The 60,948-nt window shown below is 43.3% G+C and overlaps 2 protein-coding genes across 3 annotated transcripts; both read left to right on the forward strand.

The window, feature by feature from the left end:
* Nucleotides 1-1,704: 1,704 nt before the first annotated feature.
* Nucleotides 1,705-19,809, forward strand: ube4a (ubiquitination factor E4A (UFD2 homolog, yeast)). Its single transcript, XM_063493117.1, has 20 exons — nt 1,705-1,802; nt 4,465-4,650; nt 5,756-5,932; nt 7,662-7,774; nt 8,042-8,194; nt 8,367-8,526; nt 8,626-8,828; nt 8,925-9,116; nt 9,221-9,554; nt 9,657-9,783; nt 9,910-10,217; nt 10,701-10,833; nt 10,921-11,111; nt 11,430-11,530; nt 12,398-12,511; nt 12,783-12,957; nt 13,087-13,267; nt 13,382-13,529; nt 13,686-13,843; nt 16,258-19,809. The coding sequence occupies exons 2-20, from the start codon at nt 4,521-4,523 to the stop codon at nt 16,391-16,393; spliced, it is 3,234 nt and encodes a 1,077-aa protein (XP_063349187.1). The 5' UTR covers nt 1,705-1,802; nt 4,465-4,520; the 3' UTR covers nt 16,394-19,809.
* A 2,093-nt stretch (nt 19,810-21,902) lies between these two features.
* kmt2a (lysine (K)-specific methyltransferase 2A) lies at nt 21,903-59,459 on the forward strand. Of its 2 annotated transcripts, none has more exons than XM_063492336.1 (34): nt 21,903-22,148; nt 30,654-30,726; nt 30,855-34,192; nt 34,722-34,899; nt 35,644-35,872; nt 36,250-36,977; nt 37,073-37,146; nt 37,246-37,482; nt 37,605-37,751; nt 39,125-39,223; nt 39,543-39,663; nt 39,791-39,904; nt 40,083-40,264; nt 40,799-40,975; nt 41,419-41,529; nt 41,783-41,856; nt 45,066-45,277; nt 45,395-45,489; nt 45,577-45,714; nt 45,802-45,960; nt 46,095-46,206; nt 46,301-46,379; nt 46,534-46,694; nt 46,786-46,932; nt 47,034-49,674; nt 49,763-52,423; nt 52,846-52,914; nt 52,996-53,222; nt 53,372-53,446; nt 53,548-53,722; nt 53,906-54,013; nt 54,112-54,192; nt 54,321-54,450; nt 54,533-59,459. In XM_063492336.1, exons 1-34 carry the CDS (start codon nt 21,903-21,905, stop codon nt 54,806-54,808), a joined length of 13,674 nt encoding a protein of 4,557 aa, XP_063348406.1. In that variant the 3' UTR covers nt 54,809-59,459. The 2 variants fall into 2 exon arrangements, with proteins under 2 accessions (XP_063348406.1, XP_063348405.1); XM_063492335.1 differs by having other exon boundaries at nt 39,128-39,223; nt 45,063-45,277.
* Nucleotides 59,460-60,948: the final 1,489 nt, after the last annotated feature.

Below are 60,948 nucleotides of genomic sequence, written 5' to 3' on the forward strand. Positions count from 1 at the left end.
GACACACTGGACAAACTGCAGCTGAGGTGCTAAAAATACGCTAATGTGGTTACAATTAATTCAGTCATGTTAACTGCAAATCAACCTTAAATCAGTAAACTGAGGTTTTATCAGATTTTTTAATATTTATAATTCGTGTTCAGAGTTGCGCATGTTCACTGCCTTTAACACTGCTACTCAGAAGTGTTGATTTATTAAAGCCATGTAGTTTTGTAAATGTGAAAACTTACAAAGTGTTCCAGGTGTCGAGAGATGGGTAAACTATCATCAATGTTTGAGGTTCTTGAACTAAGAATAAAGCAAAACCAAACACGTGCAATAAAAACTGCGTACTTCATTCAAAATTAATGGTAATAATGGTCTTATTAGAGTGGGTAGAAGACTTACACTAATACTGGATAATACTGTGTAGGACAGTGTGATTCTCTGTCTGCTTTGCAAACGACTTTTATTTAGGTTCATGTTGGGTTTGTTTGGATAGCAGCTCTGTGGGAATTCATGGAAATTAACTTGTGCGTAAATATGTAAAATGAGCTCTGAGATCAGACGTCATAAACAAATCCAAGTAATTTAGTAGGAAAAAAGTGGGAGAGTCAGTTAAACCACAAAGACCACAACTTCTACAAATGAGAAAGACTCAAAGACTCAGTTTGTAGTTTTGTTCAGGTTGCATCTCATTCTGTTCTGTCTACATCTTTTTACAGTCATTCTGCATCTTGTGACTGTTTGTGTGTTTATATTGCATGTCTGTTGCTGTGTTGAACCTCACTTGCAATAATGTTATATATTTTGTTGTGCATTTTGCCTGTTTAATTGGTTCCTCTTGTCCCCTGTTTCCTCTCTTTTTTGTAGAAGCGTCTTTCTGCTGCAGGAGAAAAGGGGTTTTGCCAACCAAAAATCACAACTTCATCTTATAATCTCAACATTTTGAAATACTTGACTTCCAGTGTTGAGCACAATGATTGGTTCACACAACGGACACACCTTTCAGCTTTTCATGTATTTTGAATATTTTTTTCATTTCCCCCAAAAAATAATTAATTTAACTTAGAGAACAGAAACAAAGTATCAATCTTATCACACTAAATCGAACCAATACCAATACCGTCTCTGAAAAGATATCAGAAAGGTTTACTATGGTTTCATAAACTGTTAAAACGTGTAGAAGAAAGAATGTAAAGTTGAGAAATAAATAGATTGAAAAAAGCAGCAGAGTGCTGAAAAAACATCAAAACATCAAAAAAATGTAACGTACATTTTGTCTGAGAAAATAAGTTGGAATTGAGAAAATAACTTGAAATTCCGAATTCCGATTTTAAGGCCATTTTTCTTAAGATAATGACTCAATTTATTTTAAACTTATAGATGGTAAAAAATAAAATAAAATATTATTTTTCTTTGTGGTCTTTCTCTTTTCCTCCTGCATGGGAGTTCCATATCCAAAATCCTTCCAGTACCACTCGCAGTCTCTTCTTCACCTCTCTTGTGCACCCACTGCTGATTTGGATGGTTGAGCCCAGATATTGAAACTAATACACATTCACAATCTGTAAGCCTTGCGTCTTCGCATTTCCAACACCCCTCTCATTAACACACACATTTATGAGATCAAATAAGTGAATTAAGAAATTCCCCAACGCAATAATCTCTCCTGACCAAACGGTGGCGCCGACGGACTGATACAGCTCGCAGCAGCCGTTTTAGCAAAAAGAAGAAAACAGTTACTATTTACTGAGGAACTGGCATTGGTTTCGTAGAAGCAATTTTAAAAATCAAAATACACATTACTTCTCGTCAAACAGGTACGACAGCCGTCTTTATCGTTTGTATATATTATTTAGGTTGATAATACCTGAAATCCTCATTTGAGTTTATGAAATTAAAGTTGAAATCGAGCCTTGGTGACCCCATGACAGCTCAGCTTAGCAGCAGCAGCACCAGCAGGGCGGTCAGGGCTGCTAGCTCCACCTGCTAGCTAGTTAGCACAAAACCGTCAAGCAGCTCATCTTCTGCGCACTAATACGGCTAACAGGCGATGTGACTCTCTCAGAACAGCGTAAAGGTGACTAGCTGGGAAGTTGTCTTCGTAAAGTGGTCAGAGCTAAAGCTGTAAGGTGCTGAACTGATAAGCCTGACTACGCACAGTAACTGTTATCTGCGGAAGAGGTGAGCACTGCCTAGACAGGCGGTCAGTCCATATGTTACTGTTAATGTTACTGAGTTACTGTTTGTCGTGCTAAAAACTTTCGAACATCATCAGAAAGTAGGGTTCAGCAGACCACGACCTTTTTGTCCCAGGTTGTCATCTCACGATGTCTAATACACGTGGAAGTACACTCTATTTTATAGTAATAACAACAAGTGCCCATTTGCACATTCTTTAAACCTCGTTGATCCGTATTGTGTTACTTTTATAGAGAAAAAAATAGTGACTACAGGTTATTTAAAGACATTTAAAATGCAATTTGAGGGTGCAAAACTTTAATAATCAAAAAATACAGTTACAGTCAAAGTGAAATCCTTCTATATGGTATCTGTCTGATAGCACTGCAGTATTGAAACAGCATGCAGGAGTGAATGTGTTGAAGGCATTTACATATAAATACTTGTTTTAGGGTTCTTGTGTGTGTCGATGAGAACTTGCAAAGTGCAGTGTTATTATAGACTAAAACTCATCTGAATTAGTACAGATGTATTCAGTTTAAATTGGGGGTGGGTGATATGCCCTTAAAAATTATATCATGATGTTTCAAGAACATTTGCTGCTGCTTCTTCTTCAGGTTGCTCCCTGTAGGGGGAAACGACAGGGGATCATCTATCTCCATCTCACCCTATTCCTTGCATCCTCCTCTTCCTCTGTTACAGTAGCCATCTGCAGGTCCTTCATTGCATCCATGAAACTCTTCTGTGGTCTTCCTGTTTTCCTCCTTGCTTGGCAGCTCTATGTGCAAAACCTTTTATCCAATATATCCACTATCCATCCTCTGCACATGTCCAAACCACCTCAGTCTTGTCACTTGGACAGTGTCTCCAAGCCACTCAGTTTGAGATGCTGAGTATTTCAAGACAGTTTGCAGTAATGATATTTATGATGAAAAAAAACAATATACTAAATGTTTTATTGATGCTTGCAGTCAGGTGTATTTATAACTATAAGTAAATGAAGGGCATTCTTTGCCCTTCTTTTGCATCGAGTTCCTGTCACTGATGATGTACTACCTGATTCAAAGTGTGAATCCACTGAAACAAATTGTCATAATTATTTTTGGGTTTCACATCACCAGCTGCTTGAATCTCTTCCTTTATAGTCTGGTAGTACTTCACTGTGTTTTTCCCTCAAGTGGTGAAACAAGTTTGTTGTTTCCACCTTAAGCAGGAACAGTCTTCTTGAATATTTGGCTTTGTTGGAGCTCCAGTTTGACTAAATTGTCACTGGAGTCTTACATACAGCTCTTGCTCTCATATACAGTATGCTTCGACTTGTCTCATTGTTGTGTGTGTCAAGGAGCTTAAAGTCATGGCGTTGCTGTAGGAATTATATCATTATATGACACAAAAACATGTCCTTGGTGGGCACTAGTAGTTTTTCTATGTAGGAAATTATTGCTGTTTAAATGTAATACACTGAAATATTTACTACCTATAATATTTAATTACTCTATTACCTTGTAAAGATGAAAAGAAAGTTATGATGACCATTAAGCTGTGAAACTAAGATTCAAGATTCAAAGTGTCCATGTGTCACAAGAGAAAAAGGCATTCCTCTGTGCAATGAAATTCTTTCTTTGATGTCCACCCACAGATGCTGATTAATATATACAATAGAAATAGAACATATAAATACAAATAAATAAATGAAGACAGAAAAGGAGACAAAACATGGAGATTTGAAAAAGAGATGTGTGCAAAAGAGCTATAGCTTAATATGCTGGCTTAATATGTAAGATGATGTAAGATATGTAAGATAAATACACTAACACCAAAAATGTTGCGGGAAGCCCTAAATAGCAAGATGTTATTTTAAGCCAGTGTTTGCAGTTTAACAACTTAAGATTAAAAGGAATGTTAATTGTGTCATTTTCAGAATATATTTGTAGGGAGAGATGAGGGAGGTGCAGTGTGTGACAAAGGTGCAAAAAGTGCATTTAACTTCGCCTCCAGACAGTCATGTGACAAATTAAAGCAGAGCTACTGGTTCCCTTAAGGCTCTGCCTTCTTTAATAGTACTTGAGGTTGTGCAACTGTACCCTGAAGGCAACAACATGCTGACAGTAAAACATGTTGAACTTGAGTGTGCTGGACAGATGAGTTTGGTAAAGTGGCCAACATCATGAAGATCTGCATATTAAATCAAAATAACAGTGACCAAACTAAACAAAAATACACTTGTTTGTGTGTGATGATGATACTGTTCATTTAAGTGTGTTGAAATTGCCATCTGCCCTTTTTTTTTTTTTTTTAAAGATATCTAGTCCCTAGAGCTGGGATCTTGGATGGAGTAAGTGTTGAGCCCCAATGAGATGACTGACCAGGGCAACAACAACCAGAACATCTCCCGCAACCCCTTTGCTGCCCTCTTCAGCTCACTGGCTGATGCCAAACAGTTTGCATCAGGCCAGAAACCTCAACAGCTTTCTACTCAACCACCACGTGAGTAGAATGATCACATTTCATACAGTATAAGAAGCAGTCAGAATATATCTGAAGTAGACTGATTTGTGTTGTGTGTTACTTTGGACAGAATCCCAACTTCTCCTAACGTTGTCTGGAATTAAAGTGTGTAGGCTTTGAGGTAGATAATCATAGGTCACGTCCTTTTATAGAAGCCAGCTTGTCTGAATGTGCTGATATGTAAAAGTTGATTATACTCTGTTGTGTGGACAGCTGCAGACACTGCTGATGACTAGCTATTCCTGGTATACGTTAATAAGGTCGGCTAAGAAGTCCGCCCCAGGGGCACAGGTGTAGTTAATGCACATTGTAATAGAAAGTCTTGACAGATGACTCCACGCTATCACAAAAAAATTCAAGAATGGATCTTTCTGCTTACTGCCCAATGACAACATTTCTATCAGTAGACCCAAATGGACCTTAGCAACTGCATGCCTGCATCTGTGCATTTTCTGTAAATCACGCAGCTCTGCCCCAAAGGAGGATATCTCCATGCAACAGTCACAGCATTTGCTTCCAGAGTAACTTGTTTATCTCAGATGTTGATTTTTGTGATGAAATTCCAGGTAAATTTTTCTTCTAATGATTTCTATTGAAAGCCGCTGTACACAGCAGGGTTCCAGTGTTACCTATTTATCACTTCATGAACAATGAGATGCTTTTTCTCAGACTGTGTTTCCAAATTCATGTTATTTATACCAAAGGCTTCGCATGAAAACGGTGCACCACCACTTCTGTATCAGAGAGTATTTTTGAGAGTTTTCTTGGTCTTTCAGATCATCCTCTGTCCCATTAATTGCCATTTCTTAATGACATTTCATACAGTGAAAAATATCAAGATGGAAGCAGTTTTATGCCCTTCTGTAACTTGCCCCCTGATTTTTAGCCATCAGTCAACATCATTTTTTAGATCCTAGAAACTGTTCTCGATTTTTTTTTCGTTCGAAAAAGGCAGTTTTATCGCCAGTTTGTAGCATGGATGAGATTTATCTATTTTTAAACTAGACAAAATATTAATTTATTGGACTGTTTGTGTCATGCTAACCTGCTGCTTCATGTTCGGCTTTTGTATGTGCTTTCACAGTGGAGGACTCGGGTGAGAGCCAGTCGGAGTCAGAAAACTCTGTTTCAGACAGCGTTGATGACAATGACGACTCCGTGGCAGAGATTAGCCGTTCCTTCCGGTCCCGGCAGGAGCTGTGCGAGCAGCTCAATGTCAATCACATGATCCAGCGAATATTTCTCATCACTCTGGACAACAGTAAGTTGACTGTGATTTGCACGGCCCCTGGGTATTAACTCAGTATGGATAATATGGATCAAAACATCTATTCATGTTACTTCTTAGCATTGTTTGTGGTTTCTAAACTCAAAAAAGGGCCAAAAAGGTACAAAATTAAATGCATTATACCAATTTTGAAGTGACCATCCTTTCCCTCATCAGTTAATTTCAGACTGACCCACCATTGTTGAAATTAGGGCACTGTGAGAGTCATATTATAGAGGTTTCACTGCTGCAGTACTTCTAGCTCCTAATCCTGGCTGGCTGTATGATTTTTGTCACATGCTGATATGTAAACTTTAAACTTTTTAAAATAATTTGGGCTGTATCTGTGGGACTTAAGCCCTACTAGGGTTGGGCGATTGATCCAGAGTCCAGTTATGCTAAACCCCCAATGGCATTGCCGATGACCAATAGCATCGCTGCTGGGTGGCAGTCAGAGGAGCTTAACATGCAGCCATTATTTTAGGACTATCCACCCACCATGTTGCACAGTGTGTGGCCGTGACACAGAGAAAAAACAAAAGATGGATGTGTGGAAGAGAAGCACACACACATACCAGGATTATATATCTCACTTCCAATATAAAGGCATGTTTAAACATTGACATGCAACACTGATTGATTTAGCTTTACTGTAAGTAATAACTTGAGTGGGCAGATATGAGGCAAACGGCTAAAATGGTATTAGGTTATAACATTTGCTGGCTGTCCTCAGCCCTCCCCTGTGCTCTTTCCAGGTTATACCCACACATGGCCAAGTTTTTAACCCACAGAAACACCAACAGGGGGGAAAAAACTTGAGTAGATGGGATAAAGGAGTGTCTCTGCAAATTCAGTCATGTTAAGCTCTGATTTAAAAATCAGCCCCAGAGTTAGAAATACTCCATTTTCTCTCATTTGATGATGATGATGGATCAGCTCCAAACACATATATAATTCAAAGCAGGTCAAAAATGGTGGACAAACTTAAGTGCTCGCTTCGTCGAATCAGTGTTGTAAGTCTGTTATATCTGGAGGGGAGACACAAAACTATAGCAATGCAGATTCACTATAATGTAAACCTCGTAATAATGACATCAATTAAATGCATCAGTGTGAAAATGACATAGAATTTGCTTTGATTGGTCAGCTATCACCAATACCTTTGAATTCTAAATACCTAAGGTAGGACTATTTAAAACCTTGTGCGTGAGAGGTTTGTGCAGACTAAAGTCTTGCATGCCATATTGTCAGCTGATTTTCCTTCTTTTGATCTAAAAGGCAGTTACGTGCTCGGTGATGAGTGTGTTTCTCCTAAATAGTACCAAGCTCTGTTATTAGAGGTATTATTGGATGCAGCACACTGTCTTCATTTGCTGTGTCCTGTGAGTAACAAATGACTCAGCACCTTTTAAGACAATATAAAGACCATCCCTACTGTGAGGTCTTATTGTGTGAGTCTCTCCACCACTGCTCAGAGATGAGTGATGATGTTGAGGAAATGTAGCCCTCCCTCTGTTTTCACACAGAGCTCCTTTATGAATTTCTCTTTGGGTCTCTAGTAAATGCATGCTGTGCATTTGATTCTCTCATGTCTCAGTTATTTGTTGGACTGTTGATCCATTTCTCAGCACCAGTTAATTCAGTGCAGGTAGTCTAAGAGATAATAAGTTGTCATACGTAAAATCATCTTAATTTACTTTATTTTATGAACGTTTCCCCCTAGGTGACCCTAGTCTGAGAGGAGGTAATGGGATCCCTCCTCGGTGTGTTTACCTGGAGGAGATGGCTGCAGATCTAGATGGGCAGGACTGGCTGGACATGGACAACATAGAACAGGTCAAATGTCAATAACGTGTTTTTAATCTTATCACTTTTTTTCTTCCCTGTCTCATTTCTCACCTTACCGTCAACCTCTGCATGTCTGACAAAGTGGCTGAAGAAACCTCGTATTCCATCAGATGCAAAAACATTACATTTTGATGCTTTGCGTAAAAATTTTCATAAAGAAAATGCCTGACATGAAGACTTCATTGTTTTAAGGGCTTTTGAAATGTGTTGGTCAGACTGATTTGTTTCAGTGATGCTTCTTCTTTTGTCCTCCAGGCTCTTTTTAACCGTCTGCTGCTGCTAGAGCCGGGAAACCAGCTCATCTATATGACGTCATGCAGTGCTGTTAACCTGTCTGCTGACCGGGATGCTGGAGAGAAATGTGCCATCCCTTACCTTTTTGCTTGTTATCAGAGGGCTAAGGAAGAGGTAACTGGGTTTTGGGGTTTTTTTTCTCCCCCCTCTGCATGATTGTAATTGTTGTTCTTTAGTGGTACTATTTTTAGAGATGGCCATCTGTTAATAGAGTATTCTAATTGGAACATAAAAATAACCGACGCTTTTCCATAATTCATTCACTTTCTTTTTATCTCACCTCCAGATCACAAAGGTACCAGAGAAGTTACTTTCGTTTGCTGTTCGCTGTAAGAATCTGACCGTTTCTAACACACGAACAGTCCTGCTCACCCCAGAGATCTACATCAGTCAGAATGTCTATGAACAACTTCTGGACCTGCTGCTTGAAAGCTTCAATGGAGCACGTAGGTCATGGACTGGGCCAAACTGTTTTGTCTTGTTTGAGTTATGAGTAAAGTGTTATGTGTAAAGTTTTCTGTCTAACTGTTTCTGCTGTGCTTCAGATCCAGAGGAAGTGGTTGAATTTGTGGAGGAGGTCATTGCTGGCCTGCTGTCTGATCAGGAGGTGCGGACTTTTGAGGAGGTTATAGTACCGGTGTTCGACATCTTCCAGGGACGTGTCAAGGACTTGGACCTGTGTCAGCCTCTTCTCTACTCCTACCTGGATGTTCTCCTCTATTTCAGCCACCATAAAGATATTGCCAAGGTACAGAGACACAGTTTTAGTGAATGTTGTGGTAATGTTGCGCACCCTCTGACAACAGCAGACGATTTTAAATCCTCTTTTTTTCTATGTTCACAGGTACTGGTTGAACACATCCAGCCCAAAGACCCAGCTAATGGTTTGCAGTACCAGAAGAGCCTGCTGGGGACAGTATTCAATATATCCTGCTTGCTGAAAACCCCAGGTGTGGTAGAAGGGCACGGCTACTTCCTGAACCCTTCCCGCTCCAGCGCCCAGGAAACAAAGGTCCAAGAGGCCAACATCCACCAGGTAAACACTTTCTTTTTCATTTGCTGCTCCCGATTTGTTTTCCTGATTGTCAAACTGAAAATATACCGGAGTTAATGATCTTTTCTTCTCTCACTGGTCTGCAGTTTATGGGCCAGTTTCATGAGAAGCTGCACCAGATCTTGAAAAACTTACTCCAGCGGTCTGGTGAGACCCGCCACTTGCTGCTCACCTGGTTAGGCAGCTGCCTGCAAGCTAATGCTGGCCGAGCCAAGATCTGGGCCAATCAGATGCCAGAGATCTTCTTTCAGATGTACGCCTCAGATGCGTTTTTCTTGAACTTGGGTGCAGCTCTGCTGAAGCTGTGCCAGCCCTTCTGCAGGCCACGTTCACCTAAACTGCTCACCTTCAACCCAACCTACTGCGCACTCAAAGAACTGAGTGAGGAAGAGAGGAGGAATCGCAATGTGCATGCAAGAGGTCAGTGTACTGGATGTCAGTGACCCTTATTTATAATGGTTTCAAGATTGTTAATTTAACACCTCTGGTAATAAATAAACTGTCCACTTTTTCTTATGTCAGGTCTTGACAAGGAGACCTGCCTGATCCCTGTGCCTCCCCAGCAGCCGATGGAGTCGGCGCAGTCCTACAGCCTTCTGACTGAAAACCTCATCCTCACACAACTCACCCAGCATCTAGGCTTTCACAGGTAAACACAGTCAGACAAAGATCTTTTCCATATAGAAGCTAAAGAGAATACTGAGACTTCCAACGTGTGTTATCTTGTTCCCATTGTGTCTGTGCACTTGTCTGCATGCATAATGTGTGCACGCAGACTCCATGAGCAGATGGTGAAGATGAGCCAGTCTCTCCACCGGCTCCAGGTGACGTGGCAGGAGGCCCAGCGAACAGGCAGCCCAATGTCGGAGCAGCTCCTGGAGCAGTTTGAGCGTCTGATGATTGTCTATCTCTCAACCAAAGCTGCCACTACACAGCCTGCCATGCTGCAATGTTGCCTTAACCTACAAGCTTCCACTGCTGCTCTGCTCGTTCAGCTCAGTATGGGGAACCAGGGGCCTGAACATGTAGCACTCAGTTTTCCCCTGCCCTCCCTGCAGAACACGATGCTCTGCTATGTACCTGGTACGTCAGATATTTCACTATACAGTAAATACAATGGGGTGAAACACTCAGGTTTACTTTTTGTCATACTGGGCCAACATGTTCAGCCTTTTAATTTCTCTTAATTTTCTCAGGATTGAGTTGGATCAGGTGTTTTTCTTTCGCCTCCTTAAATTTGAAGGTGTGAACGTTGTGTTAAAAAGCCTTACCCCACTTCATAAAACGTCATGCAAACATAATTTTGATGGAATGTTACCACACCCCACCGGCATGTAACAAATAACATCACTGATCATTTAATTGCGTTTTTGTTGTCAAAGTTCAAGGTGTGAGTTTGTAAATCACTGCAAGCTTTTGTACATGCGATTCATTCACAGCAGACACTACAGACTGGTTTGAAATGACTGCATCTGTGCATGCAATATCGCAATTTTTAGTCACTCATTGTCTCAATAATATTGAGCATTTCACATGATAGTCATTAATCTGCATTTTGTCTGTCAGAGTTTTTTGCAGAAAATTTGGGAGATTTTTTCATCTTCCTTCGTCGGTTTGCAGAAGACATCTTGGAGACTTCTGCAGAAAGTCTAGAGCAGATTCTAAACTTCATTACTGTCTTCATGGGTAACGTAGAGAGGTCAGTGACCTTATCTACCATGTCTGTGATTTCAGTCAGATGAAATGAAGAGTCGTTCAGATTTGTCATGTCTTGTTTGGACAACAGGATGAAGAACCCTCATTTAAGAGCAAAGCTTGCCGAGGTTTTGGAGGCAGTGATGCCCCACATGGAGCCGGTGACCCCTGGTGCTGCTCAGCCAATCGTGTTCCAGAGAGAAAGAGTTTTCTGCTCCTATAGACACGCACCCCAGCTGGCTGAGGCCCTCATTACTGTGTTTGTAGACATTGAATTCACAGGTACAACAGAGTTTAGACTTTCTAGATTCTAAAGATCTGTAGGTGGAAAGCTGAAACAGCTGTTTGTTAACATTCCTGTTAAGTTAACTGTCAACTGTTACTAAGACCATCTGTGATTAAAAGAGCTTGGCTTGGTGAGGCGTAGTATTATTTAGGGTCTTTTTGTGAACAGTGAAGAAGCTAGGTTTTGTGTGCTCACCTGGACGTGCTCTGCACAACAAGATAAAGAGATAAACTCTGTGAAGTGTAAGCAAACAGGAAGGCGCGCTGAAACATGTGGGGTTTAAGGTTTCCTCTGGTCTCCCCCCCCTCCCACAGGTGATCCTCATCAGTTTGAACAGAAATTCAACTACAGAAGGCCTATGTATCCAGCTCTTAAATACATGTGGGGAAAAGACAACTATAGAGAGAGCATCAAGGTAATGTTGATGTTCTTGATATAAATTTCAGATGTTAGATGTGTGATTGTACTTTTTAGCCATGCAACATGAAATCCTTGGTTTGACTTTTCTTCTGCAGCCACCTCACGCTCTAATGAATTTTTAAAGCAAGACAAGGAAATCAGCTTTTCAAAAATTATATCGACTCTTCTTTGAAGGCTCCTATTTTTTGTTTCTTTTTGTTTGTTTTTTGGTCCGTTGCACACATCAATCAAAAGTGAAGAAGAGTGTAAGGTGGCAGGTTTTTTTTTTCCCCTTCCTCTTTCCCTTCCTGTTGATAACTGTTGCAAACTTAGTTATGGTTGTAGTGTTATGTGCATATATTAACACATCATGTTATAAACTGCTGGGTGTGCTTGGAAGGAAAAAAAAAAGACTTAACCTTCATTTAACTGGGGGTTAAATCGCACCTTAAAATGGCACGACGTAGTGCTGCTCGCATCTTGTGGTGATCTGCTCTGCCAGCACTGATTCCACTGAGTGGAAAAAGTCACACAAGGCGGGGACAGTGTCGAATTCAGTCAACGAACCACTGGGGCACCCGATTTACTCTCCACACTATTCTCTTTATAAAGTGCTCTACAAACCCCATCATTACGGCCAACAGGTGGATTTTCCTGTTTCAGGGGAGCTAGCCAGCAATGAAGAGGCATTTACTGCTTAAGAGACAGAGTGAAAGCGGAAAGTTTTTCCTTAGTTTTTAACATAAAATTAATTGCTTAACACTTAACACATGCTGGTATAAACCCTTTGAACCATGTAGTCATAAAAAGGGAACAAATGGATAGTGCATACCTGCAAACTGACATGAAAGTGTTTAATTTAGTTTGGTATGTTTTATTTCAGCATTTGGCCAACTATGCATCTGAAAACCTGGAGGCCATGAACCCCCCTCTTTTCCTCAGGTTCCTCAACTTACTGATGAATGATGCCATCTTCCTACTGGATGAGGCCATTCAGGTGAGACCATGATGTATTTTGACTTCACAACCTTCAGCCTTGGTTCTGTATTATGTGATGTTTTCTGAACATTGTTGGAATATTATTCTGACATTATACAATATTCTGATGGTGAAATCTAGTTTAATCTATCAGTACTTGTTATCTACTGCATATCTCTTTCTAAAACGGTTCTATAGTAGCATCATTATTAATAACTTTATTATTTTTAAAGATATTTGGATGTGATTTAGACTCAGTTTTTCAGCTGAATCTTTTTTTTCCTCTGTAGTACCTGAGTAAAATCAAGATTCTGCAGCTGGAGAGGGATCGAGGGGACTGGGAAGGCCTGGCCCCTGATGCCAGAAGAGAGAAAGAGTCCAGCCTGCAGATGTTTGGACAGCTGGGACGCTTCCACAACATCATGTCCAATGAGACCATCGGCACACTGGCCTTCCTCACCTCAGGTCAGGCAGAAAAGACAGCTACACATCATATCCTTTACACTACACATATGAACCCATTTAATTGTTGTCCTCATCCATTCACTGTGATTATTTCTGCCTTTTGCTTTTCTTTTTTTTTCTCTTTCTCAGAAATTAAGGGTATCTTTGTGCACCCATTCCTGGCTGAGAGGATCATCTCCATGCTTAACTACTTCCTGCAGCACCTGGCGGGTCCTAAAATGGGCGCTCTTAAAGTCAAGGACTTCAGTGAGTTTGACTTCAAACCTCAGCAGCTCGTTTCTGACATCTGCACAATCTACCTAAACCTGGGGTATGTTTAAAAGATTCTTCTACAGAGAAAAAGATCAGTTTCCTTACATTTCTTTAATTGTTATCCCTGTTAAATCTGATCCTGAAACACACTGTTGCTTTGTTTCTCCAACAGCGATGAGGAGAATTTCTGTGCCACTGTCCCAAAGGATGGCCGATCGTATTCTCCTACTCTTCTCTCCCAGACCATTAGAGTATTGAAAAAGATCAACAAGCCTGGGGATATGATTGTAGCTTTTGGACTCCTCGCTGATAAAATAAAGGTATCATTTTACTTGGTGAGGCTACCAGAGTAATAAAAGACGACATCGTTAAAAATATTAATAGTACAAATCTTTTTAAATTATGATTCTAGAGTTCAGTTGTGAATAACATAGGAGGTACTCAAGAATATTTGTTTCCATTGTGCCTCTATTTAGTCTCATGCAGACAGACAGCAGCAGGAAGAGGAGACATATGCAGATGCTCCAGATGAATTCTTGGATCCCATCATGTCCACCTTGATGCTTGACCCTGTTCTTCTCCCCTCTTCCAATGTAACAGTAGACCGCTCAACTATAGCAAGACACCTCCTCAGGTTTGTTCCTTTTTACAAAGCCCCAGAATTGACTGTATCCAGAAAGTACAGTCATGTAAAAAAAAAAAGAAAGTTTCTTGTGAAAAAATGAGAACACCCTCACCCTGCTTCCATGTTCCAAGTAGCAGCTAAGTGCTGCTAATTAAAGGCAATTGACTGACTGATCATAAGCAAGCGTGGCCGCTGCTGTAAAATGAGATGTTTTGGCAGTTTGTTGGTCTGAAGCATTTATAATGGTGTGAAAATGTGTTTGAACCCTTCTTGATTTCCTTTTTTTGTATGTTTGTCACACTTAAATGTTTCAGATCATCAAGCAAATTTAAATATTAGACAAAAATAGCACAAGTGAACACCATATGCTGTTTCTAAATGAAGGTGTTTGTTATTAAGGGGTAAAAAAAAAATCTGAACCTGTATGGCCCTGTGTGGGGGGGGGAAAAAAGTGATTGCCCCTCATGTCACTCGTGTCCTCCAAGGCCTAATATATTGTGAGATTTGAAAACAATCCATAAAAAGTTGTAGGTAAGTCAGTAAGTTTTTACTGATTTTTCACATTAGGTATGACCTTGACTCAGTTTTCAACAAAATTAAATCAGACTGAGCTTGTGCGATGGTATCTACCATCACACAAAATAATATCTTGAAAACTGTAGATGCTCCACTGCTAACAAACAAAAATGAACCGATTATTTACTCCTTCCCTTTAGGGGGGGAAAATGAACAAGTATGGTTTGTTTGCAAGGGCTGCCAGGAGGAAGCATCTTCTCTTTAAAGAGAACATTGCAGCACAGCTTAGGTTTGCAAAAATGCATAAAAAAAACCCACAAGACGTATGGAACAATGTCTTTTGGACAGACGAGACCAAAGTGGAGATGTTTGATCATGATGCACAGCGCCAGGCTTGGTGAAAACAAAACACCTCATATCAACTGTCAGGCACGGTGGGGGAGAGATGATCATTTGGTCTTGTTTCACAGCCACTGGACCTAAGCATCTTGCAGTCATTGAGTCTGTGAACTGTGAACTCCTCTGTATATCAAAATATTATGTCAAATGTGAGGCCATCTGTCTGACAGATAAAGCTAGGCTAAACTGGGTAATGCAACATGACAATGGTCTCAAGCACAGCAGCAAATCTATGACAGAATGGTTGAAAAAGAAAAGAATAAAGGTGTTGCAGTGGACCAGTCAAAGTCCACACCTCAGCCTGATTGAATTGGTGTGTCATGACCTTAAGAGAGCTGTACATAAACAGATACTACAAATTTTAAGGACCTGAAGCAAAGTTGCACAGAATAGTAGGCCAAACTTCCTCTACAATGCAAGACACTAATAGTCATACAGAAAAAAACGATTCATTAAGTTATTGCTGTTAAAAGTGGCTTTACAAGTTGGCAATTATAGGGTGTGTCTTTTAAAAACCTTATTTTTTTATATGACTGTATTCTGTTTGGATGATCTCTACACTGTCTGATGATTCATCTGTGAGATTGCCCATAACCATAACCTATATGATCCAAGAAATGCGTGACAGACATATGTGGAAGTTTCTTTCCCTCTTGTGGTGTGATAAAAAAGGTTGACTATACCCGTGTGAGAACCTTGTTCACATACAACTGTAAATGATTAAGCCAACTGTAATTAATCAGTTGAACAGCTAAAACAGTTTGAAGTCTGAACATATGCTGGGCTATTTTTTGTAACTTATTAAAAATTTTTTTTAATTAATTTATTTTTTTTACTGGTTTTAAATTTAGGCCTAATTTAGTTCTTTTAACACATTTAATCTGCATCTGTATGTCTCCTGCACCATTTATCATGCCCTCCCCACACAGAGTAACTTCTTTCCCCAACACACATACAAGCCCACTGGTTAAAAGTTGAGAAGATGCACTAACAGCAGCAAACGATACATTAAGTTCTATTTTAAAGTAGAATCGACAGACAGAAATAGGGAGATGATGATGGACCAATGCAGCCCTTCTCCACACACATCATTTCAAAGAGGCAGATGTACAAGCATGACCTTAATTATACATGTGTACACAAACACATACATCTCTGTTGCAAGAGCGAAGCAGGCTAGATTTAGCCATCCATACATCCATTTTCTTCTGCTTAAACAATTCAGGGTCATAGGGCGAAAGGCAGGGTACACCCTGGACAGGTCACCAGTCTATCGCAGGGCTAACAGACAAAACACAATTCAGACTCACATTCACACCTATGGCCAGTCACAATTAAGTTAAACCGTGCATTTCTTTGGACTGTGGGAGGAAGCCAGAGGAGCTAGAGAGAATCCACGCAGATGTGGAAAAAAATGCAAATTCCACGGATGGATGGAAAATGTGTTCATCTTTATGAAGTTGGTATACAGAAGTCATGACCTTTTATTAATTGTGTCTGCCTTTTAGTGACCAGACAGACCCCTTCAACCGCAGTCCTCTGACAATGGACCAAATCAGGCCAAATGAAGAACTTAAACAGCAGATCTTACAGTGGCTGGAGAAGCATAAGCAAGAAAAGCTTCAGTTGGGGCCCAGCGGCTAGCCCTGATCTCACTGTGACAAACAGCGTTGCCTCGCGCTGTTATTTTTCTTACCAGGCCGCACTTGCTCCTTTGCTTCATGGCAGATCCACAGTGTGCTTATTTCTTTGGATTTATTCTGACTCCTCCAGTCCAACTGACACTGCATTAGCCTTTCCCTGCAGCTTCCATTCTTAATAAATCGTCCGTGTGACAACAGTCCTGGCAAACTGTAGCCCACCTGCTGGTAACAACTTCAAAATCCATACACGGTGGCTGTTTTTCTTCCCGTGATGCTCTATTGAAAACACTAGCAGAGTGATACATCCTTGGGTACTGTATTAATGAGTTAATATAGTCAGAAATATCTGTTCAGCAGCACTTTAATGTACTGTACATACTCCTGTCCAACCACCTGGCCCTTTATACCGGAAGGTAAGTATTTTTGTCATATTATCTAACTTCACTTTCATAAAGAGTATTTCACACACTGCCTTTCAAAGTGCTTTAACACCCCGTATGTTTGCACTCTTGGGTTCAATCGCAACTTGTAAATAGCATTAAAAGTGAGGCATAGCTGAGTCTGAATTTAATTGTGTGTATGACTTTTATTTCATTGACTAGAACATAGGGTTACTTGGAGGCTTTCAAAAAAATAAACTTGATCATTGTAATTAGACACAATTAGCACTAAACAGTTGTTTGTATTTAAAGATGTATCGATAAGGCTCTTCAGATCTTCAAGCACCTGTCTGTATTGAAGCACTTATTATCTCATCAGGATTATATAAGACCAGCCAATTAAGGTTAAAGGATAAAGACCATATAAATAAAATGCACCAATCTGAATCATATTTTAGGTCTCAAAGATGTCAGATTGAATATTAAATCTCCTTAAATATTAACTTTAATCTGTGTTTTGCTGTGGCAGAGCTGTTCATGGATATTACAGCTGACGTGTGAAATCTCCAGGGGGCAACTCAAACAAGCAAACAAAGCCAGCCTTAAGAAAACATTATTTACAATTTGGCACAAATGGATAATTGACTCTTATTTAGGATGGCTTTTTTTAGAGAATAAAGCTGCTGAAAATTAACTGCTCATGCCTAAAGAGGAATAAAATCATGATTTACCTGTGGCTTTCAGTAAGAGAAGGCATTTAGACAACTCGGGCACTATCTCAGAGTCTTTTATTGGATATTTAATTTTTTTTTTTTTAATGTACCAGCTGTTCAGGAGATGTTCTATTTCTCATCAAACAGGCAGAGAATATACTACTGGGGGAAATAAACACTGCTGATAGTTCAGTTAATACCTACAAATGCCTAATTTTAGTAGAAATACAGAGCAGCAACATGGTTATCAATGAGTGTGTTATGAGGTAAATTTCTTATTTGAGTTACATCAAAGCTTTGGAACACTTATCTTAACTCTTTACCCCTTTAAAGCCTACTAGGAGTAACCCTTAAAGCTCCTTTCTGAACTGAGTGATTTCTGTCATAGTTCAGGCCTGAATGACTGAGTTTGCATTAGGGCTGCCACGATTAGTCAACTAGTCACGATTACGTCAACTATCAAAATCATCGACAACAAATTTAATAGTCGACGTGTCGTTTGAAGCTTTTTAATATCCTGAAAGATGCAGGAATAAGCAGACTGAAACAGAAGATGGCAGCAATGCATCTACAAGGATGCCAGCTGCCGTTAAACGCCGAAGAAGAAGCAGTCTCCGGTATCATAGCTTTGTCCAAATTCAGAGACCACATCCTCCTGAGGCCGCTTGTAGGCCGATTACGTTACGACGACGCAATGAAATTTGAAGACTCCTCCAAATGCGTCTTCCTTTTCCCCAGATTTGAAGGATGGGTCGGGTGTATGCTTCCGGCCCAACCTATTCCAGAATTCATACTATGGCTCAGCCAATTCCAGTTTCCAACAATGGCGGCAGCTACTTAGTTTTAATATTACTCTTTCTGGGTCACAAAATAAACTTTTAAGATATTTTCAGGTGAGAATGTAGCTGTGTAAACTTCAAATATCTGCTCGATTTATCAACACATCACATATTTGCAAAAGTGCTCCGACGTTTTCGGAGACATCTGTTACCCACCAGCTTGATAGCTGACCGAGTGGTCAAGGCTCACTCGAGCCGGCGAGAACACCGAACTTCCGGCACATCGTTGTCAGACCCCCGAGGTCTTTCGCTACTCAGGTTAAACATGATATATAAGTCACTTAGATGACTTAAAAATGTTATTGTTTGTCTTTTTTCAGTGTTTTATTTGTTCCTGAGTAAATCGGTTTGGCTGAGATTAAAGTTCTAGTTTTCACACAGCTGAATAAACGTCAAACAGAAAACTGATTAAACAGTGAGATGGTAGAGAATTTATTCCAGTGTCCTGTTATATTTTAGGGAGCAAAGAGCAGACGGCTGAGTTTATTAAACCCCACCGAGACAATCTGCAAATTTCATTAAAAGGTTAATAAACTATCATCTTGTCTTTATTTTCAGTTAGAACATACTTTAAACACTTCAAGCTGTAAGCTAATGATTATATAAGAGCAGATGCATGCTGGTGCAATAAGCTGTAGTTTTACATCCAATGGATGCATGATCTGATTAGTCGACTAATCGCAAAAATAATCGGTGACTAGTCGACTATCAAAATAATCGTTTGTGGCAGCCCTAGTTTGCATTAGAAGTTAACGAGGGTGGCCTCTACATGTGCAATGGTCGTTTTAATTGATATATACTGAGTAATGAGATGTTATCTCTCATAATGAGATAATTTCACATTCTTTTCTGCACCTTCAGTTCACCGGAGCTGCTCCAAACTGCAAAAGTGCTTCTCTTTCTCATCTGTGGCACACTGACCATCAGTGGTGTTCACTTTTCTTGAGATTTTCTTGAGATTTAAGGGCAGAGATATGGGGTTTAATAACTTTGAATGGCTGTGTACAACATAACTGTCACTGTCACCCTCTGAATTAACCGAAGCATCCTGATCTTGCATTTAAAACACAAGACTTGTGTTGTGTTCAAGCTTCGTGTGAAAACGTGCGGGCAAACAGTTGAACAATAGACACGGTGCCTAAAACCAAGAGCCTTGCAGTACATGTCAGCTGATCTGTTTCATACTCTTAACATACATGATTGAGTTTATTTCTTTGAGGAATATGTGAAGTTGGGCAGTAGAATATAGGGGAAAGAAGAAGAGGAGGAGGTAACATGCTCTTGGGTTGTATTTGAATTAAATGGTTTTTAATTCAATTGTGTGCAAGATGGTAACGCGTAAGAAGGTGATTATGTATTTGTTGGCATGCTCTGATTTCTGTATTGAATATCTACCACCCGATTACATTATTTTAATTAAAATGCAATTTTTTTTGTTTTATTTGTGATTATCAAATGTTTATTTTCAATGTACATTATGATTAAGAAATAAACTAATGTAAGTTATGTACGAAATTACGTTCTCTTTCTCATGTGACAGATTTAATTCGTGACAAATGACGACGTTTACTTTGAGAATAGTAATACACATTGTGAGGCACTGTCCGGTTAAAGGAACACATGAAATTATGTCAGGGACTAGAAGTGCAATTAAACCTTACACTCACTGGGCACTTTATTAATTACACCTGTTCAACTACACATTAAGGCAAATATCTCATCAGCCAACCAAATGGCAGTAAATCAATGAATTTAGTCAAGTCCGCTTTATTTGTATAGCACATTTAAAAGACATCAAGTGTCGGCCAAAGTGCTGAACAGAGGGATAAAAGATAGAATTAAAGTAAATGAGGTAAATTTAGCCATGTAGATATGACCAAGATGACCTGCTCAAGTTCAAACTGAGCATCTGAATGGAGAACAAAAGTGATTTATAAGTCCCTTTGATCTAGACTGATTTTAAGACCAATACTAGGTGTTTTAAAAAGGTGTTACACATTAAACAGAAACAGATATCCCTGTCACTTATGTGTAGTTATGAGTCCTTACAGAGATAACATAACTACGCTGTTTGAAAATAATCTTGTTTTATTGTCACAAGTCATGGATTCCTTGATTATGTGCTAGCTGGTTGTGTTCCTGGTGTTCCATGTAAGTATTACCAACAGGGAAGTTGCCAAGTGCCCGCTGGTGAACAGACTGTGAAACCTCAACACTCACAAGATGATTGAAAGGCGTTTCTCCCAACTCTTCCTTACGATTTTAATTTTTGGGGGCATTAAAAATGCCAATACAGATATATCAGTCTGGCTCTACTTTGAACTTGACATGACTGTTGGAGCCAGACAGCCTGAGCTAAGTATTTCAGAAACTGCTGATCTATTGGGATTCTCCCACACAACCATCTCTAGAGTTTACAGAGAATCTCTGAAAAAGAGAGGATATCTAGTGAGTGGCATTTCTTATGGGTGAAAATATGTTGATGAGAACGGTCAGGGGAGAACAGCCAGACTGCTTCAAGCTGAAAGGAAGGAAACAGTAACTTAAATAACCACTAGTTGCAACTAAGGTATGCAGAAGAGCATCAGCAGAAGACCACACTGAGTGCTGCACCTGTCAGCTAAGAACAGTAAACTGAGGTTAGTTTGCATAGGCTCACCAGAATTGAACAACAGAAAGTTAGAAAACATTGCCTGGTCTGGTGAGTCTAGATTTCTGCTGTGACACTTGGATGGTAGGTTCAGAATTTGGAATAAACAACATAAAAGCATGGATCCATCCTGGCTTGTATCAACCGTTCAGGCTGCTGCTGGTGGTGTAAAGGTGTGGGGGATATTTTCTTCCCACATTTGGGCTGATTAGTACCTGAGCATTGTTTAAATGCCACAGCCTACCGGAGTATTATTTCTCACCATGTCCTTCCCTTTAAAACCACGTGTAAAAATCTAACCTTTTTCTAGAGGGTAATCTTGCCTGGGTTATTATACCCAGGGCCCGTTTGCACACAAGTAGCCTACTTGCTTTCATGGACCAAATGTGCCAAGTATTTTTAGTGATTTTTTTTCATTATGTATGTTTTTTTCTCTTCTTTTTTTAAGCATGCACTTTTGATGGAAGCGAATAACTTCATTATGTTGTGGCATGCTAGTCTCCTGCTTCAAGTCACACGCACTGTGACCAAGATTGTTTACAGTGAGTATCTTATCTTGTTATCTCTGGGTTTGGCTGCAGCTCAAAAAGGAAGGAAAAAACGCACTTATCGCTTTATCTTGTTTATCTGGTATAAGAAACAACACATACTGTAAGATATCAGTCTATTCCTCCTCGGTGATTCAAATGCACCTCCTTCCCGGGCAAAGCCCCTGAACCTGATTTGGAATCAGCCGTGCAGAGTCAATAGGGCCGCTGAGAAAATGCATTGTCGGGGTTTCTTCAGTTCCGCCCCGCAACATGCATAACGATGTTCTCGGCCAGTGAGAACGCTGCGCTTGGTAGCGGTTGTTTATGTGGAGTGCTCGGTAAGGGTTCCGCCCACTGAGGTATCTCCGATCGCAGGGCAGACAGGCAGAGAGTGTAAAATGGCGCACAGCTGTCGGTGGCGGTTCCCTGCTCGGCCCGGAGGGAGCAGCAACTCCGGTACCGGGAGGAGAGCGGGCCGAATCAGGGTTACTGCCTCTTTGCGGAGTGTGTCGGGAGCCCACCCTAATGCAGCTGGGCTCGGACCCGGGTTTGATGCTGCACTACAGGTCTCTTCGGTTATCGGGAGCAACCTGCAGAAATTTCGGGATGTTTTGGGGGAATCGAGTGACTCTAGCAGCACGGAGGTAAGGACGGGGATGACCCGGGAGCATCGGTAAGACAGCTGCGGGGCCAGAGTTCACGCGGAGGACCGCTGGTTGCATGTGAGGCAGGGAGCTAACGGTTACTGTACCCAAATGTTGACCATCTTTCCGTCTCCCTGACGCTTAGTGTGGCTCTGAGCAAACTTGTCATTGCCAAGATGCTCAGTTAACTTTGAGTTGGTTATGTGGCCTTAAACTCTACAGTAACCCGTTACAGCATTAACTTTAGTTAGAATCAAGAAAAAACGCCAAATCATTTTGTAGATATCTAGTCTCCACAGCTCTACTGGAAAGAAAGTTTTCTGCTCCTCAGTGCAGGAGTGTGAGGACGGGCTACATCCACTCAGTTTTGGGTGAACCAGTGCTAACGCTAGCTCGGCCAGAAGAAACCTCGGTGTTACAACGCTATTACAACATACAGTACATGTAACAAACAACAGTGATACTAGTTTATTTGGTGACCAATGTATATGGCGTAACTAAGGTGGGATTACTAGTTAGCAAGTTGGCATTAGCCTGGTATGAAGCCTTCACGCCTGCTTTCAAAATCATAAACACTAACACGGTAAAAGTTACCGTTAACATATTAGCTTTAATGTTAACCCACTGCAACAAACCAGCATTTAAACACACGTTTTTAATAAATGGTGGCGTCCCTGCGGTGTAACAGCACCGTAGCTTCATGATAGCGTGTTATGTGTTTGAAAACAAGACATGTCAACTTGAAGGAGGTGAGAGTACACAATTGTGGTTTCTAACTAGCTAACGTGAACTTAGCGTCTGTCTCCAGCGAGAACGGCTACTCCTTATTCACTTTACCTTTGCCCCAGCTCTCTATAGGGTTATCTTTGCCAGCTAAATGGCTTCGTATTTGCTCCGAGGACTGGCTGTTTGCAGTGAGGTGTCAACCTCCCAACGTAGCTGCTCGGTTAGCTCGCACGTTAGCTGTCTACATCTTACAGCTAAAACTACACCACCATTCTTCTCCTCCTCTCCGTGAGCGGCGTTATAAAGTTGTAGTTTTGCCCGGGAGGTTGCTGCGTTCCCCCCCGATTAGCATATTGCTAGGTAGCGGGTTAAAGCATCGGAGCTAAACTTGGCTGAGCTCATGCTCCAAACGAAATCAGATCTATTGCTGTTTAGTTTTAAGCTAGGGCAGCTACCATGCTACGCACTACGTCGCGCTAGCCATCGGGGCTATTGCTGATGCATAGGAAAATGGGAGGTGGACATGTTTTCCCCTTCTCTGCACAGTCAGTGCGTAGCTAGTACCATAATAATATCGGGTTTATAATGTTCTGACATGACGCCTGATACACGGCGTTTGGCCGTTATTAAGTGTATATGTGTATAAGGTTTGGTGTGTGAATTCGCCGTGTTTTATCAGAGCAGTGGCTGGTGACAGTGCGCATGCAGGGCTGGCTACAATAACAACGAGCCCCTTCTTGACGGACCTTGTGATGTGGGGGTGTGTTCGTCTTAGCGAACTACCATCTTCCTTCTTCATGATGAGCAGCATGCGTTCATTGCAGTGGGAGTACACCGTGTAGGGATGTTTACCACCATCCAGTCTCAACATGGACCACTACTTATTTGTTGTTTGTTTTTTACTAAAGCACAGCAGTATGTGCACGTTTGCTTCTGAGACGTTTAGCTATAGTTTAAAAAAATTATATTTTTGTTCTCACATTTGACATTTGGAATCTCCCTTTGGACAATATAATACATTTTATTATTATGTAGCTGCAGGGGGTTATGGAGTATTGAAAAGTAGTTAATAATAGTTTATTTAAATTTTAAGAGAAAGTTTAATTTATTTTTTTAACTGAAATAATATATGCGAGCTGGAAGTTCGGACCATGATTGGACCATTAAATCCTCTAAACTGCTTTATTTACTTTTGGAGTGCATTTGTTCTAAATCAGTGTTACATGGCCCATGGAAACACTAACTTTACTGACTAATTTTGTGTTTAAATGGCTTTTTAAGCTTTTTTGCTCCCTCCTGTTTTTTACTTTGGAGCACTGATAATGTATGTGCAGAGAGATTTGTTTGTAAAACCCTAGGGCAGCTTGAGTTGTATGAAGATTTCTGACACAGCATAGTGATTTTTTGGGGTGTGACTGTGCACGTAAGCATAGGTTGTCCAGAAATGGTTAAGGCAAAGAGTTCTCCCATTTTTGTCCAACTGATAAGAAAGCATGCTATTTTGGGCCTTACCCAAGAACATTATATTATTAAGAAATGGCTTTACTTATTAACAGTTCCTCCTGCTCTGTGTATCAGTTTATAGCATTAGTTTAGGATGTGTGGAGACAGACTGGATCATTAATTCCCCCTGGAACCTGAATCCTATGGAAGTTGTGGACACAGCATGGTGATTTCATTGAAAATCAGTGTAGTGCTTGTCTGGCCAGATCTGGGCAGGATTGTTCAGGCTCACTGCAGCCTGCTGAGCGCACAGGGCGACCCTGAACAGAGCGCCAGCCGGACACTCTCCTGCCCCTCCTTCCTTCATCCAGGCAGAAAAACCCAAATCCACTTCAGACACACACCACCCTGTCTGAGAGGCAGAGGAACTTTTCTTCTGACAGCTGCCACTTTGGAATGGATTACTAAGCCTATTGGGGTGGCTCAAAAGGGTGCTTGTTGGCTGTTGCTGTCCAAATTAAGGCATTTATTAGCTTTTGTATGTCTGCTGGGAATTCAGCTTCTTGATCCGGCCAAATTGTTGGTTCTTTTTTTAAAAAAATAATCTAATGTAGTCCACATTGATCTTTGTTTCTAAAAGTGACTTTAAAACCCATACAGCCTTAACCCAAGTCATGCTGTTCCCCTGAATCAGACTTTTTTTTTTTTTTTTTAAACATAATTTTTTCCTTTTTTGTTCTTGGTCCATTACATCTTGCCTTCTGCTGCCTCCACTTTACTCTCATGTAATTACCAATGTTTAATCATTCATAGAAAACTACAGCTCAATAGATGTATCAACCTAAATGTCTCTTTGCCTCACTGGTTTGAAAGAAATGGTGTGTTTGAGCGGAAGGCGCTTGGGTCCAGCAGGTGTTTGGCCTATTTAAATAGAAGACCCCCGCCCACCGCCACCCATACACACACCCCTCCTCCTGGACCCTTCTTACCCATCCCCGAGACATCGTGTGGATTGGAGCAAGAGCTTTGTGTCTGCTTTTATTCCAGCCCTCACAAAGTGCGGCGGCTGAAAGAGTGCAGGCAGGGATATCAAAGGGTGCAGGGCAACCCTCCCCACCCACCTCCCAATGGGATAACGCTGGGTGGAGAATTAGTTACAGACCCTCCCACCCCTCCCATCCACTGCTTTATTCAGCTACAGCGGGCGGCAAGGAGCTTTCACCTCTGCTTTTGGAGTTGCCTGACTGGGAGAAAGGCGGCAATTGTGTCGTCTTTCTTACTCTTTGTGCGTGTGCGTGCGCTTGTGTGTATGTGTGTGTGTGTGGTGGTAGGGGTGTCCCTCAGACTTTATGTCCCTCATTGCAATCAGGAGTAGGCGTGTCTGCTTTGTCTTTATTTTGATTAAAACTTTAATTCAAGCTGCCTCCTTAGATGGTTCAGAGGGAATGTGTGTTTGTGTTTGTGTGCCTGCCTGTGCAAGTGTTACTATGTTTGTGTGTGTGTGTGTGTGTGTAGAGAACAACACTCTGCCCCCTCCCCAAGCAATCAGTCTGTTTGCCTTTGTCCACTGACAGTTTCCTCGTTTCCTCACATGTGAGGTGTGGAAAGAGAAGGTACCCCAACACGGGAGTGTGTTTGTTTTGGTCTGCACGCTGTTGAACAAATGTGAAGCAGTTGCACTTAGTGTTTGGACACTTGAAAAAACAAATGCCCACCTTTTGCTCAGTGCTGACAGGGAGGGTCACAGAGCAGTGCCACTGCTTTCCCTGCTGAGACCTTCTTGAACAGATATGTCATCACAGGCATATAGGGTTATGAGCTCATTGCCAGTTTGCATTTCTAGGAGCAGAGCATGGTGTCTGTGCCGTAAATCTGAAGGAAAGCTTCCAGGAATGAGTCAACAAAATGTTTTTTGGGTTTTTTTTCTAGACTACCGGGGAAGAATGACTTCCTATAGAGTGTCTATTAGCATCAGAATAACCCTGGAAAACCTATAAATCTATGTGACATCCCTTTCCTGTCCTCCTTTTGCTCCTCATCACTTGTTCAGATGTCTGAAAGTGGGTAACTTCTGAGTTTAAATGGAGCTTATGTAAATTTGATGATATTTCCACACATATAGTGTATGTGACTTTTTAAAAAAATTTAATTTAATTTTGTTTGCATTCAGGGTAAGGCGAGGATCAATAAGGTAGCTCCTTTGACTGAGGCACTTTCCACACTGCAGCTGTGTCTGGCATTGGCTTCCGGCTTAAATCCTTGTTCTAGTAATTAGTTTTGTCCAACTGCTTCTTTATCCACTTTCTTCTTTAGCTTATTGCATTTAATACACTTGTATGTAACTGCCAGGTAAATGCATCAAAATAGTCTCTATTATAGAATATCACATTAACATAAAACTATGTGCAGCTCTATGTTGCTGCTAATGTGGATGGAGCTTCAGCCTTACATGCAGAAATCAGTGAAAATTAAGATCCTGGGATTCCAGCACCTTTCATAAACATAGAAAAACACATAAAAGTCATAAGCTGTCATGAAACTGCAACTGATTATATGAGTAGCGGTTAGGTTTTCCGGTAAGATCTTGATGTGGTAGGTGTTTGGGTTGCTGCAGAGTATGGTAATGTGTTTGTTACTGACCTGTGAATCGTCACTTGTGATCACTAGAGGATCATACAGCAGTTGTTTGCTTGTTGTAAACTTTTTTACTGCCCATCAGGTATATTTAACATTACGGCCAAACGTGCTCATTAAATGACTGGCGCGTTTTAAAGCAGAAATATCAGCTGTGAACTAAAGTGTTTTTAGTATGAGTGAGAGAAGTTTATTATGTCTTTTAACTTAAAAATGGGCTTATTTTATTTTCTGCCATATATATTGCAACAGTGGCGGATGCTCGTATTAAACATGGTAAAAGTAAGGATTTCAGCACATGTGCAAATAATCCCTCTGACTCAAATACTCACTTTCACTCAGTTTTTTTCTACTCTTGGCTCTGTTTGATATAGATAGGGGATATCCTTAATATAGTCATCTCATGCGCAGCAGACTCCTCCAGCTCTTCTGTTTATGATGCAGAGCCAGGTAGAAGAAATTTGCTTGAAAGAGAGATGATCTTAAAAAAAGCTTATTTCAGGAAGAGAGTGAACTGAGGGGCTGCCCTGAAGCTCAGCATGAGATTAAAAAAAAAACATGATTTGTTTTTACTGCAAATCATGCACGACCACTATTGGTGCTGGGTAGGGGTTTAGATGTGATATCTAGTCATAGTGGTAATTCACTTGAAAAAGGTGAGACAAACAATAAAAGGGAAAAGTTGTGGCCGTGGTTAAAGCTTGCAAAGGTTTGCTGCAGATTCTAGTTTCAGGTGGGAAATGAACCCTTCTCAGCACCTCCCAGCCTTCTTTATGAAGCGTTGTACACCTCTTCCTTACTTTCTCCACTGAATTTAAATATTCATTGCAAAGTAAAGTCAGTAAATCATTAGGGGACATGCTGACAAATCACAGTAAGATTTTTTTACTTTTTTCTATACATATTCTGCTTCTATTATTTTGTCTGCTTTTGCTGTTCCGCCAGCTTAAAAGTGTAACTTTGGTTTACAAGGGCTAACATACAGTAGGTGGTTAGAATTGCTCTTGTTTTGCTAAATCTGGAATTCAAGAAACCTATCCAAAAAAACCAGAGAGATGCCTTTTGGAAACCCACCTGTTTAGCAAGGAATACGTTTTGTAGATCAAAGCTGGGTTTATACCCTGCCTTAGAAACAGATCCATCATCTGCAGCCCGTCATCTGTAGTCAGTTTGATTTCTCCTAAATGCTGTCTTATAAGGCGGTGAAAGTCCCATTAGCTTTGTCAAAGTGCAAAAAGCTCTGTCAGAGTGATACAGAGAAATAAACCTCCAACCCAATTCCCATCTGTTTCACGCCTGTCAGGGACAGTCCCTTGCACGTCCTGAAAAAATTAATGATGCTTCTGTCATGAATCAGATTGGTTTCCCTTTCTCCAGCTTTAAGTAATTTATATCACTTAACTCATGTATGCATTGATCAGTAAGATGAAAAATGACAGACCAGCAGGGAAGTAAAACTGCTCAGGATATCACACGGTGAGAGCGACGGCAAAAGCGAGCAAAGATGAAGGGTGCTCTTCAGCTTAAGAGATAAAGTGGAAGGGGAAAAAAGCAACAACAAAAAAAACAAACTCTGGTCTTTCCAGTAACCCCTTTCATCACTTGCACGTTGCACGACAACGTAGTACAAAAAACTTCACCTCAGTAGTATACTACGGTGTTTGTTTACTTCTTGAAGTTACCTCCCTGTGCCTGCACTACTATTGAGCTCATGGTGAGCTGCGTGTTCCACAAGCTGCTGCTCAGTGCTTGTCAGTCAGTGGGAGCGAGCGAGCGAGCGAGCTAGCAATGAGTGAGTGACTGACTGACTGAATGTGCGTTTGGAAGCATGGCAGAGAGCAAGCAAGACTAAGAGAGGCGGGGGGAGGAAAGGGGAGTCTTGTCTTGTGTGTGGGAGGCATGTTTAGATTGGGATTTAGCAAGCTTCTGCACGAGCATGTTCAAAACCTCATCCCCTTTCATCCTCACTGCTCCCAAGAGAGCGGTGCGCTCCCTCCGTTGTTGATGGTGCATGTGGTCAAGATGCTGCTTCCTTGTCTCTTTTCTCTCCTCCTCTCCCTCCTCCCACAACCCTCCTCCTTTAGCTCGTCGAGCTTGCTGGTTTGCCTTGTCTTTGCACCCCTCCCCCCATTTTCACTCCTGTGTTCTGCTTGTTTACATCTTGATGTGCAGCTCATGCAGAGGGGGTGTGCTACCCACCAAACTGTGTATGTGTGGCTGACAGAATTAGGAAGTACATGATCACAAGGGTGTGTGTGTATGTGTATGTGTGTGAGTGTGAGTGAGTGAGTGCAGGTACATGCGTCTGTGCAGCCTGCTCTACGCACTTGCCTCTGGCAAAGTACGCTGTAATGTCATTGACTGCTCACATTATCACAGCGACTCAGTGCTGTCCATCGGTACTCCGCCCCCCCGCTCAGCTCTGCAACAAACACCAACCCAGAGCACCAGCTTGCTCAGAGAGGAGGATGCTACAATTACTGTGAGAAGAGGGTGAAATAAAAAAAGAGCGAAGCATAAAAAAGGGGAGGAAAAAAAAAGCTTGAATGCACCATGAGCAGAGTGGGATGCTTAGATAAATACTGCAGGCCAGGAAAAACAGCGGTATTGACTGTCTGTTATTGTTGTTTGTTTATATGTGGAACAGCTGAAAACCGGCATTTGAGCGCACATTAATGCTTCTTATGCTTTCTAATTAGATCCTACAGTTTGTCGTGCATCTCAGCCACATGCAGCGTGTGTAACTCTTAAATGGTGCAAAGCAGTTTGCATGTAATTTTGCACTTACACTTAGATCGCAGCTGCTCTACAAACTGGGCCAGCGAGACCTTTACTGCATCCCCACGTGCTACTATAAATAAACATGACGAAATGACACACTCACCTCCACTCTTAAGCACATTGATTGTAAGAAGTAGTAGCACACAGAGGAGCCCAAAGATGCTAATCATCACTGAGGGATTTTTTCTTTTCTGTTGCACTTCTCAAGGGTATATTGAGACATGAGAGGAAGGATACATTTACTATGCCAGAGTGGAGCTTACATAATTTCCCAAAATATTGAAATTAATTCAATATTACTGAGTAATTAAAGTCACATCATTTGGCAGTTATTAACCATGGATGAAATATTTTATGGTGAAACATATCAAAGTTTCATGCAAAAATTGCCTAAACTGATATATTTTTTAACATGTGACCATGATTCAGTGTCTGAATTCAGCTAAAGGCACAGATGTATCTAAGTGAATCCAAAGCTCAGACTGCTCTGGCTCAGCCTTAAAGCCACACTTTACATTTTTGCTCCTCTTGTTGAAAAGATGCCACTAATGTGTATTTGCTCTACACTTCAGGCCTCATTGTCTTTTGTGCCTCTTTGCTCTGTCTGCCTGTGTAAGTGCTGTAACTCAAGGAGCAGGAGTACAGTGCTATGTGTTAGTCACCCAGTAAGATTTAGACGTCTGTGGTGGTTTGAGTCTTCTCAAACGTTAGGCATGCTATTCCAAAAACCAGAAAAATATGAGAGCACCAGAGTAAGCTAGAGCAGTCTGTCTTCAGTAATGACTCAAGTGTTGCACATCTAGGCCATCTCACTGTTATGTACTATGATTAATGCTCTAAATATGGTCTGTTCCTGTATTTTAGCATTACAAAATGGTGTGATCACAGGCAACTCATCTTTTTCCCTTTCTTGTGTTGTAGGAAGAAGCATTTGAAGGATTTGGACTGGTTGTTGAACAGAAGCGAGTACAGAGCCCTTCAACAACTTCCTCAGGTATAATTTTAACCCGTCTTGGCTATCAGGGACTTTATAGTCACTTTGAGATGACTCTACCTGTACAATTTTTCTATAGGTGTTGCTGTTTGTGCCTGGTTATTTATTTGTTTTTCTGGTTTTATCAGCAGGCCCACCTATACAGGAGAAGAAGCCAAGAGGGCGCCCGCCACGGGTCCTGTCCGCCCAGAAAATTGCTGCAAGTCTATCTTCCCCATCATCCTTTCCCTCCCCAACACAGGACAAACCTGAGGGACCTGAAAGACCAGCTGAAAGGGTGAAAAGGCTACCTGGGAGGCCACCTGGCACCGGAGAAAAGAGAAGAGGCCGACCCCCTTCTTCAAGTAGCAAGAAAGCTTGGACTACGGGAAGCCATGCAGCAGGGGAGGACACCAGGCAGGTTGGGTTTGAACTGGACACAGAGGAGGACAAGGACAGAAAGGGTGGCAAGAAGGTGCCAGTGGGCTCTACTCAGCCACATGATACTGAGGCGAGGTTTTCCAAAGGTGGACGGGGTGAATCCAAAGTTACCAACCTGAAGAGGCTGACAGAGACCAAGCTCACCCCTCTGAAGTCACGCCTCAAGACTTTGCCCGGTGTTCCCCGACGCAGACGTGGGCGACCACCATCAGCTGAGAGGCTCAAAGCTGAAGCAGCAGCTGCTGCTGCTGCCCAGCTGTCTACCTCCATTGAATGTGGGGAAGGGAAACATAAAACGTTCAGGGTCAGAGGTGGGGCCGCAGAACCACACACACCTCAGCAGCCCATGCTAAGGAGTGTGGATGGCACTGAGGACCAAGACTCTTCCAATCCACCTGCCTCCCCACTTCCCTCCAAGCCAGGCAGAGCGGTGGGCCTCAGAAAAAGCCCTCGGCACAGAAAGCCGGTCAGAATCGTCCCCCCGTGTAAGCGCCCTGATGCTACCATCGCCAAACAGCTGCTGGAACGTGCTAAGAAAGGAGCACAGAAGCGACTGGAGAAAGAAGCTGTAGCCATTGGGGGTAGTGGGGGAGGAGCCATTGAAGCTGGCATCAGGAAGACCCCGCTGAAGAACATCAGGCAGTTCATCATGCCCGTGGTCAGCACTGTCTCCCTTCGCATCATCAAAACACCCAAGCGCTTCATTGAAGATGAGGGGAGTTTTGGAACCCCAGCACCCCATACAAAGATACCCCGCTTAGACACAGCCCCTTCATCTGTCTCCACTTCTGCCCAACCTGCCTGCACCATTTCCTCATCCCCTTCTCCTGTGCTTGTCTCCTCTACATCTGCTGTTACTAGCGCTGGTACCACTGCCCCGACTGACTCTCTCCCGCCTCCGTCATCTCCTGCCCCTGTTCCCTCTGTTCCATCAACAGCTGCTGGTCTTCTGAATAGCAGCAACAGCAACACAGCCAATGGGAGATTCAGCAGTAGCGCGCCATCTTGCGGCTCAAGTGCTGTATCACAGCATTCCTCACAACTCTCTTCTGCAGAGTCTTCCAGGTCCAGCAGCCCGAGCTTGGATGACTCATCGTGCAACTCCCAGGCTTCGGAGGCCACGCAGGCTTTGTCAGAGCCAGAGGATCATTCTCCGTCCTCACAGGGAGAGAGGGAGGCCAACCTGCTACACACCTCACAGCCTGCATCTCCTCCCTCTGAACCGGAGGCAGAGCATGTGCTGGCAGAGAGGAATCAACGAGGCCGGAGACGGCAGGGGGTCAGCCAGGGGGGTCAGAAACAGAGGGGAAGAGAGACGCTCACCACTGGGATGAAAAAGCCAATCATCAGCCCACCAACAGGAGTGCTGATGTCCTCCTCTGCACTTGTAAATTCCCAGCAAGCTTCATCCACAGCTTCTTCGTCTTCTTCACCTCCCCCTCTCCTCACCCCTCCACAGCCTCCCCAGTCAACCTCCACTGGTACAGCTGCTATTAGTGAACACCACCCCCAGTCGTCTTGGATGCCTCACCCCATCCCGCCATTCCTCCCTGGACCGTCAGTGCTGCCCAGCTTGTCAGACAAAAGAAGTCGCTCAATTCTGAGAGAGCCCACCTTCCGATGGACATCCCTGTCCCACCCGAAACAGCAGTACTTTTCCTCTGCTAAATATGCCAAGGAGGGCCTTATACGCAAGCCGGTATTTGACAACTTCCGTCCTCCACCTCTCACACCTGAAGACGTCGGGCTGGGTGTTGGTGGGGCAGGGGGAGCTGCTCCGGTTGCATTTCCAGCACCGGTCACCGGAGCGGGAAGTGGGACTCGTCTGTTTGCCCCTCTTCATCCCCACGCTCACCACCAGCATCCCCCATCATCCCGCTTTGACTCACCACTTCAAAAGCGCAGCCCGTTGCTTCGTGCTCCACGCTTTACACCCAGTGAGGCTCACTCTCGGATATTTGAGTCAGTTACCCTGCAGTCGTCTTCGGGGAGCAGCCCTGGATCAATCTCCCCACACCAGACGCCACCCAGCTCCACCAGAACCCAGCGGCGTAGGAGACGGCCGGTTCCGGGAACACTACGTGGCCATCCACGGTCTCCATCCCACTCGATGACCAGACGCAGCAGCCAAATAGGAGGCCAGATGTCCATGGGGAAAGGGGCCTCAGAGATATCTGTGCTGCCAGGCTCTGCCTCCAGTAGTAACCCCAGCTCTTTGCCAGGGGTGTCTGCAAGCCCACTAGCCACTAGTGCCTTAACTTCTGCTCCTTTCAACACTTTCTCCACGGTATCACACGGTATACTGGCCTCACAAGGAACACCCGATAATCGAAGAGGGGCCACTGGAAACCCACCTCCCATGTCAGCTGCATCATCCGGTTCTTCCCCACTTTTCCCTCTCTTTCCTCCCAGTGGCCAAGACACAGGGCGAGGAGCTGGGAAGGGAGGTAAAGAAAAATGTTTGTCCACTCCCCAGGAACCTGCTCAGAAGGAAAAAGAGAGAGATTCTGAGAAAAATCGTGAGAAGGAGAAGGAGAATAAGAGAGAAGGGAAGAAGGATTTGGAGAAAAGAAGTCGGGTTTCTACACCAGATGGCTCCCCTAATGCACCTTCTAGTCTGTTTACTGTCGATGGGAGGGACTCTGATGGTCTTGCTCCAAAAAAGGCTCCGGGGAGAAAAAAATCAACATCAGCTGACACGGTTTCTGACACCACTTCCTCAGATGTGCCACCTTCCACTGGTCCTGTGTCCTTTACTAAAGGACGTCTGCCTAAGAAAGGCAGGCCCTCTGAGAAGGGAGCAGAGATGGAGGATGGGGAAAAAGAGAAAGAGAAAAGAAGTACTCCCAGCCAAAATACACCAAGCCTCCCAGTGCATCCCAGCAGACAACAGCTTCCTGTTTCCTCTATTGGAAAAATTTTATCAAATTCAGAGAAACACCCTGTGACTGACAAGCGGGTAGTTGGACTACTGAAGAAGGCCAAAGCCCAGCTCTTTGAGATAAAGAAGAACAAGCTAAAACCTACAGATCAAGCAAAGGTCCAGGTCAGTTTCATGTTCATGTGTCGCCTGCATAGAGTCTCAACAAAAAGACTGTCTGGTTTTCTCATTTAAATCGTATAGTCACAAGCAAATGAGTTTGACATAATGCTATGAATGTTTGCTATAAATAGAAACCTGAGTTTGTACTCAGACTGAAACTTGATAGGAGGAAAGTCCCACGGAGGGTGTTACTTAAGGGGAATTCTCCTCGCTTAATGCATTATGCACAAAACAGCAGCAGCTTTGCTTATGAAAGTCCTTTATGCAGAATCTTCATCTGTTTTTATTTTTTGCTGTTAATATGTAAATTGGGTTTTTAAGGACACGCCTTGCACTCCTGTTTCCACATCTTCTTAATCTTCACCTGCACACTGGTCTGATTGTTCACATCTAACGTAACTAACATCTAACAATAAGCTGAACATGCTGTCTTTTTGCATTGCAAGTTTGTGCATTTGTAGGATTGTCTTGCATGTTTGTTATCATGATGCTCTTTATGAGTATTCGGTGCACTTTTTGCGGTGGTCTGCAGGGTCAAGAGAGTGATTCGTCTGAGGCATCAGTCCGTGGACCGCGCATCAAGCATGTATGCCGTCGTGCAGCTGTGGCTCTTGGCCGTAACCGGGCGGTGTTCCCTGATGACATGCCCACACTTAGTGCCTTGCCCTGGGAGGAGAGAGAGAAGATCCTATCTTCCATGGGGAATGATGGTGAGACACACCTGCATACTTGAAGTTTACTGAATTGTCTATAAAGTGCAATAATCAACACTTTGGTGTGGATGATATTATTGCTCAGTTGTTTTAAGTGGTAAACTTCATGGTAATCTTTAACAGTTTTAATTTAAAAAAAAAAAAAGGTACAGAGAATAGTTCAGCTTGTGCAAGACTTGGCTATTCTGGGTGGGGTCTTAATTGGGACTGGGACATGTGTACACTTCTAATATTGCAGAGCAGCGTGAGCTAAATGTTTTTTTATTCATAACACAACATTTGTGCAAGTCCTGAAACAGTTTGGAGCATACAATGATGACAGGCTAATCACAGGAGAAGAGAAATTCAATCATTGATGGGCACACAAGTACACAGTGGAGTGGTGATGGAGTGAGAAGCGTTTGGCTGCCCTGTCCCTGTTATTTTGACTGGTCTTATGTCATGTTGTTACATGCGAATTTTTGAGGCGAGATGACCTAATAGTGATGGTCGGGAATTAGGTTAAATAAAAACCTATCAGTGGCTAAAAAATAAGTTGTTATTGGTTTGTTGACTAGATGTATTATTTTTAAAATAAGCCAGAATTTAAGATTCATTCATTTGTTTAAAAAAATAATTTATTTATCAATATTGTAAATTTCTTCATCTTTGCCTTCTTAATAGTGCTATTTTATGACTCTCTCTGTGTTAAACTGTGTCAGTAATGATGAAATCCTCCTTTTTTGGATTTTTTTTTTACAGACAAGTCTTCAGTTGCGGGCTCAGAAGAGGCAGAGCCTCAGTCCCCTCCCATAAAGCCACGGGAGACCCGGCAAAAGGCCGTTCAAGAAGCTCCTCCTAAAAAGGGCCGACGGTCGCGGCGCTGTGGCCAGTGCTCAGGCTGCCAGGTTCCAGAAGACTGCGGTGAATGTACCAACTGTCTGGATAAGCCTAAGTTTGGAGGGCGAAACATTAAAAAGCAATGCTGCAAGTGAGTCTTATTCCTGACTTGAAGTCAGCAGCTTGACATGCACGTTCTTGGAAATGTAACTATGCTATGTGACAAAATATAATGGACTGTTACTGTATACATCTCGCTCATTATGCTGATGAAGTGGGTGGTATTTGCCAGTGAATACATCTTTTTGGTTTGTTTTCAAAGCTTAGACAATACACTTATAGGGTCAGAGTCGGTCTTAAAATGTCTTCTTCTTCCTCCTTTTCTGTAACTGTAACTAACAAGATTCTTTAGATCAACATCCAGCACGAACAGTTGATGGTAGAAGTATAGATGCATCAAAGACATCGTCATTGTGGTGGGAATTAAGGGCAGGATGGAAGCTAAAATTTTGTGTATCTCCTTTTCAGGATGAGAAAGTGTCAGAACTTACAGTGGATGCCCTCAAAGATTCTTCAAAAGCAAGGTAAAGGCAAGAAGGACAAGAAAAAGAGGCCACCGGAGAAGAAAGAGAGCCTCAATCCGGTGAAAGGACCAAACTCGGACTCTGGCCCCAAACCCATTCCTGCTCCAGCAAAAGAGGAACCTCCCCGTAAAAAGAGCCCTCCTCCTCCTCCTCTAAGGCAGGGAGAGGAGAAGTCAAGACAGCCTTTATCCAAGCAATCATCGCCAGCCCTTGCATCCTCCCCTGCCCCGGCCGATCCCACTCAGGTCTCCGCCGCATCCACAGCCCAGGCTCAGTCTCCCGCACCGACATCAGATCCCAAGCAGCTCACGGTCCCAAGCGGTGCCCCCGGTAAAAAGGGGCACAAGCCACAGCAGCCTGTACCGGCTTCCATCTCCACGTCATCTTCTTCCACTTCATCATCTTCTTCTTCATCCTCATCATCTTCTTCTTCCTCCTCCTCCTCTTCCTCCTCTTCATCGTCATCTTCTGCACAAAATTCCCCCTCTCAGTCTACGCAGTCTCAGCCGTCATCACAACAGCAGCAGCAACGGACACTTACCAGTCAGGCATGTTCAAAAAAGGATGCTTCACCCAAGATTTTGCCGAACGAACCCAAGAAAAAAACACAGCCGCTGCAGCAGCTGCATTCAGCGCAACAGCAGAGCTCAGCTACAGTAGTTTCAGATACAGGTAAGTAAATAGCCATACCTTTTCCCAATAAACTGCATTTTTTTTACCTTGTTCTTATTTTAATATCATCGCTTTTTTCTTCTTTTTTTTAATAGCTGAATCAAAACAGTTAAAGAAGCCAACTTCTCGCTCTGTTCCCCTTTCTCCTAAACACAAACCAAAAGACAAGGTAATAAAGTTTTACTTGTATAAGATGTCCATCAAAACTTTTGCCGTAAGCATTTGTTAAACACTGTTTTTGTTTTTTTGGTCACCCCCTCTTGTGAAGCCTCTGACCACTAAACCCCCGAGCAGCAGTACTTTAAACTCGCAGAGCACTCCCTCGACTAGGGGCCAGGTGAATTCTAGAGCACCCTGCGACGGAGTGCATCGTATCAGAGTGGATTTCAAAAGGAACCATGATGTGGAGAAGGTGTGGGAGGCTGGTGGCCTCAGCCTGCTCACCTCTGTGCCTATCACACCCAGGGTGCTCTGCTTTTTGTGTGCAAGCAGTGGAAATGTGGAGGTAAAAATCTTGGCATCGTCTTGATTTTCTTTTTTTCCCTCCCCCCTTTGAGCTTCCTTTCATCCACGCAGAAGCTGAGCTTATATTCAAACACGTCTTCCTCTCTCTCTCTCTGCGTGTAGTTTGTCTTCTGCCAGGTATGCTGTGAACCGTTCCATCTCTTTTGCCTGGGGGAATCGGAGCGCCCTCTCCAGGAGCAGTTTGAGAACTGGTGTTGTCGACGATGCCGATACTGCCAGGCCTGTGGGCGCCAGCACCAGAAAACTAAAGTAAGCCATTTGATACAGTTCTGTACATTTTAAAGCCGCTCACGGAAGCTTGGTTCAGACTGACAGTGTGTGAAGACTGGAGAATCTTCCCTAGAAAGAAGCTTGCAGGTCTAGCCAGCAGACAGCACTTAATCAGCTTCTTGGATTCCTGCCATGTTTTTATCATTTAACTGAAGCCATGTGTAAAATGTGCATGGTGTGAGCCTTGTATGGTTGTCAGTTTAGAAATATGAATGAACACATCAGGTGGAAGAAAGGCAGTCAAACAGCCGTACATGTTAGCAAGATATGTGAACTTGTTGGTTACTGCCCATTTAGTGGGGAAAGCAGAAGGTAAGGCTAAAGAAAAAGATTCTTTGGAGCTAAATCTTTAAATAAATCTCTGCCCGCGAGCGTAAAGTAAATCGTTATTTTGACTGGCTTTCGTTTCTGACCAAGGAGCTGCCTCTCAGCAGTAGGTCTCTGGCATTCTGAGTGTGGCTTAACTTAAATCTCAGCTCCTGGCGAAGTTACGGGCAAATCAGGCCGCTGAAGAAATAGCACATCAAGTGCTGGATGATCATAAAACTTTTACTATTTGCAACTTGTAATTGTTGATAATTTATCTGAATTTTAGGAGCTTCAGGAACATCTCAAACACTCTCCTCCCGCTCTTACGTCTATAAATGCCCACCTGCACCACACGCTTTGTTCTTGTTTCGGTGCCCCACCATCACTCCCCTTTTTCTCTGTAAGCCTCTCTCAGAGGTGTCAGGGGCTATCCTGCAGGCCCAGGTGCTGCTGCTGACCCTCAGTAAGGCCCTCCCCAAACTGCAGCCTCCAGCCTAGCTTGTTGGTCATTATTAATAAATGTTTGTCATTCGCATTTTGGGTTAGGATCCCTGCTAGCTCAGTGATGAAAATGTCCTGCAGCACATTAACTGTATATTGGAAAAACTTTAAATGGGATAACTGTGTTTATTCAAAGAAAAAACAAGAAAAACTCAACTGCGCTCAACCCTCAAGCAGCTGTCGACAAGTCCTTCCAGAGCACTATACAGCTCACATTAAAGCTGCATCATAATGCCTTAGATAATGATGTTTATCCATCCGTTACACTCGCTATGAATGTGCCCTGCTATAAACTGGAGGGAGCACTAGAGCAAGACGTCTGTGTAAAAGAAGCACCGTTCATCTTTTAAAAAATACTGCATGGCTGTATCTACCATTCATTTATTTCAGCGTGACACTTGGTGGTAAAGGCGAGTACTGCAATTATGGGTCAAAGCCTTTGTTGCTGATTTGCAGGGAGAAGAACTATTTGTTAGGGTTACTGCTGCCTAACTCGATATACAAATAACCTCTTGTCACTTTTTCTACCTCTCTCCCTGCAGCAGCAGCTGCTAGAGTGCGACAAGTGCCACAACAGCTATCACCCAGAGTGCCTGGGTCCCAACTACCCAACCAGACCCACCAAGAAGAAGAGAATCTGGGTATGCACACACTCTCCTCCTCCTCCTCCTCCTCCTCTCTTAAACACCCTCACTATTTTCTCACCTTTATGTAACACAGTTGCACCACTGCGTGACCAAACTATAGCATTATGTTCGCACATTTCTCTCCCGAGTTCACACGTTTCCTTCTTCTCAAGATTGTGCTACTTACATGGATGCGACCTCGCACAGCCAGCGTCTAGGAAAACGTTTTGCTCCTGTTACAGCGTTGCTTTCACACACTTTCCACTCCTTAAACGAATGCTTACCATCGTTGCTACGATGGTAACGATGTCGTTTATGTGCCTCTTATTTTCAGGTTTGCACCAAGTGTGTGCGCTGTAAGAGCTGTGGCACCACGAAACCTGGGAAGTCCTGGGATGCCCAGTGGTCGCATGATTTCTCCATGTGTCACGATTGTGCCAAACTTTTTGCTAAAGGTGAGCAGGTAGCTCAGTAGATGACTGATCAGTATCACCAGCAATAAAAAAATAAAATAAAATACAACAACATTTGAATGTAAGCAGTATTTTATTGGTCTTGATGAATTTTAATCTCTTCTCTCAGGGAACTTCTGCCCACTGTGTGATAAGTGCTATGACGATGATGATTATGACAGCAAAATGATGCTGTGTGGCCGCTGCAACCATTGGGTTCATGCAAAGTGTGAGAATCTCACAGGTGAGAAGCTGCATAGCGAGTAATACATTGACAGTATGTTCTTCATCAGTTTGTAGCAGCTTGTGTGCTTCGTCAGTGTCTGAGCAGATGACTGACAGGCCGCCCTCTGAGCGCTGTCACGCTGATGACATGCAGAAAAACAATAAACCTAATGACCTACCGTTTCGCTGTGTCGCAGATGAAATGTATGAACTGCTGTCAAAGCCAGAGAGCGTTGCCTACACATGTACCAAATGTACCGAACGACACCCGCCAGAGTGGAGGACGGCGTTGGAAAGGGAACTTCAGGGCTGCATTCGCAGCGTCCTCACTGCACTGCTCAACTCACGCACATCCACACACCTGCTACGGTACAGACAGGTAAGATACACACCTGCAAATCGATGTGAGTCTTTGCCATATTTCAAACATTTCACTGATCAGATTTTTATATTATAGCATCATTTGCAGTGTGTTTCCCACAGATTTAGGTTCTGCAGACTGCCATTTTTAAGGATTTCCTCTGCACATTTTTCATTTTCCAATTTCTTTGTGAGAAATAAATTTGAGGTCGCCTCTGTGAAGTCGAGAACTGCCAAGTAAATTTAATAAGGGCCTTTCTGGTTAGTCGCAGCTAAACTCTCTTAAACATGTAGAAATTTCAAAAATACCAACATTTGTGTTACCAAATAAACTTAGGCAGGTATTTATATACCTTGATGGCCAGCTAAGAAAAGTCTGTGTGTGGGAAACACTGATTTTATTTTACTTTATTACTTTTATAGTGCTGAGTTTTACTTTTTTACCACGTGGTGCTGTGATGGATATTGATGGATACAGGCACATTTTGACCAGAAACAGCCTGAGCTTATTTTACCACATCAGTCAGAGCTATACTCTGTGGTTTTGGAGCAGGCGGTGAAGCCACCAGAGCTGAATCCAGAGACGGAGGAGAGTCTTCCATCCCGTCGTTCCCCGGAGGGCCCAGATCCTCCAGTCCTGACAGAAGTCACCCCTACACCTCCCAGCGACTCCCCTCCAGATTTGGAGTCTGTTGAGAAAAAGATGGATCAAGGCCGGTACAATTCATTGGTAAGTGTGCATTCTTTCTTTCTTTTTTTTCTTTTTTGGGGGGGCCCATTTGTTTTCCGGTATCTCTGCCATGCTGACAAACTGGAATGACAAGTGTGTTGTCTGCTGCATTTTAATGAAAAGCAATTCATCAGTCTCTGTAACTAGAGAACACGTAGTCGAGGATCTGTGCAGGCTAACCACAGATATTTTTTCTCTAAACATTTGACAAAGCTCACAAGCTCTCTCAGAGCAGTTTGTATTTTTTTTTTCTTTTTAAATCACAGCCTTTAGAGCATGTTTGATATTTGATTTTAATCTGGTATGTGTAGCCACATCTTGACTCCCTGGTCAGACCTGTGCTGTGTAATGGGAAATTAACACAGATGGCTGAGATAATGTCCTTTCCACCGATGTTCATTAGCTTAATTGTGTGCCATTTGTGTTCATCATTTCTCTCCCAGCTGGAGTTTAGTGATGACATCGTGCGAATCATTCAGACAGCCATCAACAGTGACGGAGGCCAACCTGAGAGCAGGAAAGCCAACAGCATGGTCAAGTCCTTTTTCATCCGGGTAAGAAGCTCAGATCAGCTCAAGTCTCACGGCACGGCTGGAAACACAGCAAGCATAAATGAGGCTAAATGACAACAGCGAAACGTAGACATTGTGAGAAGCATTTTCTTCTTCCTTCATCAGTTACAGGTTAATTGGCCTAATCGAGTTAAAGCCGCGCCACCGACATTCACAATCGCTTCCAAATGCAGGTCTGCACAAGTGCTTGAGTAGGCTGATGTGTAACGTTAATGGAATTCATTCTCTGTTTCAGCAAATGGACCGAACCTTTCCATGGTTCAAAGTGAAAGAGTCCAGATTCTGGGAAAGCCAAAAAGTCTCTGCCAAGTGAGTGTCTGTCGTTATACCTTAGCAAATGCAAGAGCTCATACGAGAGTGTTCACTACCTGTTCCGAGTGGCTCGTATTGGCACTCAGAAGTGTTTCTGGTTCTTGATAATTATTTAACTCCATTTAAAATAACCAACAAAAGATTTGCTAAAATGAAGTTAAAATGAGCTCAGACTAATATGAGCAAAATCTGAAATTCAGTAGCTAAGCAATGCCACCCAGAAGGCAGTGCTTTCAGTCTTAATATTCTGTGTGAAGTGTTTTATTTGCCACTATTTTCTAAACTTGTATTGCAAGTTATGTTTGTAATTACAGAGAAGAAGATTTCACTTTAATACTCGTGTAAAGCGAGCCTGTCCAAAAACCTCAGAGAACTGCAGTTTTCAAGAGCCGCTGGTCTGTAATTATTGAAATGAGGAGCAAGATGTGGTTTCTTTGGGAGGCACCGTATCATCATCTGTATATAGGAGGGAACCAGAACGCAGTGAACTGAAAAGAATAAAACGTGTGGGTTCGCTGTACAAACATCCACGGAGATATTTAATGGAAATGCAAACCAAGGGCCGAGATCATGGTGTCATGTGATAGTCCGTGTGTCTCTTGATTGGTAAAGGAAATCGTTTTGTTGTTTTCAAACATAGGGATCGCAGCTAAAACACTTCAATCCAGACTTTTTTTCAACAACTTGATCAACTGATGATTGAGTGGAGAATATCGCTGATTCAACATTTCCTTCTGGCAGTGGCTGTTAAAGGTCCCAGGCTGTATTAAAGCTACAGTAATAAAATAGATTCAGCATTTTCTCTGATCTAATTAACCCTCTAGACACCAAGGGATGAAAGTAGAATCAAATAGACTGTCAGTATAATAGATCCGTATTCTTACAATACCTGGTGCTGTCTTTAAAGACAGAAGAAGACAGGATCACAGAGATAAACTGTAGTTATTTCCAGTCACTGAAGCATATGAGCATGTCATGCCTTTGTACTAAGAATGAATATTATCGTTATTGTACTGAAGAACTAATATCATTAATAGATAAGGACCGGATTATTTTCCCCCCTGTGATAATTTTTAATGGAATTTTGAAACACAGCACTTCCAAACATCCTAGTTTTATTTTCCACACAGGAACAAAATTATTTCACAGAAACCAAAAATTATCAGGGTCAGAATTATTTGCCCCCACGATGCTAATAGTCAATAGTCAGTAACTTTGGCCTGATAACAGCTGCAGACCAGTTAGTAACATTCACTTTGGTCTTTTGGAGGTCGTTCACCTAGAGCGATGGATGTTTTGGGTCATCGGTCGAAGACAGAGCAACAACCCAGACCCAGGTTTTTGGGGTTTTTTGGTGACTGTGTTGGGTTTTCTATCAAAATCTTCACATATCCTTCTTTCATCATGATTCCTTCACCTTGACGAGATTCCCAGTTCCAGATGCACCGAAATATCCCCACAGCATCATACTCCCACCACCGTCCTTCACTCCAGGGACCGTTTTCTTTGGGTTGTACACCTCTCGCTTCTTTCTTCTAATATAAGCATCGTCTTTGTGGCCAAAGTGCTCTAGTTTACTCTCATCCTACCAAAGGATGTCTTAATATACTTCAGTCTGGTGCAAAGGTGTCTCTTTATGCAGAATTTGAGGGTTTTTTTGGTCTGCAAATTTGCACTCCATTCCTGTGCAGGGTTCGAGTGATTGTCTTTTTGTAGTCTGAAATCTTTTGCTTCCTACATCTGCCAGGCTGGATCTGTTCTGTTTGCCTCTCCTTGAATTTCTTGATGATACCTCTCACTCCTGTTCATGACACTTGGAAACACTGTGGTAACTTTATATATCTGTTTCCTGCTTTGTGAGCATCAACAGTTCTTTTTCTGAAGTCTAAACTGATTTCTTTAATTTTTGACATGACGTTTTCTCAAGTTACAGCTCAAACCCTTGCTGATGTTTTTATATTGTGTGTTATTTGGAAGATGACCCTGAGTTTAAACTTGATTTTACAAGCTTTGAGCATTGCAAAGTTAAATCCCATCACTTTACAGCAGTGGTTTGTGGTTTGGGCTAATAATACTGAACCTGGTAATTATTTTTTTCCCTGAAATTATTCTAGTATTGTGTTTTTTCTGAAGAAAACTAGTGCATTTGGAAATGCTATGTTTAAAATCCCCTGCTTTTAATTTAAGTACTTTGTCCTCATGTGTACAGAGAGAAGAACATTGACATTTTTAGAGGGAATAGCTGCAAGTTGACTTTTTTTTCCTAACTTTTCACTCTTTAAATAGACGATTGATGGAAATTTACTGCTCTGCATTTTGGAGTTTTTCTGACACATATCCATTCACCAACTTGCTCAGTCGCTCTTTTATCCCTCAGCTTTCTCAGACTATTTCTTCTGCTTTGCCTTCGGGCATTGTTTGAGGGGGAAACCGTAACAGTGTCATATTTCAATTGAAGACTCGCTGATAAATACTTGTGGTCTAATTGCGGTTTGCTTGTCAGTTTAGTTCATTGTGTTATTTATCAGTGCTCCAGTCAAGGAAACCAATGATCTTCTGTATCCTGTGGCCATTGCTGGGTGGATTTGCTTTTAGAAGCCTCTGCTGGCTTATTAAGTGTGAGACTTTACATCACACCAATTACCCAGGCTTTCTTGACTTGGCAGAACTCCTCGAATGTGGTTATTTAACATGGGTGTCACTGCTCACTTGCTGTTCAGACTTTATTTATTTTTTTAGTATCTTAAAAAAACAGCTCCATCATATCATCTGTACCATAGGGACAGATATTACTTGTACTTTTTTTTTTTAAAGCAACACTCATCACACAATATATTCCAACGGCAATGACCTATTCTAAATGTGGCAGTCAACTAATGAATCAGAAAGAACACATGAACGGGAATAAAAGGCTTTTTCTCACCGTTTGCCGATAACTTGTGTTGATTCAATGAAGCAGATGGTTTACATTTCTTTATTTAAAAACCCGACATTATTTATCCACATCATCTACTATATCTTTGGTGGTGGTGGGGGGGTTAAACCCACGTAACAAATCGTGATCATATTTTGTTATCAGTTGCTTATGTGACATGGGGTCATTTGCAACAAAACAAAAGTAAATGTGCTTTTTTTCCCCCCAATCAGTTTCATTGCTGATAGGTTGCCAGGTAATGGTGCCCGTCTCTGTTGTTGTTCCACAGCAGTGGGCTCCTCCCCAACGCTGTGCTGCCGCCGTCCCTAGACCACAACTACGCCCAGTGGCAGGAGAGACAGGAGCTTTCCCGTGCTGAGCACCCACACTTCATGAAGAAGATCATCCCTGCTCCCCAGCCCAAGACCCCCGGCGAACCTGATTCTCCGGCCTCCTCTCCTCCGCTACTTCCCTCTATACTCCCACCGCCCCTACTCTTGCCTGGTAAGGCGAACTACAAATATGTTACTAATGCCTGCGTGCGTGCTGTTTTGCACGCTGCTTTGTCAACTGGTTTTCATATAGATTCAAGCTGTGTTTGAATTCTTGCTTTCTCTCCAGATCGCGAGGACAGCCCAGAGCTCCCTCCTCCACCAGGCGTCACAGATAACAGGCAGTGCGTCCTGTGCCTGAAGTACGGAGACGAGAACACCAATGTGAGTGCCTTACCGGTAGCAGCAAAATTCAGGACGCAGACCGCAAGGTTGAGTCTTTCTTACTTTTCACTCTTTTCTTTGTTTTAGGAGGGAGGCAGACTGCTGTACATCGGTCAGAATGAGTGGTCCCATGTGAATTGTGCTCTGTGGTCCGCAGAGGTCTTCGAGGATGATGACGGGTCTTTGAAAAATGTTCATATGGCTGTTCTCAGGGGGAAACAGCTGGTAAAGCAGAACACTTAGTTCCTTATAATTTTCCACTCTTTTTCAGTGCACCTTTATTGGACGCTTACAGTTTGTACTTTCTTTTAGCGGTGTGAGAAGTGTCAAAAGCCAGGAGCCACCGTTAGCTGCTGCCTTACCTCTTGCACCAGTAACTACCACTTCATGTGTGCCCGCCAGTGCCACTGCAGCTTCCTGGAAGATAAAAAAGTCTACTGTCCAAAGCACAGGGACCTCATCAAAGGAGAAGTAAGGAAATCTCATTATATATCACTAAAAGCACACTTAGGTGTTTTGCGTGGATGAACCATGCAATGCCAGGGCTTTGACTTTAGATTCTCAGTTTTCTCTTCACCTTTTCTGTTTATGTACTTTTTCTTGAGGTGGTGTCTGGGTTTGAGGTGACCCGCAGGATCCTGGTGGACATGGAGGGCATTAATCTCAGGAGGAAGTGGCTGGCAGGACTGGAGCCTGAAAATGTCCACATGATGATTGGTAGGTTGATTGCTGGTACATTCTTTTGTGACATTTCCCTGACCTTTCGCAGTTCCTGCTCCGCTGACCGCTGATTTAAATATCATCATTTCAGGCTCGATGGCAATTGATTGTTTGGGAATACTAACTGAACTCTCAGACTGCAAACGGAAACTCTTTCCTGTGGGATACCAGTGAGTTTTTGTTGTTGTTGTTGTTGTTTTTAACCTTTATCTTAAAGTCTTCTTGCTGTTTTGAAAGCCAGTGTTATTTTGCTCTGTGCAGTTAAATTGCTGATTGGCGAAGGAAGCTGCCAACTTTGTCCAACTAAATAAATTGTCTTTGCAGGTGTTCGAGGGTGTACTGGAGTACTTTAGATGCACGAAAACGCTGCGTGTATACCTGCAGGATCCTAGTTTGTCACCCTCCGGTGGCAGATTCTGATCTAAAGAACATGATGGCTCCTGAGGAGAATCGCACAATAGCACACAGCCCACCTTCCTTAACAGGTAACATAGTTCAGAAATGTGTGTGTTACAGTGAGAACCATATTCAGAGCTATAATGTGCTAATGCGTTTCTCTTTCTTTTTCACTTCTAGACTTTCCTGATCCATTTGAATCACCAAGGCGCTCTGACACACTTTCCCCTGCCAACACCCCCAAGCTCAGGGTTTACACCAGGAACCGACATCCCAGCTACCCCCCCTGTCAACGGTCAATAGGTCCTCGTCCCATGCCATCTCCAGGTACAAATGTGCAGCCTTTTTTTTCCACTTAAAACTTTGATTTCAAACAGATTATTTGGCTTAATTCGTCTGAATTTAACAGTTCTTTTCTTTTATTTTAGGAGGTTCTTCACAGCCCCAAAGTCACGAGATTGTGACAGTGGGAGACTCCCTGGTAAATCCCGGTACGCGGAATATTGATTCACGTCGTCACAGCTCGCCTTCCCTCTCCCCTCTGCCCCAACAGCTTAACAGACAGAGAGGAATCACTGCCACATCTCACATTTTATCACGACCTCTGACCTCACCCCCTCCACTCATTCCCTCCCCTGCCAGGGACCCCGAAAAGTCCAAACACTTTGGCAAAGACTCAGCAAGGAGTCCAGTTCAAAAAGACGAAGAAAGAGGTCGACACGTCTCCTCGGACAGAAACAAACAGCAACCTTCCCGAGACCAAGCGACGAGAGAAGCAGACAAGGGGAGACTCCCGAGTCGAGAGCGCGACTCTAAGGATTCTGACAAGAGTAGATCATCCAGAGAACCTGGGCAGAAAGACTCTGACCGGAACCAAATGTCAACCAAAGAGCCAGAAAAGAGGAGGCCGCTGAGTAAAGACTCTGGTCTGAAAGACTTTGACAGAGGCAGACCGATCAGTAGAGATCATTTAAGAGATTCCGAAAAGGGGAGACAAACAAACAGAGACACTGAGAAGGGAAAACAGGCGAGCAGAGAATCAAGCATTAGAGAAACTGACAAAAGTAAGTCATCCTCTAGAGATCCCAGCTATAAGGATATGGACAAAGGTAGGTCACTGAATAGAGATACAGGAATACGGGACTCTGAAAAGTATAGACCATATAGCAGGGAAACAGGAAAAGACTCAGGCCAAGGTAAAGACAGATCATCCAGCAGAGATGCTGACAAGGGCAGACCTCCGTCTAGAGATTCCAGTTATAGAAGCACAGAGAGAAACAAAGACTCTGGCTCAGGGAAGGACAGTAACGCAAACAGCCAGTCTAAACACTCTGGAGGAGAGAGTAAGAACCCAAGACTGGGACCTGCAGGCTCAGGCCAGTCTTCACCTCCCGTTGGCACTGCTGTTCACACAAGCCAGCAGAGAAGTGGCAGCACCAAGCAGACAGACAAGCAAGGGAAACATGGAAGCAAAGATCAGGATGTTTCTGCAAGCCTCAGTTTGTTGCCTCGTCAGCGGTCCAGCCCAGCGTCCAACAATAACCAGAACAAGGACAAGCCCAGCTCAGGGAAGGAAAGTAGTAGCAGCACTGGAAATTTAATATCATCATCACTCCATAAGGACTCTGTTGTTGGAAAATCCGGCTCCCCGCAACCTCCATTTCAGAAGTCCAGTACACGGAAATCAAACGAGTGCTCGTCAGGTTCAGCCACGGCAGCAACCGCAAAGCCTCTGTGGTCTTCGAGGACGTCAGCGGAGGAAGATGCTGTTAAACGAGGCTCCGTGCACCTGGCCTCTCCAGCTGCAGCCTCAGCTGCCAAAGATAAACACCCCAAAGTTAAAACAGCAGGCAGCAGAGATGTGTCCAAAGACCGTGACAGAGAGAAGACCTTTCAAAACATCAACATCAGCAACAAGATTCCCCTTCTCAACAATAATGCTAAAGCTGCCGGCAGCTCCAACACGCACGCTACCAACCCTACTTCTCACAACAGCAGCAAAAGCAAAGCTCCAATGCTAGGAAACAGCACCAAAGGCCATGGGAAGGCTCAGGGAGAGAAGCATGATACCCAGGGTGGGGACAGGTCATCCTCAAAAAATAGAGACAGTTACTCCTGTCCAGAGAGGAAGAACAGTTCCAGCCTGGACAACTTGCACCAGACTATGAAGACCTCTTCACAGTCTCACAGCAAGCAAGCAACTAACCAGCTTTCATTGTCCTCCAGAGAGAAAAAGCGATCAATTAAACCCCCAGCTACAGCTCCACTAAAGACTGATATTAAGAGTGACCCTAATGGGACCACCACCGTTACTAGTATTTCTTCGTCCTTCTGCCCCACAACCACTGCCCCCATAGTCTCTCCTGCTGGCCAGGGGGGTCATCGCTCCGCATGTACTGTTCTTTTCTCCTCTGCCAGCAGCAGTGACAGCTCTGAATCTGACACCCAGACTCACACAGAGGAAGAGGAACTGCATAAAGCGCGCCCACGCGGAGAGCTCAGAGACCACCGCGGTCTCCACGTGCAAGGCACTGAGGATGAGGGCGTTGGCCCCGAAGATGACCATGACAGGGGTATGGAGGATAAACATCAGGAAGATGACAGTGACGGATCAGGGTCGGCCAAGCGGCGCTACCCTAGACGCAGCGCACGCGCACGCTCCAACATGTTTTTCGGCCTCACGCCTTTCTATGGGGTTCGCTCGTATGGTGAGGAAGACCTTCCTTTTTATGGCAGCGGTGACGGAGCCGGGACTGTGGTTAAGAGGAGGACGGGTGGCCGCAAGAAGTCAGCTGAGGGGCAGGTCGATGGAGCGGACGATATGAGCACCACGTCTTCATCTGGAGACAGTGGAGAGGATGAAGACAGTGGAATAAAACATAGGGGTAAGGATCCTTATTACTACAACTTCACTCGAACAATAATTAACCCTGGTGAGGGCCTGCCATCTATAGAAGGATTAGACCAGTGTCTGGGAAGGGGGTCCCAGCTTCAGCGTTTTCTAAAGGACGAGGAGCAGCAGCAACGAAGGGCTCAGCAAAAAGCTGAAGAGGACATGCTGAGCGCTTTGTAAGTAGACACATTTTTTATGAAGTGAAATATCTGAAATATCTCCTTGTCTCTGATAATCTGATGTGTGCTTTGCTGCGCCTAACAGGACCTTGGGCAAGCAGCGTATCGGCCAGCTTGATGGCGTCGATGATGGGTCGGAGAGTGATACCAGCATCTGCACCACCAGCACCACAACCACTACAGCCACCTCCTCTTCCACCACACATAAAAGCACTCCCAAGAGGAGAGGCAGAGAGAGGCACACTGAGAAGGCCGACTCCCACGAGTCAAGCAAAGAGGCCGACAGCAGTGGCGGAGCAGTTAGTGGAAACACCCGAGAAGGCAGAAAAAACCAGAAGGAAAATTGTCTTCCACTCGGAGGTGGGGTCAAGTCCCAGCCGCAGAGTCAGGGTCAGGATCCTCTCGAGGCCCAGCTGTCCCTCAGCACAGACCTGCTTAAATCCGACTCTGACAACAACAACAGCGATGACTGTGGGAACATTTTGCCATCAGATATTATGGAGTTTGTCCTGAACACCCCCTCTATGTCGTTGCCAGCTCTGGGCCAGCAGTCTGAGCCATCTTCTTCTGAGCTGCTGCTGGATGAGAGCTATGTTGGAGTGGATGTCAACAGACGTAAAGACATTCTGTTTGATGACTTCTCCGAGCCGCTGCCCAGTGCGGAAAGCGGAGGGGTCGTAGAGAGTAGTGTGAATAGCTCAATATCTGTGGAGGAGCCGTATCTTCCTTTGGAGCTGCCGTCTGACCTCTCTGTCCTGACCACACGCAGCCCGACTGTCAGCACCAGTCAGAACCACAGCGCTGGGAGTCTCATCTCAAATACCTCAGACCGCACCATGCTAGGCTTGAACTCGGACACAGAGACCATCAGCGGGGAAAAGAGTGGGGACAAAAAGAGAGCGGGGCCAGGCGTGTCACCATCAGAGAATCAGCACGATGGTACGTCGTTAGCAAACAGGGATACGCAGGTCTCAGAAGGTCATATGACTCCTGAGCAGTTTATTCCTAGCCCTGCTATTGGCCAGGTAGTTGAGGCACCAGCTAACCAGGATATTCCGAGGAGTTCTGGTACTCCCGGCTTGCCAAGTTCACCCTCGCTGCCTCTTCAGGGTCAGAAATACCTCCCAACTTCAGCGGCAGCAGCTGCAGGCAGCGCCAGTCCAGCACCGGGCCCAGGACCTTCCCAGGCTCAAGTATCCAGCCCAGCAGTCATCAAACCAGGTCCTGATAAGCTTATTGTAGTCAATCAACAATTCCAGCCTCTCTATGTCCTCCAGACTGTCCCTAATGGTGTCACCCAAAAGATTAGTGCAACAGGAGTGATGGATTCTAGCTCGCCTGCAGTGCTAAGCTCCATGACACTTACCACAGGGTTAAATACTGGCTTGTCTTCAGCCCAATCAATATTTCCTGCTGGGGGCAAAGTTCTGGGTACCATGCCTCACCCCTCTCAGATTCACACCTTCACAGGACCCACACAGACAGGCTTCCAGACAGGAATCCCTAGCACCACCTCAGGACTTCTCATTGGTTTGCCGTCTCAGTCCCACGACCAGTCCCAGATTCTGGTCTCGGAGGCCGGTCGACCACACGAGTTGGGTCCCAGTGTTGCCATAGTGTCGAGTCCGTCCTCTCTCACCTCTTCCCCGACTGTACTTGCCTCTGCTCATGGCAAGAAGAGGCCCATTTCTCGTCTTCTGCCAAGAAAAAGCAAAAAGTCAGGGCGCTCCCGTAACCAGCCCACTCTGGCCCCGTCTGAAGTAGGCCCTCCCAATATGACCCTCATCAACTTGTCTTCCCCTCAGATTACTGCTAGCATCCCTGGTCAACCTGGTGGCCTAGTTGAGTTAAGCACTCTCTCCACTTCTCAACGCAAGATGCCCAATATAATCAAGAGACCAAAATCCGGCGGGGTGATGTACTTAGATCCCACTACTCTCCTTCAGCAGAGGCTTTCTGGTACTGCCCAGCCAGGTATCCTGAGCCACGATTCCTCTGCTCATCTCCTACCTTGCTCAGTCTCTGGCTTGAACCCCAGCCAGTCAGTGTTAAATGTTGTGTCTGTTCCCCCTAGTAGCGCAGCTGGACTTCTTGCCCCAGGGTCAGTATCACTCTCCACCCCTGTTCTCAGCTCAACTGAGATCACAGGGCAGATTAGCAACCTCCTTTTTAAAGCAAGTCCACACGGCCTGGGCCTGTCAGATCAGTCTGTGGTCCTTCAGTCAGCAGGAGGAGCTCCTCTGATGTCACAGCTAAGCTCCCCTGTTCAGACATCAATAGCTAGCAGCATCTGCGTCCTGCCCTCCCAACAGACTATCAACATGGCTGTCAACCAGCAAGGAGAGACAGATGCCAGCAGTGTTCACTTACAACATCAGTCTCAACCCGTTAACAGACCCCAGCTTGTGGACTCATGTCCAAACAGCACCGTTACTTTAGCTCCTGCTCCATCCACCCCTCTAAGTCCCACCAAGGGACGTGTTGTTGGAGTGTTCACGCAAACACAGACATCCATGCACTCCCAGAGCAGTAGAACAACTCCTATTTCCAAGTTATCAGAGCATATGCCACCTAGCTCCACAGTAGTGTCAGCAGCAGCTGCAGTTTCAGGAGCAGAGAAAGGCAAACAGAAAGGGAAGAGGAGCAGGCAGAGTCCAGATGTAAGCAGCGGGAAGAAGCTTAAGGCCTCTCTGCCTGAGGAACATTTCAGCAACCCTGCAGGACAGCACCCATCCTCTAACCCAAGGTGAGACACTAACAGACCTGTGACTTGTAGCCAACAAATCGTTATTATGTTACTTTCACGTACCGTGATAATGGGAAGAAATTTTAATTTTGACTGTGTTCAGAATATTTGAAAAAATATCTAAGTTTGGGATTCATTTCTTTGTGGAACGAATGGTTAAAGTATGTTGTGTTCTTCAGATGTCTCTCCTAAATGAATGTGGGCTTTGTGTGTTTGTTTGTTTGCACAGAATAGTTTTCAGTGCATCTTCAGACACAGAAGTTAAATATGTCAACTGGACTGAACTTCTTTGTTGATGATGGTTGCTCTATTTATCATAGCTATACTGTTTGACTTAACCACATAACAGCTGTTCAAGGAAACCACTTTTGTTCAGTAAAATGCAAAAACATTCCAACCTTTCCCATCCTCTCCCCAACCAGTTCCAAAGAGCCGATCTCCTCTGAGCCAATGGACACAGGAAAGCCACCGGAAAAGACGACCAACAAGAGGTATGAAGCATCAGTATTAGTCACCTGTTTTCAAAATCGTCATACAGTATAGCTTTAATGTTTGGTTTGCATCTTTTCTAGTGTACTTGGTAAAAAGAAGACATCCGAAGGACACGTTTTACCAGGGAAAGTGGTGGGAAAAGACAAACCTCATGCAGCTGGAGGAGCAGGCTCTCTTCCTGTGACCTCACCGCCCGACCAGGATGGCAACAGCAGGGATAACGGTTTAGACAGTAAACCCAAAAAGGGTATCATCTTTGAAATCTGCAGTGAGGACGGGTTCCACATCCGCTGTGAGAGTATTGAAGGTGAAAGAAAAGAACTGATTGTAGCGCCTGCTTTGGCAAAACTAATTCAAATATAAATTGCTTTTGTGATAAAAATAAAAAATGTTTTAATCAAGTCTGCAAAAACTAAACCACACATTGGGCATAAAATACCTACTGTTCCCCTACAGAGGCCTGGAAATCCCTCACTGATAAAGTGCAGGAAGCTCGCTCCAGTGCACGACTCAAAAAGCTCTCCTTTGAAGGTGAGGTGTAATTTTAAAAGCGTAGAAATAATAACTAGAGGTACTTTACATATATACTTGAATAAAGCCTCATGATGAAGGTGTTTCTCCGCTCCTTCCAGGTGTGAACGGACTGAGGATGCTCGGGGTCGTCCATGAGGCTGTAGTCTTCCTGTTGGAGCAGCTGTACGGCACCAGGCACTGTCGAAGCTATCGCTTCCGCTTCCACAAACCGGAGGAAACGGACGAACCTCCCATCAACCCCCACGGCTCGGCTCGTGCAGAAGTCCACCACAGGTCAGTATGGTACACACACACACACCTTCTGACCATGAAATTGTAGAGCATGTGTCAGGAAACCAGAAGTCAGTCAGCGCGGAAATGGCACTTTATATAATGCACACTGTTAATAAACCGTACAGATAACTGTTTCCAGGGATGCTGCTTTGCTTATTGAGATTCTTGTGTTTGTTACACCAGGAGGTCAGTATTCGACATGTTCAATTTCTTGGCCTCAAAACATCGCCAACCTCCTGAGTATAGGCCGCAGGAAGACGATGATGATGAAGTGCAGCTCAGGACTGCCAGGTGAATAAAAACTCATTTTTTATAAAAATGATTATGCTTTATTTAAAAAAAGAAAGAAAGAAATGTAATATTACATTCATAATTCTTTCCCTTCGCAGGCGTGCCTCCATGGAGCTTCCACTTGCTGTGAGATTCAAACAGCTCAAGGCCACCTCGAAGGAGACTGTGGGAGTCTACAGGTTAGATCAGTGGTGTTAAATCTGTCATCATTTTTATTATTATCAGCTGTTTTTCAATGTTCAGATAAATAACAGGTAACTGCCTGTTTAATTTTGAGAGCTGTCCACTGTTATGATCCTCCCGTCAGGTCTCCTATCCATGGCCGCGGCCTCTTCTGCAAGAAAACCATTGAAGCAGGAGAAATGGTCATCGAATACTCGGGGAACGTCATTCGGTCTGTGCTCACTGACAAACGGGAGAAATACTACGATGGGAAGGTGAGGCCTTGAACGATTTCCGATGATTTCGTCATTTGCTTAACTCGATTATTTATACAAACTGTCCTCTCTCTCCTCAAAGGGCATTGGCTGCTACATGTTTCGCATCGATGACTACGAGGTGGTGGATGCCACGGTGCACGGCAACGCCGCCCGCTTCATCAACCACTCCTGCGAGCCCAACTGCTACTCCCGGGTGATCACCGTGGACGGCCAGAAGCACATCGTCATCTTCGCCTCGCGCCGCATCTACTGCGGGGAAGAGCTCACCTATGACTACAAGTTCCCCATCGAGGACGCCAGCAACAAGCTGCCGTGCAACTGCGGCGCAAAGAAGTGTCGCAAGTTCCTCAACTGATGCCCGTACCTGAAGGACCTTAACGAGGACTGTTGAGCAAAAGCACCACAATGACCCGCAGCACGTGGGTTTGTGGCGATTTCATACATCCGGTCTATGATGGACCACAGCTGCGAAGCAGGCCAGGAGCTCCGTCGGCGCCCTCCGCTGATGGTTTTGTGCACAGCAGGCTCAGCAGCTGTCGGTTGCACTGTATATGCAGGAAGGGCCATTTTTTGGGAGGACGGGCCATTTGTAGAAATACCAACATATTGTGCCTCCTTATGTCTCGTTTTCATTTGGCACTCAGAGGTGAGTCAGAAAGTCATGTCAGAAAGTTCCCCCTTCATAATTTATTTATATTTTTGTTTTTATACATTGGCCCATCCTCCTTAATTTTCTAAATGTTTTGGTCTACTTGTGCTCAGATGTGAACACAGAAGAAAAAAAAATCTAAGAACTTGGTTCAATTTTACACCAAAGTGCAATTTGTTGAAGGGACTTTTACTAAAGGTAAAAATTAGAAAATTGTTAGAAATTCTTTTATTTTTCATGTTGATCTAAGTGTCAGCTGTTATTGATGCACATCTCCCCGTCTGAATGTGCCCCGATGCCTTCAGAATTGTTGTGATTTTACTGGAACCTTCCCCTAATCTGACTTTTTGTTTTCCCAAAGAAGAAGAAGGAAAAAAAAAGCGTGTAGGTGTGTACATTTAACACTGTAAATAGGAGCTGCTCGTGTATGGCAGCCTGATCAGAGCCGTACAGGTTGAAACACTAGGGGGAGCAGTCGCCACAGGAAGGAAGAGAGGAAATAACAAAGAAGGGAGAAAAAGATTCGTTTTTGTCAGTTTGTGTAAAGGATGATATCTGAGGTTGATACCATCTTAAAATTGACTTTCAGTCTGACAGCTTGGTAGCTACATGAAAGTGAGATGAAGCCTCTGGCCTGAGAGAGCGAGGCAGCTAGAGATTCTGGTGGACTGACAGCCGAGGGACCAGAGAAACCTACTGATGTGCTTGAGTAGACGTATTTATAATTGATTTTTCTTTTTTTTGTGGGATTGGGGCCTGTTTTCCAGACGCAGAGACGTCTGCAAGTTTGTGCATGCTGTTGTTGTTATCAAACTCGTTCGGGTAATCGTATAAGCTTGGACTTTTGAGTCACTTTCCAAATTACAGCAGCAAAGAGAACCAAACTTTTGCGCCCTTGAATTGAATTTTTCACTCGGCTTGTTTTCTTCTTGGCCTGTTGTGATAAACATACTGATAGAAAAGAGGAAAAAAACGTTTTCTTTTTTATTTGTATTAAGTCTTCTAAAGTCTTGTCTCTTTGTCTGTCTTTTTATTATGGACAGGGAAATATCATGCTTGCTTTTAAAAAAAATAAATGTAAATAATGTATATTTTTCTACAAAAAAAACTTAAAAGCACTCACTAGTGAATAGCACTTAATGATGGTATTTATATTTTTAAAAAATTGTATTTATTTTATTGCCATTTTTGTAGAAAATAGGGGTTTACAAACACTAATACTTGGTCTCTATGTTTTGTATCCCGCTGCCTTTCAGAGTTTTTTTGTTTTTTTTTTTAATAATTTTTTTTGTTTTCTTTTTAAAATTCGTACCCTGAATGTTTTCTTTGATTCCAAAGACTGACGCTGGTCTATCTATGGCTTGGTCCCCATTTAAGTTCAGTCCACCAGTAGCTCTTTTATCTATCCTGGGCCGTTTCGTCAGAGCTGACATTTTTTTATTATTTTGTTATTATTATTATTATTTTAATTGTTCCAGTCCTAGCTGACAGTATGGCAGTCATGTGAACTACTATTATGCACTTGAGAGAGAGTTTAGATTGTTGATCCATAGCCGACATCTCCTCTCTCCAGCCTTATTGTCTCCACACCACATCAAACCGAGGATAGAGCCCTCATGGAGGTGATTCTATCAAAGTGGTTCGGTCACTAATGAGCCACGGGTCGACAGGCTTGCAGCCGATTGGCAATATATGAAATATTGACATGTAAAAACCCCACAAAGATTCCCGTCAGTTTAAGGCGTTATGTCCTCGTGAAGACTTTGGCTATAATGAAGAGGTGCCTTTATTTTAATGCTACCTATAGCACTCATCATATCCAACTAGAGCCATTGTATACATTAAAAGAAGCATGGTGTTGTGGTGACTGCTCTTCAATGCTCACCAGCAATCTGAGATCGTTCTTATACCTTCATCCAGTCTCCTCGTGGTTCACCTCAGTTCGTAAATGCCTCTTCTCTCTTAAAAGCCTTCACGTCCTAAACAGAGTATTTAAACAGAGAGTGACTGGTTCCACTGAGCGACTGAAGCCGATTGCTCCGTTTGTCCCTTTTAAGGAATTCGTCATCGTGACTTCATTGTCGCCTTTTAAGGTCGTTAGCGGCTCGCCCCTCAACCACCCTCTCATTTGGTTTTGTAAAAGTGAAGCTAAAATGGGTTGCACTTTAGCTGTGACACAGGCACTGAACAGGCGTAGGAAAAGCTCCCAATACTGAAACCAGAAGCACAGACCGTCTCTGAGTTTGTGCGACAGGCCCTGATATTTCAAATTTATGGATTGGTGTTGATGACTCCGACAGTGGTGTTTGAGGCTCTAGCAAAGTGCACTTGACTCTGTTTTTATTTAAATTTTTTATTGTTTTACTTCAACAAAGTGAAGGCAGGGACCACACCAGCAGCCCTCTCCTTCCTGACGGTGCGGCGTGTACAAACCTCGGCTGCGCCTTTCCCACCGAGAGCCCCGACGCCTCCGCCGGCGGGCCAGCCGGGCGTACGCAGTCCTACACCGACAACCGGGCTCGCTGGGTTCTGCTGCTAAAGGTCAACGATGAATGTATATTCTTCCTCCACATCACCCAACGTGGGTGGATGTTGATGCTTTGTCAGCTATATTCGTTTAGGGGTTTTTTTTGTTGCTTTTTTTTGTTTTGTTTTGTTTTTTGTTTTTTTTTGTTAAGTTGTCGTGTCAGCAACCCCTGGTAGATGTGGAAGACATGTCGATACGACCTCAAAGCCAGGGAGCAGTTTCATTTCAGCACTGGGATTAACACTGAGGCGTAAAACAGCAGGCGGTGTTTTCTGTCTGTAGGACAACAGGTTAGCTCAAGCAGTTCACGCTAGCGTCGGCCGGCGCCAAGGGCTCTGTCTACGACTCTCTCTTCACGAGAGCCACTTCTGCTTTTTTCAGGGTCAGAGGGTGTTCAGTGACGACAAGTCATTTGTTTCACTGTTTTTAAAACGGCATAGATACAAATAAGGAAGTAGTCTGCTGTTGCTTTGGTCTTCATTTTACCACGCCACACCAGTGGCACTTCTCCGTCATTATCTGTAATTATAGTATAAATACTTAACAATATTATACGGAAACATGCATAGTAATTTCTTGTACTTTAGTATCTATACAATATATGGAATGGACAGACAAACTTAGTTACAGTAGCAAAAACAGCAGATTTATAATGGTTAATAGCAATGTTTCAATGTACTCTATAATGGTTTTGTGTTACAGTACTATCCGCTGAAACTAACGTGCATCACTCTTTTGTATATTGATATCCAGTACCAGTTTTGCTGTGCCTGTGAGCGCTCCTTCGCAGCAGCAGGGAGCGTTGCAGTTCTTTTTGTTTTATTTCTGGAAAGGAACTTTTTTTTTTTCTTTTTTTTTTTTTTGGGGTAGTTTTTTTGTTTGTTTGTTTTTTTGTTGTTGTTTTTTTTTTTAATGTGATGAGAAATGTAACTGTATTAATGTGGTTGTGAACTTCTTGAGGTCATCCATTTTTTCTGGTTGTTGTAGTGAATGTTTTTCTTTTTTAATTTTCTTTTATTGTTTTTTAAATTTTGTTTTTTTCATGTTTTAACAGGGACTTTTTAGACTGCTTACTTGATGCGGTAAAAATTAGGAGATGGGTTTGTGGAGGCTTACCAGGATTTTAAAGATACCACCAAAATGGCGTTTTTCTTTTAATTTTTTTTGTTTTTATTTATTTGTTTTTTGTTTTTTTGTTTTTTTTATCAGGTTTTCTTTTTTTCACGTTGGAAACCTCTCTCGTCTCCCTGACCACCTCTTTATCTCTCTCTCCTATGAAGCTTTTGGTTGTACTTATCATGTACTGTTTTTGTAGAAAGTCATAATGCTGATGTTGAAAACATTTAATTTATTTATTTCGTGCAACATCCACCCTGAATTGTTCTTTTACAAGTCAAGGTTTTGGAGAGGTCAGACAAGTACTTAAACCTGTATTTGTAATTTTTCTGATTGTTTCTCATGTATAGACGTTATCAGCCTAGGGTGGGTTGCGGTGTCGCAGTAGGACGTGAAAAAGAGGGATCACGAACGGGCTAGTTTGTTTCGCCTTGATTATCTGCCGTTGTCTTATCATTTTCTTCCTGCTCTCTGTAATAACGGTATTCACAGCAGTCATATTTTCTCCCATAAAACAGGCGATCTTTCTTTGTACACATCAACGAAATGAAGGAAAACCACCACCGTGAAAATAAACCACAAACTACTTGGTTGAATGTATAATTTGGAAACAAAGTTGTACATAAGTGTAAAAAGAAAAGTTTCTAATCATGTTTATTTTCTATGCACTTTTTTATTTAAGTGATAGTTTAAATAATAAACATGTCTCCTTTACTCCTCTGTCTCTCGCCTCATTTGCTCAACTGTGATTTGTAAAGGATTGCACACACTGGCTTTTATATACACTTTTCAGATCTCAATGGGGGGAAAATCAGGTCTTTGCGCTGACATGGACTGGGTAATGTGTTAGGAACAAAAAGGATGCCAAATTGTTTGATGGAAATGAAAATGATCAGTCCACAGAGGGCTGAAACACCCCGATAAAGTGATTTTGTTCATTCTGCTGAGATTTAATTGCAGCAACTGAAAATACTAATCAGTATTTTGTATGGCCTCAATGTGCTTTTATGCATGCCTGATAACATCAGGGCATGCTCCTAATGAGACGATATCACTGAGGTCCTGGAAATTCTGAGACTGAAACATAATGTCCCAGAGGTGTTGTGTTGGATTAAGTCACTCAATGGTATCAATTCCTTGATTTTCCATGAATTGACTGCATACTCTCACCACATGGTGCTGGGCATAGTTGTGCACCAGGGAGTGGGTCCTGTACAAAGTCGGACAATGTGTCCAAAGATTTCATCCTGATATCTAATGGCAGTCAGGATGCTGTTGCCTGTAGAAGTCTGTGTCGTTGCATGGATATGCCTACCCGGACCGTCACGTTCAGCACCACCAAACTGATTGTGCTAAACGATGGTACAGGCAGCTTAATATTCTCCACGGCTTCTCCAGACCCTTGCTGTCCCATGAGCTCAGAGTGAACCTGCTCTCATCTGTGTAAAGCACAGGGTGCTAATGATTACCCTGCTAATTCTGCTATTCAATGGCAAATGGCAGTCAGGCAACAGTGCTTGTGTGAGCACAGGCCTCACTAGAGGCTCTCAGGTCACATGAAGTCCATTTCTGATTGTTCGGTCAGATGTTCACACCAGTGGCTTGCTGAAGGCACTCTGGCAGTGCTCATCTGGTTCCTCCTGCAAAGGAGCAGATACTGGTCCAACTGATGAGTTGAAGGCCTTCTATGGCCCTGTCCATCTCTCCTACTCCCTGTTTCCTGTAATCTCCTCCATGCTTCTGAGACTGTGACTGTGCTGGGAGACACAGCAAACCTATTGGCAATGGCACATATTGATATGCCATCCTTGAGGACTACCTGTGCAACTTCTGTAGGGTCCAGGTATCACCTCATGCTACTAGTAGTCACAGTGACTCTAGCGAAATGCAAAAGTAGTAAAAGGACAATCAAAATGTCAGTGGCCTCCAGCTGGAAAATCATTCCTGTTTTGGGGGTTGTCTCATTGCTGCCCCTCTAGTTCACCTGTTGTTAATTTCATTGACACCAAAGCAGCTGAAACTGATTAATAACCTCCACTGCTATTTAACTGACCAAATCAATATTCCAGAAATTTAACTGACTTGATGCAATAGTCTGATTAGATAGTGTTCTTTTTAGTTTGTTTGAAGACTGTCAATACACAAATCTCCTGAATGACTAACACTACTTTAGTCTCCTACAGTGAACATCAAGCTTGTGAGG

This window comes from Pelmatolapia mariae, linkage group LG14, assembly GCF_036321145.2.
Source record: "Pelmatolapia mariae isolate MD_Pm_ZW linkage group LG14, Pm_UMD_F_2, whole genome shotgun sequence".
Lineage (NCBI taxonomy): Eukaryota > Metazoa > Chordata > Actinopteri > Cichliformes > Cichlidae > Pelmatolapia > Pelmatolapia mariae.

Excerpts from the sequence above, each read along its gene's own strand:
- ube4a (XM_063493117.1), top strand. The coding sequence starts at position 4,521 with ATGACTGACCAGGGCAACAACAACCAGAACATCTCCCGCAACCCCTTT. Across the intron at positions 8,195-8,366 it reads ATCAGAGGGCTAAGGAAGAG|ATCACAAAGGTACCAGAGAA; the intron begins GTAACTGGGTTT and ends TCTCACCTCCAG. Across the intron at positions 10,834-10,920 it reads TTCATGGGTAACGTAGAGAG|GATGAAGAACCCTCATTTAA; the intron begins GTCAGTGACCTT and ends TTTGGACAACAG.
- kmt2a (XM_063492336.1), top strand. The coding sequence starts at position 21,903 with ATGGCGCACAGCTGTCGGTGGCGGTTCCCTGCTCGGCCCGGAGGGAGC. Across the intron at positions 36,978-37,072 it reads TACAGTAGTTTCAGATACAG|CTGAATCAAAACAGTTAAAG; the intron begins GTAAGTAAATAG and ends TTTTTTTAATAG. Across the intron at positions 53,447-53,547 it reads CAAAAAGCTCTCCTTTGAAG|GTGTGAACGGACTGAGGATG; the intron begins GTGAGGTGTAAT and ends CGCTCCTTCCAG.